We start from the raw sequence: 72089 nt of genomic DNA on the forward strand, positions 1-72089 counted from the left end.
TATCTCACTGTAGTTTTGATTTGTAGTTCCCTGATGCCAAGTGATGTTGAGCAATTTTTCATGAGTCTGTTGGCCATTTGGATGTCTTCTTTGCAGAAATGTTTGTTCATGTCTTCTGCCCATTTCTTGATTGGTTTATTTGTTCTTTGGGTGTTGAGTTTGATAAGATCTTTATAGATTTTGGATACTAGCCCGTTATCTGATATGTCATTTGCCAATATCTTCTCCCATTCTGTTAGTTGTCTTTTGTATTTCTTCTGTTTTTATTGAGCTTTTAACTGAAATGAAATAGATAAATTGTGTGAACAAATTCTGCATGTACAGCCCAATGAACTTTTACCCCATGTGAACCTTCAAATGTCAGTAGCACACACAAGTCAAGGACCAGAACACTGCTGGCATCCCACAAGCTAGCTTCATGTCCCTTACCAGTCACTCCCCACTCTGCACTCTTCTACAAACCATGATTCTGACTTCAACTCCCATGGAATAGTTTTGTCTGCTTTTGAAATTTATATGAATAGAATCATTCTGCATATACCATTTCATCAATACTGCTCTTTTTATTCAATGTTATGTTTATGATATTCATCCAAATTTTGCATATATTTGTACTTATTTCTTATTTAAAGTCATGCAATATCTAATTATGTGGCTATGTCACCATTTAAAAAATCTGTTTAAAATGACAGACATTTAGGTAGTGTTTACTTGTCTTTATTTACAATAGTTTGTTCCGAATATGATTGTACATGGTTTTAGGTCAACATATGTAAGCATTTTTGTAGGGTGTATACCAAGGAAGGAAATTGATGAGTCATGGAGTTTCTACACATTCAGCTTTAGCCATTACTGCCAAATGGTTCTCCAAAGTAGTTTTACCCATTTAAATTCTCAGTAACAGTGTGTGAGAATTCTGGTTGTTCCACATCTTTGCAGCATTTGGCATTTTCTGTCCTTTTCACTTAGTGATTCTGGTGGGTGTGTAGTGAATTCTCATTGTTTCCAATTAACACTTCAAATATGTAATGAAATTGGATTTCTTTGTATGTTTGTTAACCACATGGAGCTCCTCATTGTGAAGGTCATATTAAAACAGTGATTGCTGGGGTGCCTGGGTGACTTAGTGGGTTAAAGCCTCTGCCTTCAGCTCAGATCATGATCCCAGGGTCCTGGGATTGAGCCCCACATCAGGCTCTCTGCTCAGCGGGGAGTCTGCTTCCTCCTCTCTGTCTCTGCCTGCCTCTCTGCCTACTTGTCTGTCAAATAAGTAAATAAAATCTTAAAAAAAAAAAAAAACAGTGATTGCTTCATAAGGGAAAACTGTAATTTGATCTACATTCTAATGGCTCTACATTTTAATAAATACTGGTGATGATTATTCATGTAGTATATGGAAACCATTGCACTAGGTTATATTCAACATCAGGACATGGACTGTGTTTTAGTTACCATTGAATTTCTAGTGTCTAACCCAGTTTTGGAGCATTGGCTCTACCTTTCTGTCTTTTTTTTTTTTTTTAATATGAACATTTAAAACTATAAATTTCCTTCTAAGTACAGCATCAGCACTATTTTAGCTACATCCTGCTAGTTTGGGTATGCTGTGTTTTAATGATCATCAAATAAGAAATATTTTCTGATTTTCCCAGTGATTTCATCTTTACTCCATCAGTGATTTAGAAATAAGTTGATTAAATTCCAGGTATTTGGAGATTTTCTAGATATCTTATTGATTTTTTTAATTAAAAGCAGCTATATTATGGAAACACATAATTTCAAGTCTTTTTAAACTTATTGAGACTTGTTTTATGGCACAACATATCTGCTTAATGAGTGTTTCAGTGCACTTAAGAAAAATGTATAATTCTTCAGTTGTGTGTAAAGTATAAATATTAGGTCAAGTGACCTAATTTTTGCTTTTATATATCTTGAAGTTCTGTTAATAGGTGCATTCACACCTAGGACTATTATACCTGCCTGTTTCTTTGACCTTTGTGCTGGTTAATCTAGTTTGCTGCTATCAGTATCTTTCATTCTTTTCTCTTAATCAGTCAAGTTCTCTGAAATGAATTTTTCTACAGTTGACCCAGAGATTATTATCCCGTCATCATTCTGAGCCCTAAATAGGCAAAAGGATTGGGTTTTCAAAATTCAGTATGTGACTGATAGATTTCCACTGAACTTTGAGGTTTTAATATGGATTCCTGCCCTGCTCTGTAGTGTACGTTTCTAAGAGAGAGTCCTCTTCTCAAATAAGTCTCTGTCTCACTATTTCAAGGACATATCTTCAGTTTTCTGCAGAAGTAGGGAAGGGACAGTGAAGAAGAAAATCTGGAGGCTCTTGTGACTCAAACAGCCTCTTGTTTTTAACCTCACCCTTATATCCATTTTAAAGGTAACTGGTACTGCAAATTCCAAATTGTGGGACAACTGGTAAAGAACAAATCAGGTAACTTCTAAATTTCCAACATTTTGTTACAGAGCTGATGGTTGTATGTGAAGGAATTAGTTGTCAAAATCACATAAATTAAGAGTCACTTGGCGTCAAGAGCTGTGTTACTGCTGAAATTCTAACATTATAGATTCATTCTTCCTTTGAGTATTCAGTTGTTAAATCAAAAAAGAGTTTCTTCTCATTTCCAAAAGATTTGAATCAACAAATTAATTCTAGGGGATAATAAATTTCTCTTTCGAATGCACATCACCCTGGCAAGTACAATACACTGACATTTCCATCAGCCATTTACATTATATTTCAAAATAATTTAATCAGACTTTTCTGGCAAACCTATGAGAAACCAGGCCCTTAGGAATGGGAATTTGGACAAGTAAAGACAAAAAAGGGAGAGTGGTTCCGCACTGGTGCACTGGAAGCTTGTGGAGTGGGGACCTAGAGCTGCTGGAGCCAAACAAGTGCTAGAATGAGGTCATGGGGAAAGGATAAGAAGGGGAAGAACACAGAGTTTTATGACAAATTGGATAGAGAGAGAGGAAATAAGAATTGAAAGATAATCCTGAGATTTCTAGAATTTACCTGTTGTTACTATTTTAATACTTAAACCCCTTTTCAAAAGCTATAAACAGAAGTCTGGAATTTACATGAAAATTATGGATTTTTCTAAAATGGAGTATTTCCTTTGAGCCCTTAAAATACAGTGCAGAATAACTCTTTCTTATATTGATAATGAGAAGTTATTGTTTTTTTCTAAGTTGAATTATTTCATATGAATTCACCTTATAAATTTAGAAGAGTTCTATAGGTTACTTATTACTTTATAATTTTTAAAAAAGATTTTATTTATTTATTTGACAGAGATCACAAGTAGGCAGAGAGGCAGGCAGAGAGAGAGGAGGAAGCAGGCTCCTCGCGGAGCAGAGAGCCCGTTGCGGGGCTTGATCCCAGGATCCTGGGATCATGACCTGAGCCAAAGGCAGAGGCTTTAACCCACTGAGCCACCCAGGCACCCCATTACTTTATAATTTTATTATTTTATTCTTTATGCCCTCTGTCAAGCAGCTAGTATGTTTTAACAGTTAGATGTACTACAGTTAGTATTTAAGAAAAACTAATTATTTTGTATCACCTTTATTTTCTCAGAATATTTATACTTCAGCTGGCTTTTTCCTCTTATCGTCAAATAATACAAATCCAAATAAAAATATAGCTATTTTCTGATTTAAAACATTTTTATTTCAGTGGCCAGAGAGTCCATGTTTGTGACACTTATTTTACATATTTTATGTTAAATTAATAATGCTCATGTGTATAATTATTTGTTAAATGTTATGATTTGGGGGAGTATTTTTTGGTAGTTGTTGTTTTACTGGTAAGACTGTGTCCTAGGTCTACTCTCTAAAAAGCTTGTCAATATAGACGTAGGACAAGATTCAGACTTTGGTGAATCTATTTCACTTCATGGCGGAAGACGCTCAAAAGACCGGTTTGTAAAAAATTAAGTAAAATCCCTAATGAAAAGAAAAGTTGTAAATACTTATTAGTTATGGAAGGTTTTTAGAGATGACTTTGGAAAATGCAATTAAATGAGAGCAATGTAGGGCTCATGACACATTGGTGGTGTGAGTTCAGCTTACCAGGAGGCAAAGCTCTAGCTCTAACAGGTTTTTCTGTTGTTAGATTTGTTCCTATGGAAACTGACCTGTCTTGCACACTTCTCTCTCTCTCTCTCAGTTTGTTTATTTATTTATTTATTTATTTTTATTTTTATTTATTTCTTTGACAGAGAGCACAAGTAGGCAGAGAGGCAAGCGGGGCGGGGGGTGGGGGAAGCAGGCTCCCTGCCGAAGCAGAGAGCCCGATGTGGGAGTCAATACCAGGATCCTGGAATCAAGACCTGAGCCGAAGGCAGTGGCTTAACCCACTAAGCCACTCAGGCGCCCTCTCTCTCTCTTTTTAAAAAGAGGTTACAGGGGCACCTGGGTGGCTCAGCGGGTTAAGCCTCTGCCTTCAGCTCAGGTCATGGTCTCAGGGACCTGGGATCAAGCCCCGCATCGGGCTCTCTGCTCAGCAGGGAGCTTGCTTCCCTTCCTCTCTGCCTGCCTCTCTGCCTACTTGTGATCTCTCTCTCTCTGTGTCAAATAAATAAATAAAATCTTTAAAAAAAAAAAAAAAAGAGGTTACAGAAGCAATGGCCGGGAGGAAATGTGAAATATTCATACAGTCACTACTTAGAAGTTTTGACTAATATACAGGTGTGTATATTAGGCTGTATATAGGCTGTGTATATAGGCTGTGTACACAAACCCACATACTACCTATTTATATATGGTTAACTATCTAGAACACAGTAACAGAATTTCTCTGACTTGGTAATGACACAACTTGATGATGCTCCAAGGTCTTGCAAGTCATGTGTGATGTGGACAGAGCAGGTTTAACAGAGCTGAAACTTAGTTTTGGGATAATACAAGTGTGTAGGCTCCTGCCCCATACCTGGTGTCTATTGATTAATAAAAATATTAGAATAGATTAAAAACTCAGCTGAGAGATAGTAATCATGACCTTGTTGGTCATGGATTTTGGAAGAGGCCATTATTTTTTTCTCTAAGATTTACCTAAAGTTTTCTAAATAAGCTATAGTGTTTCTTTAAAAAAAATCATTTATTTGAGAGAGAGCATGAGAGAGAGAAATCATAAGCAGGAGGGAGGGGTAGAGAGAGAAGCAGACTCCCCGCCGAGCAGGGAGTTCCATGTGAGACTAGATCCCAGGACTCTGGAATTGTGACCTGAGCCTAAGGCAGAGGCTTAGCTCCTATGCTTAACCGACCAAGCCACCCAGGCACCCAAGCTATAGTGTTTCTTAAAAAAAAAAAAAAAGACTTAGGGGGCACCTGGGTGGCTCAGTTGGTTAAGAAACTGCCTTCGGCTCGGGTCATGATCCCGGACTTCCAGAATCGAATCCCGCATCGGGCTCCCAGCAACATGGGGAGTCTGCTTCTACTTCTGACCTTCTCCCTTCTCATGCTCTCTCTCTCTCACTGTCTCTCTCTCAAATAAATATATAAAAAAAAAAAGACTTAAAAAAAAAACAAACAGAATTAGTAATTTGACTTACCTTTATCTTGTGAACTAATAAGTTCACAATAATAAGAAGAAGAATGAAATAATAAGTAATAATATCTTGTGAACTAATAGCAAAGTGAACTAATGTTAGAACAAGGCTTCTAGTCAAATGTGTTTTATAAAAAAAAAAAAAAAATCAAGGGACGCCTGGGTGGCTCAGTCAGTTAAGCACAGGACTCTTGATCTCAGCTCAGGTTGTGATCTTGGGGTTGTGACTTTAAGCTTCATCTTGGGCTCCCTGTTGGGTAGGGAGCCTACTTAAAAAAATAAATCTATCTGTCATCTATCTATCTATCTATCTATCTATCATCTATCTACCTATCTATCGCTATTGATAAGGAATTTTCCAGGCTAAATTGCCTTGACAGGGTTTTGGTGAATTAAATGCTTTGCTCCACCTTCCTCCAAGTATCCTCCAGGCTGAATGAGTGGATATTTTTGAACCTGATATTCACCAAAAAGAGGGAAAATTCCAACTATTTTGTGGCTCACAATCACAGACAGAGCTGCCATCCCAGAACCCTGGATTTTAAAATCAGGTCTGTCAAGAGCTAGTTCGTGAGCTTGACAAAGTCCTTTAACTTCTTGGAGTTTTTGCCTGTCATTTTTCAGATTGAAACAGTAATAGTTATTAAGTTAGGAGGATTTAATAAAGTCATATAGATAAGTTTGAGTTTCCTCAATGCCAAAGCACTGTAGTAAGCACTAGAAATACAATGATAAGTAAAACACAGTCCCTCTCCACCTGGTGAGTATGGCCTCTTGCAATGGTTTCCAAATGGTTCCAAATGTTAGTGAGAATAATCATCAGGTATTTACTAAAAGATGGAATTGTTAAAATGTAGACCATATTACAGCTTTCTTGTGAAACAATCACAGGTTTATATGAAATTATTTATAGCCCTTTCACTCAAGCACATATGTATTTATTCTTTTTAAATATTTATTTATTTATTTTAGAGAAAGGAAGAGAGAGAACAAGTGGGGAAGGGTGGAGGAAGAAAGAAAATCTCAACCAGGCTCCCCGCTGAGCATGGAGCCCCATGTGGGTCTCAATCTCACAACCCCGAGATCATGACCTGAGATGAAATCAAGAGTGGGAGGCTTAACTGACTGAGCCCACCCAGGGGCCCTTCAAGCACATACATGCTTTAAAAATTGATCAAGGAAAGTTTAACTACTTTCAAGCAAAATTTCATCAGAACAGTATGTATTTTGGACACTGGCAAAAATTGAAAACTGGAAGATTCAAGTGATTCATCAATATACACTGACTAATATAAGCAAAGCAAAAAAAAAAAAAGATAGAAAAGAAAGAAAGGAAGGAAGGAAGGAAGGAAGGAAGGAAGGAAGGAAGGAAGAAGACTGGAGAGGAAGGATTAATTAGAGAGGCAGGAAATAAAATCACCCTTGAAAGATTTGTCTTACTTCACAACTGCTTTTGGATTGGAAAGTGCGTTGGAAGGACACACTTTAAGACCTTAGTAGAGACATCTCTTCTGCACTTTCTCCTCAGTACTTTTCTCTCTTGACCTGGAAGATGACCAATCAATGGTAAAAGGAAAGACTGAAAATCTATTCAGGAAGTGTATTATAAAATGGTCACCCATTGATCTCTCCATAGTTCACCTTTTCCAGAATGTCATATAATTGGAATCATGTAGTGAAGACTTTCAGACTGGCTTCTTTCACTTAGTAATATGCATTCAAGTTTATTCCATGTCTTTTCATGCTTGGTAGCTTTCTCTTTAATTGTAGGAATTCCATTTTTAGCACAAAGTTTTAATATTTTCACCCCCTATACTTTTCATTTCCTATGGTTACTCAAATACATCTGTATATATGCATATATATGGTAGCATAGAGAACAAAAGAAAGAAACAGTAGCAAGAATTTTTCTTTTTCTTGATCTTCCTCCCTGTTAAATCTATGTGAAAGGCATAACATCATATTTAGTTACCATGCTTAATAGTGTTTGGTGGTGACAAGAAGAGCGCCAGTGTGATACTAGAAGCATGTTTCAGTACAACAAGCTGAGAAGGAACTGGTGGGTGGAAACTCAGATAGGATCTGAATTAATAACCTGTCTTGTTTTCCCTAAAAATACAAGAAGGATGTGGCGCTTTATTTTTTATTTTTTTATTTTTTTTACAAATTTTATTTATTTATTTGACAGAGAGGGAGATCACAAGTAGGCAGAGAGGCAGGCAGAGAGAGAGGAGGAAGCAGGCTCCCTGTTGAGCAGAGAGCCCGATGTGGGCCTCGATCCCAGGACCCTGAGACCATGACCTGAGCTGAAGGCAGAGGCTTAACCCACTGAGCCACCCAGGCACCTGGATGTGACACTTTGAAGGTATGATAAAAATGACAGTGGGGATATACATTTGTAATCTCATAGCAAACTTTAAAATATATGTCTATATGTAAATAGCTTTTCAAGAAGGGTAGAAATGTTGCTCAAGGTCACAAAATTGGTGAGTGATTCAGCTAGGATTGCACTCAGTGCCCTGCATTCCAAAATCTATCTCTGGAAGATAGACATGTTGAATATGATTAATAAGTATTTACCAATTAAATTAAATAAATTAGTAAGTATTTACCAATTAAATAAATAAATAATTATTTGGGGATTATCAGTAACATTAGAGGTGTCTTTATTTGGATTAATTAAGGTCACTAGATAGCCCAAGAGCGCATGGAGAGTGCCACTGAGGTAGAGAAAATAGGTGTGGACTTCTCTCAGTTTGTCCTCTGCTCACGTTAGGTTCACTCTACATTCTCCATTTTATAGGTAGCATCCCTGAAGGTTGGGGTTCCTTCATCGGGAAACTTCTCTTTGCCAATGAAGGGTACTGGATACCCATGTGTAAAGTTTTCATTGTTTTTTGAACTTGAATTTTCATAAACAATTTGAGGTATTTTAGGAGGACATCTTATCTGACTTATGTTTTTAAGACGTTTACTCTGGCTGCCATGTGAAAAATGGACTATAGGGCAGCAAAAATGGAAGCCTCAATCCTAGAGAGGAGTATCAAGAGTCCATGGTGGTCTGGCCAAGACTAAAGACAATGAAGTTGAGGGAAAGAGATCATAGGATATATTTTGAGGCAGACGTGATAGGACTTAGTTCAGAAGTGAATGGTAAAGGAAAGGAAAGGATTACATATATAGTTTAGATTTTCTGCTTTTGCAACTGTAGTGGAGGTCAATAGTTTACTATTACTAAGATGGAAGAATACATTTGGGAGTAGAAATCAGGAAAAGTATTTTGAAAATGTTAAATCTGAGATAATTATAGATATATAAGCATAGATATCAATCTAGCAGGCAGTTGTGTATTTCTAGAGAGAGAAGACCGAAGATAAAGTCACACAGCATTGCCCAAGATTAAGAACCAATAATTGTGTACTGCCACACAGTATTTCCCATGTTTTGCCTTTATTTTTTTTTCAAGATTTATTTATTTTTTTTTTAATTTTTTTTTAAAGATTTTTTTTATTTATTTATTTGACAGAGAGAGAGATCACAAGTAGACAGAGAGGCAGGCAGAGAGAGAGGAGGAAGCAGGCTCCCTGCTGAGCAGAGAGCCCGATGCGGGGCTCGATCCCAGGACCCTGAGATCATGACCTGAGCCGAAGGCAGCGGCTTAACCCACTGAGCCACCCAGGCGCCCCTCAAGATTTATTTATTTATTTACTTGAAGGGAAGGTACAATGGCAGAGGGAGACGCACACACCCTGCTGAGCAGGGAATCCAGTGTGGGGCTTGATCCAGGACCTTGAGATCCTGACCTGAGCTCAAGGCAGACACTTAACTGACTGAGCCACCCAGGTGCCCCTGTTTTGCCTATATTTATTCATTTAATCTCCATACCAACCCTAAACTATTATCCATATTATATAGGCAAGAAAAGTGAGGAACACAGTTGTTGGAGCTAGAATTTGAATACTTGTCAGCCTGACCCCAAAGACATTACTCCACAATTATGAAAATAGTTGTGGTATCCTAAATGGTAGATTGGGTGGGAATAAGAGACCAGTGGATAGGCCAGATATAAAAAAATTGCTATAATCCCTGGACTCTAACATCTGATTTTGAATTAGAAAAATAAGTTTCAGTGTTGACTATAAAGAGGGTTTTCTTTCTTTTTTTAATAATAGAATAAATCTTTATTGGCACCTTCCTCTACCAAGATTACTGTGGAGGTGGGAACATTTGAACAAACAACTGTTCCAAAATCATATCTATTGTGAGGAGACTGTTTGTTCCAGGAAATCTGGCTTACACAATGTCAACATTTGAAAAAGATGCTTCAAATAAGAAAAAGGAGAAAAATATAAATAACACTTATTTGACTTCAGTGTCTTGGAGGGGGTTTCTGAGAACTGTAGGATTGGGGGGCATAATCAAATAGATGACCATTTCTTTCTCTTTGAAATGCTCTCATACTTTCCTTTATGTGATGAATTCTATAACTTACTCATTTTGATCATTTTTTCTCTTATAGTAGATGGAGCATACTGTACTCATCCAATTATTCTTATATTTGACTATCTATTGTGCTAGGAGCTGCTTATAAAAGCTTGTAATTTAATGTGTAATAAATATCCAATGCCTTGTTACTCAAATTGATCAATAATATAAACTGAGTAAGTGACTACATTGGTCATGCAGAACAAGGATTATAAATATAAATATTTCATTCATTCATTTCATTCATTCATTCATTTCAAAGTTTATTGAGTGTCCAACCTATGTGGTGGGTGATGTGTTAAACACGGGATTACACAATGAGCAGGAGGTATTTTTCCCTGCCCTCAACATCCTTCTTGGATCTACCACTTGTGTGGTTTTGAGTAAATCTCTTCTCATGTGTTCTTCTTTTCTCATATGTGAAATATAGGTAATTATAGTGATTATACCTAAAAGGATGAGTGATATCTCAAGTCCCTTCCAGCCCTAAAATTATAATAAAGGAAAAAATTGAAAATAAAGGAATATTGACATTTAGCCTTGAAGGACAAAGGGGATTTTAAAAAGGGAAACAAAGACTTTCCAGAGAGTTAAAAATAAACCACACATACACAAGCACCCACCCACCTCCTATCCCCCCACACAAATGAAGAAGCTGGACCTGTGGCAGCAAATAGCTTTCAGTGGAGAAGCAGTGAAATATAAGGCTCTACAGCCCTGTTGTAAAGGGTCTTGAAGCTATTATGACAGAAACTGGTCATGAACCTCCAGGAGCCATTCTCATCCTTTTTCATCCCATAAGAGAAAACAGATTTTTAGCTGGGCCCAAGGCCTCTCACCTAGAGACTTCATCCCCAGCCTCTCTTGTAGTAAGGTGATCCGGTTTGTGCCATTTGGGTAGATTACACCTGACATACAAAACCTCTGTGTCTTCTTCTTAAAAACAAAGCTGCAAATATCTTCTCCCATTCTGTCAGTTGTCTTTTGGTTTTGTTAACTGTTTCCTTTGCTGTGCAGCCGTCAAAAGAAATGAAATCTTGCCATTTGCGATGACTTGGATGGAACTAGAGGGTATCATGCTTAGTGAAGTAAGTCAGTCGGAGAAAGACAACTATCATATGATCTCTCTGATATGAGGAAGTGGAGATGCAACATGGGGGGTTAAGGGGGTAGGAGAAGAGTAAATGAAACAAGATGGGATTGGGAGGGAGACAAACCATAAGTGACTCTTAATCTCACAAAACAAACTGAGGGTTGCTGGGGGGAGGGGGGTTGGGAGAAGGAGGTTGGGGTTATGGACATTGGGGAGGGTATGTGCTAAGGTGAGTGCTGTGAAGTGTGTAAACCTGGCGATTCACAGACCTGTACCCCTGGGGATAAAAACATATGTTTATAAAAAATAAAAATAAAAAATAAATTAAAAAAAAAAAAGCTGCCTATCTTTGAATTCCTCCTTCCCACCCCATTCCTGCTGGGAAATTATGGCAACTGGAACAACCATGGTAGTTGTGTGGTAAGGATGGCAAAACCACTTCTCCATATGTGGGCAGCTCATATCTGTACTGTCTCATGAGGTGGAATCATACAGCATGGAAACTTTTGATAGTGGGTTTTTCATTCAGCATAACTCCCTGGAGATTTATTCAAGTGGTACACTATCAATAGTTCATTTATTTTTATTGCTGGGTAGTATTTCATGGTTTGTTTAACCATTCACTTATGGAAGAACATCTGAGTTGTTTCCAGTTTGGGGCTATTAGTCATGAAACTGAGGTGAATATGTAAAGTATTTTGGGTGTGGACATAGTTTTTATTTCTGTGGGAAAATGTCTCCAAATGTAGTTCCTGGGTCATATAACTATATGTCTAGTTTTGTTTTTTAAAGAAATTGACAAATTGTTTCCAGAGTGGTTATACCATTTTTCATTTGTACTAGCAATGGATAAATGATCCAATTCCTCAATATTCTTTTCAACATTTGATATTATTGACATTTTTTTTTATTTTAGTCATTCTTACATGTGTATAGTAATATCTCTTTGTGGTTTTAATTTCTATTTCCTAAATGGTTAATGATGTTGAACACTGATTCATGTGTAATGAATCTTTGGTAAAATGTCTCTTCATACCTTTGTTCATTTCTTATTTTACAGTTTTACTCTTTTAATCTTTGATATTTTCTATGCTATTGTTATTTTACTGTTCTTTGATATTTATTGCCCTTATTGGCATTTTATTGTTGAGTTCTGAGGATTTTTTTCCTGTATCTTAGATTTGACTTTAAAAACATGGCCAAAGGGAGAGGACACATTGGACTTCATTAAAATGTAAGACACTTGCTCTTTGAAAGACCTTGTTAAAAGGAGAGGATAGGCTACAGGTTGGAAGAAATATTTGCAAACCACATACCTAACCAAGGACTAGTAGCTGGTCCTTGTACTAGGTCCTGAAGATTTCTTCCTGTATTTTTTATCAGGAGTCTTATTCTTTCATAATTACATTTAAGTCTTTAACTCATTTTGAGTTAGTTTTTTAAAATTCTTCTTTTTAGGGGCACCTGGGTGGCTCAGTGGATTGGGCCTCTGCCTTCATCTTAGGTCATGATCTCGGGGTCCTGGGATCGAGCCCTTCATCAGGCTCTCTGCTCAGCCTGCAGCCTGCTTCCTCCTCTCTCTGCCTGCCTCTCTGCCTACTTGTGATCTCTCTGTCAAATAAACAAATAAAATAAAAAAAAAATACTTCATTTTATGCCTTTGGAAATACCTGTCATTATTTAATTTAGATGCAGAATGGGAAAGATTGATCTGGGAGTGGAGTAAATTAGATTTTCCTAGTACGCAAAGATTCTTTACCTTTTCTCAGAGGGACATCTCAGGTTTGAAAGGTATAAACCATAACATGGGGGGAAGAAAGAGTTTCTAGTATAGAATATCTAGCTTTCTTTCTAAAAGGCAGTACCTGGGTGCAGTGTGTCTTGAAGTGATTAAGGAAAAGGAGAGATTTTAAGGGAATACCATTCTCATACTTTTTTTAAAACCCATTTCCAATTTGTCAGTTGTACTATTTTGTGAAGCTAACATTAAACTTTAGATGGATTTCCCTCAAAGGCAATGACTGAGAATCTTAGTTTAGGGAAAGTAAAGGAGATAAAATGGGCATTTAACAAATTTGTTAAATAGAATTAGTGGTAGAATTATAGATTTGCTCAGTTTGCCCTCATTATTATTGACCACAGTGCACAATCACAAACAGGAGCTTTCATTAACTAACAACAGTATAGACAGTGAAATAAAAGTCATTTCTGTATCAGAGGATTCATCTAGATATTCTTTTGCATTTAGAAAATATGGTCACTGGGGATTTCCTATAATTGGATCTTACCTATAATATCATATACTATTACTGAAAACTCTATTTTCTTCAAACTAGAGCATTTGATCTTAGAGCATTTTAGAAGCTTTCTACAGATTAAAGACAGGAGACACATTCAATAAACAGAAGAAATGAAACATCCAGTCACAAGCAGACCTTTATCCATTTCCCAAGTTACATTTTCCCTTTAGATGAAACCACTTCAATTCCTTTTGATTTCCTTCAGTTATATTATGTTAATTAAATTACTTTCTGAGCCACACTTAAATTTTCACATTCCCTTTGAACTATAATAGCAATGACCCACAGATATTAAGTTAAGACTTAAAAGACAGAAATGATATTGTTCCCTAATGATGGCTATATCATCATATGATATATATGATCCAGAATACACTCACCTGGTATCTGATGAGAAAAGTACTAGGATCAGGGTTACTTGCAAACCAATCACCTATTCTGACACATTAAGTAATGAAATGGTTGATGTAGGCTCTTCGCTACTCCATTGTTTTGCTTATATCCACTGTATGATCAAAGATGACAGTACTCATTTGTTAGTCATGTTAGATCAGCAAGTTATTTTCTATTATCCTGACATTAGATTTTGCTCTCTGGATAAAATCGTTAATAATTATATATAGAACTTTAAAAAAGACTTTAGGATATCTTTTAGAAAGGATAATAGAGCCAAACATCCCTGTTTTAAAGTTGAAAAATCAAGACCCAGAGAATCTTATTATTGTATTTCGACCGTAATAAGGTACACATCGTTATACGTATGTTAACATCTCTAAAATCAATGTGGTTTTGTTTTGCTTTACCAATGTGTTTTCTATAGTGAATTGCATCATACTGTGTTTGTTGGTCAGGTGGCAATCATGATGCATGAACTTGATGGCATTACTGGATAACTGTAACTTCATGTTTCAGTAAGTAGACCAATTCAGGATCATTTGAGTAAAGCATAATTCCTGGTCAAGGTCTAAAAACTTGTGTTAGTACCTTCTAGTCAAACTTATCAGCAGTATCAGCAGTAAAACTCATATAACAGTTGCTAATGTCTTGGAAAACAACCCTGGCGTTAATAGTAGAGTATTATTTTAAAGAAAAGTTGGCACAAAGGGCAATAATCTTGGGGAAAAGAGGCCCAACAACTATTCAAAAATTGATTCAGAGCAATTAGCCCGGACATATTTTCATTTTTTTACTTTATAATGTTGACATGTGAGAAATCTATGTCTAAGTAAATTTAAAAGAGATCCTGTGATAAGAATAAAATCAAAATTCTAAATTATGCGGAAACATTATGGTGTAGTTTGACAAACTTTTCTTTGTGAGTGCAATACTCTTTCTTCTAAAACAATTATGAATATATTCAGCTCTGATTCGTTCTTGTTTCTTCAGCTGTTTTCCTATAAGCCAAATTATTATCCATTCATACTCTCTGAAGTAAAAAACCAAAATGTTCCAATTTTGGTGAAGAAATCTAATCTTTATTTCTATGATTTTAGCACAATATACTCACACAATAGCTTTAATCTGTACTTAACAAAATACATTATAGCACTTTACAAACTTTATCAGTTTGGAAAACATTGCATAACATTTTATTAAACACAATACTTTATATATATTATATATATTTTCATAATTTTATTTACTTTAAAAAGATAATTACTCTCTTTATTCAATACTTGGTTTTCTCAGTAAAGCACAGCCTAACAAAGGAAGAAGTGCTCTCATTAGCAAATCAGATAAATAGAACACTAAGAAGAGATACCACCTGTTAGTCTCATTTATTTTAAATTAAGGTACCAGTGGAATGTAAACAAATATTTTTTTGTAATTTTTTTTACAAAAGATGTATTATCAAATATACATGCAGAGGTCTGAGTTCTAGTGACTATCATTATATTTCCTTAACAATGTGGTACAATTGGTTCAGTCATTAAAAACTGTAGCCTTTGGCACTTTGAGTAGAAAAAGAATATATCAATATTTATGTAAAGAAAAAAAAACCCTCAATGACTAGAGAAGTACTTTAAAATCTTTTTTTAAGAAATAGGAAAGATTAGGAAACATCTTACTGCATCTGAAATGCTGCAGCTTTTTTTTTTCTTCAGAGTACTAAAACCAGTCCACCTTTCTCTCTATGAAATGGCAGAAGCCAGTAGGAGTGTGGTGACGGTGGTAGTGGCGAGAAGTGGGGAAGGCAACGTTTTACTCCCACTCCCCTCTCTGAGAAGGAAATTGCCAGAACGGATATAGGTGAATCATATTTTATTGCCAGAGTTTTCAATTCTGCTGGTTTCAGCTAAATCCCTAATGCTTTTAGGAAGTTGGTGACTCTAGAAAGCTTTGCCCTTTTCCTGTAGAAGTTGATAATGAAGTGATAGTCTTTATCTCAAACAACTCCTTCTGTCCTCATGGAAAACGAAACAGATGAGTTCAACCAGCTTTGTTGTTACCTTCTATCCCCTTGGCAATCATTGAATGTATATTAGAATTCTTAAGAAATGGTGTAAAAAAGCCTTGATAATAAATTCCAACAACCAAATATGTCTCCATACTTAAATTTTTAAGTTGGAAAACACCTCCAAATGTTTTGGTTTTATCTTCTTCTCATTGTATTGGTTTCCTTTGATTTAGGCTGAAGGCTTTATTCAGGATAGGTAGCAAAACTATTGTTTGCATATTAAGCACTAACACTGTGACTACTTAGAGATTTTGAAGAAATATATTCTTAATTTATACTGATATTTTCACTTATCAATTTGTATTTTTTTCAGATCTTCCTGCTGATGTCCAATGAACAAAAATATCTGAGGGAAGAAGGTAAAACCCAACAACTGTTGTTCTAATTTACTGGTTATTAGGATATAAAAAATAATAATCTGGAACAAAATGAAGTTTTTGGATTACTTGTAAAGATAGCAACCAAAGCCAGCTGGTTGGAGACATCCAAGTGTAGACTCACCCAACATTGCTGGCAATGTAATCCACAATGTCAAGTGTTGGTTCAGATTTCTTGTTCATAAATTCACAGCAATATATTTTGCTCAAGGAATGTCAACTGTTATTCTTGCTTTAAAAACAGAAAAACATATCCATAACATCAAAAAAAATTTCCAATTAATAAATAAAGGAGGAGCCATAAAATGCAAAATATGATCACAATTTCCAAAGATGCTAAAACAAAGTATTTTTAAAATTCTGCAAATTTACTTACTAAAAAACAGAATCAGGAGTAGTAGCTATACTTAAATAAAAAGTAAGCAGTCAAAATAAAAACAACCTATGTAGAAAAGTACTAGTTATTCCCTCTCACTGAAAATATTCCTACACAATTTTTGTTGCTGAACAAAGCATAATTTTGAAGAAATGCACAAAACCTTTTCGTTTTTTGACTGTGACAGAGCCACTACAGAGAAGCTGCGGGGTGTCCTATTCTAACACAAAGCAGCCAGCATCTTCTTAATACAGTAGCATTTCTTTGACAAGGAATTGCACACCACTATTTCACAGCTAAATAGAATTTGAGAGTTTACATCGTATATGTACTATAATAATCAGCACCACCCTTACTGAGCTCTAGGTGCAGATTCTGCAAAATGAATATATAATACTGCATGGCCTCTGCTGTAGGGAAACATGTGTTCTGGATTCCCACAGCTGATTATAAAGAAAGATCCCTAAAGTTGACACATTCAGGAAGTAAAATAGTATACACTGAAGGAAACCACTTTCTTCTGATACTGCCTTCTGCAAACCTTTTGAGTTTGAAGATAGGTCTTAAGATTCCTCACAATATCACATTAGTTAGGTTCCTGCATTGTGCTTTTCCCTCCCCATGATGTGAAATCTACAAGCTTGAGTGTAGTAGTTCTCAAGAGTCATTGAGTTCCGGGCTGATGGTAGATGACCCAGTTCGATGAGAAGTTTTCTCAATCTGCTGGAACAGAGCACAGGTAGAATCAAGACGTGGTCTTTTGAGGGTCGCTCAAGTGCCGAGTGCCATCACTCAATCTTTGTAAGCCCGTGTTGGGGAGGTTCCCTTGTAGAAGATATTTCTAGTGTTTTCAGGGCTGTTACTTCTTTCAGGGATTAAGATAATGTTGCCCTTTCTCCGCAGGGTAGAGTCGCGGGAGGAGGAAATGGACAGTGTCTCTGACCCAATTTCGCTGCCCTCTACTGGGGTGACCCGGATTGTGGTGATTCCATGGTGGTGATGCTCATTGTTATCTATGTTGCTTCTCTTGCGGTCTCCAGAACCAAAACTGTCTTTCAGGGACTCACAGCTTTCTGAGTCCCTGTTGAGATCGTTGAGCTCATAAGTTTGGCGAAGGCTGCCCTTTTCAGGGGCTTTCCATTTCCAGGAGCCACTACCTTCGCCTTCGGTGGATGGGATCTGTATGATGGGCCTGTTGTTCTCTGGGTGAGCCTCAACCCTTACGATCCCACTGGGTTCATGGTCTGTCAAGGTTTTGTAGCGGATGGAGCCCGTGCAGGAGACTGTGCTGCCTTCGGTGTTCTTGGGGCTGCTTTGGAGGACGCCCTGCTGCTTGGACATAGCGATTACTTGCATGATTCGGGGCTGGCTGTTGCTTCTATTACAGGCCACAGTCTTCTCGGCAGCTTTCAACCATTTGGCTCGAGCAGAGCTGCTTTTGGGAGAGGTGCTTATGTTTTCCTGGGTCTCCTCGGGGATGTGCACTAACTGTGAGGACCCAGGGCGGGACTGAATGGACACTCTTGGTCCCCCAGGCATGCTATTGTTACACCCAGGGACAGTGCCAGGCTGTACTTTGAGGTACTGATTGCTGGGAGCATGGTGGTCTCCATTCACTCCCACCCTGGAGGGCTCTGAGCTTGACCTCATTTCTATGGATCTGGGTGGTGACTGTCCAGGCTCAGTCTCTATAACTTGCAAGGACAACTTCCGACTTTCATTCTTATTCTTCCACTGGGTGAGAAGCTGCTTTGATCGAGCAGAATCCATAGAGGCATGAATGGAGGCATTTCTTCTGACAGGGTCTTCTACGGATGGGGTGTTGGCTCTAGGCAGGGTATTGCTAAAGGTAACCATGTTCTCCTTCCCCATGGGGCTCCGTGGAGTGATGATTTCCACATCAGCATTTGCTCTTTTGAGATTTGTCAATGAGCTAGCATCTCTGTGGTTTCGGTTGAGGATACCTTCTGTGTGAGCAATTCCATCACTGCTGCTACCATTTTTAGCGGATAAAACTCGGCTGGGGTCCTGGTTGATGTCTGTCAGAGATCTGAGGGCATCTCTGTGCTGAAACATACTCTCATCGCTAGGCAGAAAATTCCCCACAGCATACAGGCCCTAGTGTTGAAGAGAAACAATGAACATCATGCACTAGAAGACATGGTTACTAAGAATTTGTCTCAGAGGACCCACTGAAGCATATAAAGAAGGTATTTGCTATCTATCCATCATTGACTAATACAAATAACAAAAAACCCAAACTACAATTACTCAGGAAATCTTTTGTAAGTTATATCATAAATCACAGAACTAACTGTTCAGAACTAAGGGGACTGTTATTTTATATTAGTTGGATTTTCTCTCCTTTCTCCATCCCCCTGGATGTTTTTGTGAATCTTATCCTCTGTATGTTTTGAGAAAAAGAGACAGACAATGAGAGAAATAAGGACGTTCTTCTGCTTTTCAAAGCAATTCATTTTTCTGGATTTAGGAACCTCTTGTTGAGTGACACCTTGAATAGCTTAACTGATTTATTTTACCTTTCATTTTCAATCACACCTCCTAATGGAAAGTGGGGGAGGTGTGAAAAATATAAAACAAGGAATCATTCATAAAGCATGCTGTTAGGTTTTGCTGTGAGGTCAGAGACAAATACTGTTACAACTCAGATCGAGCATAGCTCTGGGTGGTCAGCATTACACAGAGTATTCTCAAAAGAAAAGGCAGACATTAGCACTAGTTGGGAGCATCCATGTTCTTTCCTTTAAGTTTGGAAGTAATAGTTGATCAATTCAATGCTAGTATACTAAATCTGAACTAAATTTTATGTAATCGTATCTTCATCCTCAACCTACCAGTTTTCTGTTATTTTGGGTTTGGGGGATAAAAATTTGGATGAGGCAAAGTTTAGGTTCAGAATTTTTACAATTTTTACACATGGAAGACCAAATTCCTATTAGATTTTCAGCTTCTGAGACGCTTTAGTTTAGAGGTAAGAGAAAGCAGCAGATACCTATTTGGTAGCCACTTTTCAAATCAACCCACAAGAATCCCATGGATTTAACATTTTATAGAGTGCTTAATTTACAATAGCATTAGCTTACAGTGGATGAATTTTCAATTTCAGGGCACTAGGTGCAAACAGAAATGAAAAAAGTCCAGTTTCTGCCTCTCCAGAAGCTTTTCTTCTAAATAGTACCTATCTTTGCTCTCACTGCCAGAGTTCTCAGGATGAGCAGTCCCTACCTAATGCTCCATTAATAATTGTATTTAAAGGAGTAAGTTTGGGGAAACTGTCCACCAGATTGTAAGAACCTCTGCCGTATTGTTCGACATGCAGTGTTGGCACCGTGGTCAGTAAACATTTATTATATGCAATAGCCAGTTACTATTCTCACCTAATAAGTGAAGAAACTGGTTGCTGAGAGATAATGTAATTTGACCAAATATAAAATACTTGAGATTCAAGCCCAAATCCTTCCGACTACGGAGCCCAGGCTAATTGTTGGACACCGTGAAATCACACTCACACAAGGGCAATGGATGAACTTGAAGGACACAGCTCTCAGTCTTCCTTGATTACTCTGTAAGCATTGCCAATCAACGCTCCCATGGGAAACCCAAGCTTATGCCCAGTTCCTGATCTGCTAACTTTACTTTGAGCACTTTCTCCTCCGCCAAAGAAAGCACGTGCATAAGCATGAGATTTAAAGTGACAATCCTGACCATGCTAGTTTATAAAAGTGAAAAATAAATCATCACTTGCTTCGGTGCTTTTACGAGTTTTTGTCATCATTGTCTTGTAACACCTTCCATGAACCAGGGCATCAGTATCCCATGATTGAACTGCTGTGATAGGTGATTTTCATTTCTCTGTGAGTTTCTTTCAGTTTCCTTGGTGACTGCCTGTTTCTCTGCATGCTGCTGGCATGTGGATATTTCATTCTTATGACCTGGCAATTTCAGGTAACTCCTGACTCCTCTGTAACTATAATGGTACTTCCATCAATAATATCCATGACTTCCAAATCTATTTCTTCACTCCTGATTGTCCTTTTGAGCTCCAGAAGCAACTCTTCAACTGCCTATCGATCCTTAACTTGAGCTCATCGAACCCTTCTCCACCAACCTACTTTCTCCATCGTGTTCCTGGTCTGCTAACAAAGTCACCATCTATTCCGTCTTCCAAGCTGGAAACTCAGTTGTTATCTCTCATTCCTCCTATTCCCTCACCTTCCACTTACACCTGCTCTTTTAGATGTCCGTCTTTGCGCATGGGCAGTTTCTTTGCTTAAGTGTCCTTCCTCCTTTCCTTACCCTAAGAAAAAATTTCTTATTTCTTAAAAACTATATCACTTCTGTGAAAGCTTCCTTAACTTCCTTCTTCAGTGTGCTATTCACAAAGCATTTTGTTCACACCTTAATATACCATTTAATATCCTGCAACTATCTATATTCTTATTACTCTTTATACTGAAAACTCCTTAAGGCTGGATCTTATTTCTCACAGTACTGATGCTCAGTATAGTACCTGGCACAGATCAGATACTGAATGAGGGAATGAATGAATTCATGAATGAATGTATGAAATGGACAATCTCAGTTTCTTTCTGCTGAGAATATTTCCTCTGAAGGAAGATTGAGCTTGAAAATAGAGTACTGCTAAAGAATCCAGGTGCTACATTTGTGATGTTGGGCACGTTCTACAAACTTCCACCAAACCTTCACTGTCATGAACCTTACTTTTACAAATATTCACTTTCCTCATCTGTAAAAGTATAGTAGGAAAAATAGTCCCTGACTCTTTCTGGTGTGTGCACGTGTGTGTGTGTGTGTGTGTGTGTGTGTGTGTGTGTGTGTATAAAATGCAATAATCCTAAAGTTGCAGTGGATGGTCCATGGTAAGGGTGTAAAATACTATTTTACTAAAAGTGGGATATATGTGTGGCTTAGGATGGAGAAGCACTCAGATTTTCTCATGAACATAAACTACATTGCAAGTAAATTATTACAGTGCAAAAGTGTTCGATGCATGTTTTCCATTTAAACTGTGGTTTATCAAATGAGAATAGTAAATCATTACCAAGTAGAGAGCAATTCCTCCTCCTATTAAAAAGCCACAATAGACATCAACTGGGTGGTTCTTATACTGAGTTATTCGGGTGAGCCCACAGATGATCCCACAGATGATAAAGGTGAAGACCAAGAGAGGTTTGAGAAGCTTAGAGGAATCCGTTAATGTGGAATTGAAGTACATCTGAAAAATTAAAGCAATCTGGTAAGTATATTAGAAAGGTCATTTTACAATTAAATTATAATCGAATAAAAAGTTAGACTCAAAGTCTAACTCATACATTTGACATCAATTTTACTGCTCCTTTCCCCCTGCTATGGCTATGTTCTATTCCTGAAAAAGAAGAAATACATAGCAAAATTCATCAAATAAAAAGCAGATCTCATTTAATTATATGAAAGTTTGAAAGAGAAGTTGAAGCAGTATAATTAGCAAGATAACTGTTTAGTTTCCATGTTACTTGTCACATAATTCCAGTCCACTTTTCTCACATAGGACCTGAGGGACTATTGTATTAATCAGACACTAGGTGGATTCACTGTATATGATTTATCAACTTTACGCTGGCTTTGAACTCACTATTCCATAAATACTGAAAGTAAAGCATGTGTGTATGTGTGTAATCGTGTGCTTAAACACAGTTCCTTCAGTTCGAGAATTTGTAACACAATACCTTGCCATGAGATATATTGCATTGAAGGGATACCAGGCTGAATAAGTATTATGACTGTGTAGAAAATTTCATTTAATGTAGTATTGTATACAGTATCATCCAATTTCTGTTTTTGATGCAATTGTGTTGAAGGACTGCTGTGCTCAAGTTTACTGTTCTGTTATTACACGGCTCCATAATCTAATTAGTCACTTGGAGACAACACTCATTTCTCTGATATTCTCTAGGACACAGACTGATGAAAAAGAGTCAGAGACTTACCGAAACGTACACAGCTGCGAAGGCAGCGAGGGTCGCATGTTGAGAAGGGAATGATTTTCTGCCAAAGGAAGACAGTCAAATTATGCCTTCTATTTCAGATTCACTGCTAACAATCATAAGAACGCTGGGTGGTTAAAATGTTCTTTTTAAAAGCCTTGAGGCAGTAAATGATAACTTTAATTTCTCTTTAGATTTCTGGAGAAAGATCGGAGTGATAAACACTGCTAATCACTATTAGAATTAAAGAATAGCATAATGCGCTTTCTAATAGAAAGTGTTAGCTTTGGAGGAATCAATTTGTTACACCACTGGAATGATGGTTGAAAGTAGAAGTGGGTTGGAAAACATTATAATTGTTCTTTGGTATTCAAAGTATGTCAGTTTAAAGTAAAGGTCCATAAAACCTAGGATTTTAAAGCTTTGAAACTTCTGTTATGCTCCTAAATATATGGGTGCATTTACACAAAATTTTAAAAGGCAAAATTATTTTCTCACAGCAATGGATCTAAATGTAATTTTTACACTCTAGAAAACATAAGAAGTCCAATTTTAACAGAGTGTTTCTCTACTTTAATGTAATTATCATCTTGAGAATCGTAGAGCATCTTATTTAGTTAAATAATTGAAGAAGCAAGCTGACAGAGTGGTGGAACACAGGATATGGGAGAAACACCGAAAAGAACAGGTGAAGGAAGAAAAATAGAGATTTCTCTTAATAGATAAAAAATTTTAAAAAAATAAAATTCAGTTATATTAATGTCCTCCTAATTATTTGGTACCCATAAAAAGGATTACCACTTAACGCAGATAAGATATGTAGAAAGACTGAGAAAGAGTAGAGGACATTGGTCTTAAATGTAGCTTCAAAATTATTGAGTGGACTATGAGAACTTGAATGTGTATAATTACATAATATCAGGTTCTGCTTCTTCAAGGGTACTTACTAACTTATTTTCGATTAAAATTGATCTTGAGAACTCACTGAACAACAAATGCAGTTCTTATAGCATCCCTTATTGCCCTTCATCCTTCTGTAACTCATTTCTTTTGGATTTCCAAAACATTATCTCTTGCCAAAAAGTTTAATTTTTACTTTATTGATTGAGAAAGACTTAATGCACTGGTATTTTCTTGAGTTTTTCTGTCTTATTTTCTAAAATGCAAGATTAGAAGCTATACTGATCTTCTGGGTTTATACAAAGTAGATGCACATATAAAACTCTACCAAAAGGAAGATTCACTACAACATACAACGGAGACGTAAATATAAATATTTAAGCTTCCACTTCAGTCAGTACAGGACACATATTGATTATCTATAAACATCCTAAGATAAATCAATTGTGTTAACCTAAAACCATAAAGAGTCTAGGGTACCTCGCAAAACATGAATAGGATTTGGTGATATGAAGATTAGCGGCAAGAATGTGAGGCTGAAATTTTTGAGACAGGAGGATTTGGAATGAGCCACCAGAGTTTCTATGGTGTAACCACTAAAGAAATCACTGGATTGAAGATAAAGAAAAGAAAAATAAAACCAAAATCCTTATGACTGAAAAATGTATGCATAAAACAATCCCACATTCGCTATTCAAGAACCATGAAAACACTGACATGGGAGGGTTAAAAATCTCCATTTCTGACCTGCCACTGTTGATAACTGTAAGGTCAGATCCTGAGCAAATATCTTCTACAATGTAGGAATTTTCTTTGCAAGACACATTCAGAGAGGTATAGTTTGGCTTGCACACAGTCAGAAAGTATGGTGCCTGATACCCTGTGGAGAGCTGTATGATATCCGTAATGAGAGCTGTAGAGCACAGTCCAAACACATGAACACCTATACGCAAAGGGAAAGAAATCCTTATTAAGTTAGTGCTTAATACCAACATTGTACCATCATCAACCATGTTTACTACACATTAATGTGGTGGCCTGCAAAGCTGTCATGATCATTTTCTCTGAGTTTATTTAGAGAAAATAAGGATAGAAAATTCCTGTACCTTTAAACCAGATAATGCCAAAATAAGGGCAATGAGTACCTCCAGGGTAGTCATTTGGAGTATTTTTGGTTAGTTTGGTTTAAAAGGACCATTCTTAATATTATTACTATAGGCCACTTGTCAGATACCTGGGGCATGTGAAGGTGACCACTGTGATTTGAGGAGGATGAAATATGGGGAATGAGGCAAAAATTCAAAATAATTTAAAATTGCTTAGCACGTTTGAGCTTCCGGGGCTCTCTCTCTCCCCCCAGGACTCCCTAACTCCAGCCACAGTTGCCAAGCCCTACAGAACTGGTTCCAACTCCCCACAAGCTGCAGTCATACCGGGAATGCTAATTAAAACAGAGAAGAGGGTAGGCGGGCCCTGTCACGGAAATAATAATCATATCTTGGGTACAGGGCTGTGGGAGACTTCCTGCATATTTGTAATTCAGAGATGATGTTCTTGTATCTCCCCGTCCAAATTCTTTCTTTTGTCTCCTGGCCCCAGTCTCAAACCATAAACTCACAAACTCTGATTCAGGCTTGTTCCCTTGAACTCCATTCCTGCTCCAAGTCCCTTGCATGGGAATCTAGCTCTGCTCACATACATATGATCTGAACCCGGCTTCCTCTACGTTGTCTTGACACCCTGGATTCACTATGACGTGACAGTCTGGATTCTGATTCATGATGTGCTCATAGAAATCAATACAAGAGGCAGCTGAGTAATTCATCAATAAACTCCTCCAGACAGTGGTAGTTGGCCTGCCCATTACCCTGTTTTCCACTTTCCTTTTCTGCTTATCCTTACCTAGCAACGACTCTCCCAATTCCTTCTCCACCTGATCATCTGGAATTCAAGATAGATGATTTCTACGTTCTAATTCCTAGCAGCATGCTGGTCCTGGAGAGGAGTAGGCTTCAGTGGGAAAACCCATCCATTTTTACCTTTGGAGAAGGAGCATCTCCAGACTCTCAGAGGATGAGGTTCTGGGACCTTGTTCTCTAGGGAAGGATGGACCATCCTCACAGGCACGAGGCTTTTCACAGAGGATATATGCCCTTTTGTCCAAAGCATTTGTTACATTAGTGAAATTTTTCTCTGAGATCGGCTATATGTCCTAAGGATATATTTCCTTGCCTCAATTGTGGCCCTGCTAAAGGGCTTATTCGTGGCTCACCATCTCCAAGTACCTTAATCAGTGGATCAGAGTCTGGGCATTAAACCAGGCTTTTCCTCTAGTGGGAGAGAAGGTTATATTTAATTATTGTCTAGATATTAGATAAAATTACCTATTCTCTTGAGCTGAGAGGTTACAGGTAAAGTAATTTTTTACTGACTTACTGGGAATGAATGTGAAGCATTCATATTGGTGTGGTATGCTGTGTTTTGACTTCTCAACTTGGTTAAAAAAAACAAAAAGGTCTGTGACTCAAACATTAAGATGGTCTCAGGCTAATCAGAAGAGATGTGGGTTTAGATTAAAAAAAAAAAATAGGGGGTAAAGTTAGAGGATATAACCAAGGAAAAATAGCCATGATTCAGTTCTGTATGGTGACATTTCCATGTGCAGTAGCTTCCGGATGAGAACACTCCAGAATTGAAATGGAATCACTGATGTGGCTAAACTAATTTCTGAAGAGTTATCCATTCACAATAGCCTGCCAACATTTATTCTCCATTTTAAAAAACAAACACAAATCCCGAGAAACCATTTTAAAGTAAACTTTTGCTTCCACCACAGCTAAGACAAAAATATACTAAAATGCATGGCGTGTTAGCTCTCAAAATAAGGACTATAACTGTAAATAACATATTACAGATACAAAGCCCCAATCTTGGTGTTTTAGCAGTTTTTTTGTATAATGTAAAACTCATCCTGTACCTGAAATTATACATCTAAATTATAGCTTTAAAAACTTAATATCTGTAATTAAATATAACATTTCTATTTGGAAAAAAAAATTCCTTTCTTTGTGGTTCCCCACACCCACCAACGAATCTGACGGCTCTTCTAAGGAAGGAGTTGAAATTGCAGCCTCCGGCATTTATGTTGGGCTCCAGTCCAACCCCATTTCTTCTTTTGGACAGGCAACAGTAGAGAATTCCTTCCCCTACCATAATCTGCAAAGACAGGGTGGTGTTCAGAATGGACTTGATGGGTAACAAATGAATTCTAAGTTACCTCTTAACACATCATTGATTCAACAAGGTAAAGACATATATTTTTTAAGATTTTACTTGTTTATTTGACAGAGACAGAGAGAGATCACAAGTAGGCAGAGAGAGGCGGAACCAGGCCCCCTGCTGAGCAGAGAGCCCAATGTGGGGCTTGATCTCAGCATCCTGAGATCATGACCGGAGCCAAAGGCAGAGGCTTAACCCACTGAGCCTCTCAGGTGCCCTAAGATATATTTTTCTTTAAAGTGTTAGAGATGTGAGCAATTTCTCCTGAGTGGTTGAGCGAGCAGTGGGAAGCAGCAATCAGGGCACTGTGGAGACTGCTAGTTGGATCTTCTGCGTGCCTATGGACTGGTCAAGGGTGTGATATGGTCCTGGCATTTTCTTGCGGTTGCAGCACTCAGTCTTTGACCCTTTGCTCAGCAGTATCCAGGGATGATGCCTTATTGCTTAATTGCACAGTTAATGATTCTGCCCTAATTCTTAGAGTCTTGGCATTTCATCTCTTATAGCACAAAAACAAGATGGCTGGGTGGCGGCAGCCCACCCAGTGGTGGGTGTTGGGGAAGAATAAAGTTAACACCAGAGCTAGGATTAGAAAATTTTACTAGCATATCATTTCAATAAGCCAATTCAGAATTGAGCAGAAGGTTCAATCCATGAATAGCATGCATGAGGTTAGAAAGGTGCAATCTACAGCCAAGCTGTCCAACAAAAATTTCTGTGATGATGAAAAATATTTCCTGTCCTTTCCAATAGGGTCATCACTACCCACGTGTGGCTATTGAGCCTTGAAGTTTAGCTACTACACCTGAGGAGCTGAATTTTTTATTTTATTTCACCACATTTAGTTCAGTATTTAAATTTTAAATTAATTTAGACTTAACAGAAATAGTCACGTGTGGCTGGTAGCTATTTTGTTGGAGAATGGAAATTACAAGAGAATTTAGGTAAGCAGGCTACAATTTCTTAGGCATAAGATTAGAAAATGTGTTAACAGGGGTGCCTGGGGGACTCTTTCGGTTGAATGTCTGACTCTTGTTTTGGCGCAGGTTGTGATTTCAGGATTGCGCACTGCGCTCCATGTGGGGCTCTGTGCTAGACATGGAGATTCTCTCTCAAGATTCTCTCTCTCTGGAAGTGGAGATGCAATGTGGGAGGTTTGGGGGGTAGGAAAAGAATAAATGAAACAAGATGGGATCGGGAGGGAGGCAAAGGAGAAGAGACTCTTAATCTCACAAAACAAACTGAGGGTTGTGGGGGCGGGGACGGAGAGGGTAGTGGGGTTATGGACACTGGGGAAGGTATGTGCTATGGTGAGTGCTGTGAAGTGTATAAACCTGTCGATTCACAGACCTGTACCCCTGGGGCTAATAATACGTTATATGTTTATTAAAAAATTATTTTAAAAAATTAAATATATAATTTAAAAGAAACCTCTCTCTCTCCCTCTGCTCCTCCCCACCCCATGCTTTCTTTCTCTTTCTCTCAGAAAAAAAAAAAAAAAAAGAAAGAAAAGGAAAAGAAGAAAGAGAATGTGTTTACAATGGACAGGGAGCCGTAATGTAGTATCAGAAAGATTAACATATTAAAGATGTTAAGATAAAGAAAAGTATATTTGCTGTAGGTTTCTAGGACATTGGACATAAGGGAAGGGACCCAATGCATTTGGTCATCATTTCCTTCAAGAAGTTTTCCTTGAGACACCCAACATCACCCTAAACTGAATTATATCTTCTTCTTTGTGATTTCCTTAGCACCTTATCCTTCCTTTTTAGTATAACTCAGTGGAAGTGCACTTCAGTTGTTCATTTGTTTGTCTCTCACTAGACTATAACTCCCTGAGGGAAGGGCCTTTTCTTTCTTTTTTTTTAAGATTTTATTTATTTATGTATTTAGAATGAGAGAGAGAGAGAGAGAGAGAGCATGAGAAGGGGGAGGGGCAGAGGGAGAAGCAGGCTCCCCGTTAAGCAGGGAGCCTGATGTGGGACTCCATCCCAGGACTCCAGGATCATGACCTGAGCCAAGGCAGTCACTTAAGCAACTGAGCCACCCAGGTGCCCTGGGAAGGGCCATTTCTTATTCACCCTTTATTCTCACTGTCTAGTACAATGGCTGGCATGGTGGGATTTGCATTTGTTACCTTCACTGTGGGATGCTTGTTGGCTGATTGGGCATTCAGGCCCTTAGTTGTGCTACAAAAGAGAAGCAAGATTTGAAATTATGAGTCTTATTTATGTAAAAAATTCAAATATTTAAGGTCACCATGCTTAAGAGATTGATATGAAATGTGACACTGATTTGTAGAAATGTGTGGAGCTGAGAAAAGTTGAATTACAGGAGATACTGGCAGTCTTAGATATAAGGGATGATGTCACTTTAAAGGTCATAGTCATGATAAGGGCTCAAATAGATTTCCCAAGGGAAACTTCCCAGTTCTCATTACTAGCTTAACATTTATTTTATGAAGTATTTAAAATTATAGTTTTTTTTTTTTAAACTAATGACAGTAAGCCTACAACCTCCTGTTTGGAGTGTTCAATCTGTTATATTTAATTCTGTAGGTATCACGGTATGTGTACAGTTATAAAGAATCTTAATTTAGGGGCGCCTGGGTGGCTCAGTGGGTTAAAGCCTCTGCCTTCGGCTCAGGTCATGATCTCAGAGTCCTGGGATCGAGCCCCACATCGGGTTCTCTGCTCAGCAGGGAGCCTGCTTCCTCCTCTCTCTCTGCCTGCCTCTCTGCCTACTTGTAATCTCTGTCTGTCAAATAAATAAATAAAATCTTTAAAAAAAATTTAAAAAAAAGAATCTCAATTTGTATAAAAATAATTTTTTAATGGAACTCTATCAATAACCATAAATGTGTGAAAATCATGTGGCATATATGATAAACATCTTGAAGATCAATTGTATAGAAATCATCAAAAGGAGGGTTTTTTTTTCAAATCATTTAACAGTGAGTTAATTATTTATACTTCTTGAGAAATATCATCCTACACTCTTACTTTAAATTAGACACAGAAACACAATAGGTCCTGTATTCTGCATAGATAGATGTGACACAAAACACCAAACACATAGAATAAGATGGTGGTTATCTAAAATTCATCATTTCAAGAGAATTAACCACTCATTCCTGAAATGCACTCTTGCAAGGTTAAAAGATATTGATTTTATCTTCACTTCCTCAAAAATAGCTCTGTGGATAATTTTTTTCTTTTTTCAATTATATGTGTGATGATTCACATTTTGTCCATGAATGTTAAATTATATAAGAATTTATTTGTGTAGTGCCATTAGAGAAAAGTGTCTTAGCATACAACACAGTAGTCATTATCTCAAATGACCTTGAGATTTCAGGCGTTTTATTTTAGTTGTTTAATATGTTCGAGACTCATATGTCAAGAGAGTGCTTTAATACTATTTGGCTTCATTATGGATAGAGGTTTCTTGTCATTATTTTGACATCTCCCAACTGTCCTCTCTAAGAAACACATCAATTTTCTCCTCACACTTCTATTCATTTAACCTTGATCTATATGTCATTACATGAATTTTCAAAGTGGTTCAATTTGTCCAAAGATGGAATTTTCCTCGGGGGGAGGGGAGATGCTTCCTGATGTATTTCTAAATGCGCCTGCTAGTTTCCTTATTCTAAATGGCATGCTGGTTGTGCTAAAATGTGGTTTCAGAGTTTAGGCTCTGACAATAAAATTATTTGCTGCTTTTGTCATTTGTAAACAGAAAACAATTTCTGACAAGTATCTTTTCACAATATTCTGTTTAATCTGTACACAGGCCAAAAAAGAATTTTTTTTTCTTGTTAATATCATGGGCAGGTTTTTGGAAGAGATTCTGAAATGGCTCTGCTTCAGGGGAGACACAGTAAGAAATATATTTCTTTCTATTAATCATATGGGCACTGCCCTAGGAATATCTACCACAGGAAGAACTCACAATGAAAAAGTCTTTATTGGGGCATCTGGGTGGCTCAGTCCATTAAGCGTCTGCCTTTGGCTCAGGTCATGATCCTGAGTCCCAGAATGGAGCCCTGCGTAGGGCTCCCTGATCAGTGGGAGTCTGCTCCTCCCTCTCCATCTGCCCCTCCCCTCCACTCATGCTCTCTCTAGCTCTCTCTCTCACCCTCTCTTTCGAATAAATACATAAAAATTTTTAAAAAGTCTTCATTGTGGAAACAGCAAAAGAGAATGACAAAATAGTATTTATTATAGTGTTTAAATCTGTAGTGAAAGTCTTTTGGAAACCCTAATACATTTAATATTGTATAAGGTTCCCATCTAGGATCTATAATCAAATTCCAATAGAATTCTCCTATAAAGTTAGATATATTTATCCTTTAATAAAATGTAATAAAAGTTAACTTCCAGCAAAGAGAAAGTATACATTTTTTTCTATTCATATAGATTACATGAACATTTATGATATACTCTGTTATTTTCCCTGAGATACAATCTCCAAAGGACTGAACAAAATGCTTATTTCATTATTACTTTAAAGTAAATGAAAAGTTAGTATTAAGGATGAAATTTTCCAATTCAAGGGCAGTTTCAGAGACATAAGAAAATGTATTTCACAGACATGAAAGGAATTTTTACAGTTTCTGGTACAGTATCAAGAAGACAGGTTATTTTTAAAACGTCTCTCAAAGCACTTTAAAAAATCTGAAAAGCAAACACTACATGATTTATATTTAAATGCCTCTATCAAAAATCAGTTGATCTTCTTTTGTTCTTGTAAAGATTCTTTTGAAGAATATTGCTGACATGAGGTCTTTTGTTTTTCACTTGGTCTCCTCTCCAGAGGAGTGGGTGAAAACCATGCCTCTCTTCACAGATGTGGCCTTTATTTATTTTTTTAATTTTTAATTTAAACATAATGTTGTTAACATACAGTGTAGCATTAGTTTCAGGTGCAGAATTTAATGATTCATCAGTTGTATGTAACACCCAGTGCTCAATTACATCAAGTGGCCTCCTTAATGCCCATCAGAACTGGGCTTTAAAAACCATTTCCACATGAAGGATTCCTCTTGCTTCCCCTCCTCCCTCACCAACCCATTTTCTAACAGGTAAATGCTACATATACATAAAAAGAAAACAGCATCCTTGAAAGTTGGCCATTAGAGTCTACTTGTTATTTTTCACCTTTTCACCAAGAGGGGAAGGAGATCAGAATTGTAACTATGTAGTAAGATTAGAGACAGAATTATGGGTGTGGAACAAAGGACTATAGACCCCATAAAACCAATGTTGAGAAAGTAAATGTTTTGGGAGAAATCCTTAAAGATAGAGGAGAAAATGAAATTGGAAAGAGATCTAGAAGATGCATAATATGTGTTTGAGAGAAAGGTGTGAAAGCAATATTTGATGTGAGCAAAGTCAAGATTTGTTTTACCACTGAGTTGGTTATCCAGAGCTACGAACCCAGTGTGGGAGGAAAGAACCATGGACTCCCTGGAGTATCATGGGAGTTCTAAGTGATATGGGGGGATTTAGGGATCCCAGAATATAAATATTTCCCTAGTTTGCCTCTTGTTCCATTAAGAGGCATGCAGCCACTATGGAGGGCCTGTGGAGATCCTGAGATTCAGTGGGTCCTTTGTGGGAGGTATTGACACTGGGCTCCCCACGTCCAGCTTGGTGAGAGACAGACATGGCAGATTCGCCCTGTCATTTCTCAAGGCTCCAGAAAGAAAGCTTTGGCCTGGAAGCCCCAGAAAACATCTCTAGATTGCATCTTAAGAATTTATTAAGGAAATGGGGGAGTCACAGATACAGGAACACAGAGATAAGGCCAAGGTTGTTGTCCCCAGGACATGTAACAGTGTCAGCAAAGGGATCATTGTGAGATAAACAGGGTCCACAGCAGCAGGTGTCACAGCTAGAGTTGTCTTCCTAACAACTTCATAAAATACCCTAGGGAGGAAAGGCTTCTGGATATATAAAAAATCATTTAAATGAATAAATATCAAACATAGTCTCGTGTTAAATACCAATACAGTCATGAACATTTGTACAGAATTTTGTTTTATTTCAACAGTAAGTTTGAGGGCTATACCCCAACTAGGAGAAATGCTTTCTGGTGTAATAGTTTAAAGCTTATATTCTTTTTGCTCTTGTCAAATGACTGATGATATAGATTTTTTAGTAAGTCGTTAGAGAAATGACAGGAAAGTGCCGTTATTCTGAGCAATACTGCCTTTTAGGTATGTTTTATTAGTTTGAATCGCAGCTATTTCCAAGCACATCATTAATAGTGCCGATCACACTAGAGTTAACTGGAGTTCCAATAACTCAGTAATTTACAAAGTATTTGAGACCTTTTAAGTATGATTAAGTTCTGTGGAATATTAAGTTCTGATTTTACCTTCTGAGAATGTTTTGTATAATTTAGTTTGAGTGTAAACATATGTTATAATTTAATGTAGGAGAAATTTTGAAAAAACAAATTCATAGCTACATAAAAGTATAGACTTTGGAAAATTTATTTATAGATTTTTCTAAAATTGCTGATGTGTTGAACCAGAATTGGCCAATTCATTAGGGAATCTTGTAAAAACTCCATTCAAGTACAGCTTTTCATTTAATAACCACTTCCTCTGACATTCATGAGCATGATAAAAGCAAAGTAACAGTTCCTAATGGTAGAAATAAATGATGTTAGCCTTGAAACATGTTTCTTGACGTTTATGTGGGATTCTGGGGGCAGAAAAGATGGTAAAAAGGCTTGTCCAGTCTTATTTATTAATGGATTAATGAAAAATGTGTTTACTCATAATGTGTAAGTTAACAAACTAAAAAGAATTATGTTTTACATTCAATTCCAGTAGGTTAGGACATTTTTTTATATTATATATGTAAAAATGCAAATGCCTGTTTTGCAGCTAAAGTATTTTATGTTTAGTTTGTGTGCGCATGTGTGAACCAAAATGCCAGGAATGTGAGTTGTGCCCTTTTTACTTTATAATTGTTGGTACTCAGTGCTCATAATCAATAAAAAGTGTTAATCCAGTAAAAAAATGAAACTGTGATATCAACATGCCTTTTGAGAAGAAAGTTCTTGGCTATATAATTATTTGTTTTTCCCCTCCAGCTTTCCAGACTTCAGATACCAAATCAACACATTAATTAGGAAATATATCAGAAATGTCATATTAGCTATTCAAGGGGAATTACACAGTTACAAACATTTTTTTAGAATGACTTATAAAACTGAACATTAGAGACCCATTAATTTTGCAATTATACAATCTTAACTTTTAAAGTTAGTAATTTTCAACTATTAAGTCACAGGACGTTTTCAAAATATCCTAAAGACATGATCTTTCTGTTCCAAGATTTCGAGTTCACTTTTTGTTTGTTTTTAACCCATTTATTACACAAATGTGGTCATTCTTAGTTTTGGGAGAATGACAAATATAATTTGGGGGCAATTCTTACCGTAATTGCAGGTCCAGCAAAAGCCAAGCTCAGCAACATGAGGAACGGAATTGCCTCCTGGGTCGGTTCAATATAGGGCATGCTAAGACTCCGGTCATAGCAGCTAAATCCAGAGTGCACGGGTTTGAAGACATCTGTGAGTTCAAGGAAATACAGGCTAACCACCGATGATGCCAATATAGGCAACTGAGAAGGAAGGATATGGAAGAGCAATTTATTATTGTGCACAGGTCATACATAGGATCAGTGCATCTTTAAGTGGAAACAAATGGCTACTTCCCCTTCTCTCACCACTCTCCTCTGATCTCAGCATTAACACCTTTCATAAATGCTATGGCTTCTACTTTCAGAACATCTAATTCACCTACCTGTCACCAGCCTCCTATGAGCCCATGTCATGTCCCTCATCTTTGCTCTCAGATCACCTCCTAACTGGTGGTGTACTTTCACTCTTCTCTCCCCACCCCACCTATCCATTTTCCACCCAGCAAACCAAAGGGTCTTTGGAAAATATTTTTTTTTTATCATATCCCTCCCGATCATAACCACTCTAAGTGCTTTCCATTCTACCTGAAAAATATCCAAATGTCACATCATGGAATACAAATTTCTGCATGAACTGGCTCTTGTTTCAGTTTCTTACATCTTTCTGTATGATGTTTATACAACTCCCCAAGCTCCTGCCCACTATAATCTAATTGGTTTCCACACTTTTCCTGAACAGTCGTATACATTTCTACCTAGTGTCTTTGCATTTGCTGTTCCTTCTTCTATTTGTGCTCTTCCTCTGGCTCTTGGTATAAACTGGTTTCTTTTCATCATTTAATGATGATTTCCTATCACCAGGCCCCCCAATAGACAGACAAGGCCACACAGGCTCTTCCCAGTGGCATTGGGCATTGGGAAGTCAAAGGTCAAAGGCAGAAGGAATAGTGAAGATGGTGAGGCCCACAGGAAAACAAAAGCTGAGGTCCTCAAGGGCAAGAATTGTGCTGCTTTTCCAGCCAAAACAAAGGAAAACCACATCCCTAAAGAGGTCGTTGTCCATGCGGCCAAGGAGAGGCCCAAGGTCAAGGCTGCTGCTCCTCCTAGGGGTGGTGAGTCCAGGATGGTACTTGAACCCCTGGTCAGGAAGACCGAGGCCCCCAACAGCTTGAGGAGGCTGGGCATGTCCACCAAGGCCTCATTGTCCAAACTGACCAGCAGGAAGGCAAAGGCTGAAAGCTAGAGCTGCCGTGGAGACATGGAGATCCTGCCTGAGTTGTTATTCCCCAACAAACCCTCATTCTATTTATTTCATTATAACCTATTTATCAACAAAGGCTTTTATACACACACACACACACACACACACAAAATAGCCCTTGATTCATCCTTCCCTCTCTGCCCTTATCATCTTGCTTGATACTCTTCATGGCATTGATCATCAACCAAAATTACCTTGTCAATTTAATACTTCACCTGTTTATTTTTCATCACTCTCTCCCCATCTCCCACAGAAATACGTGCTCCATGAAGTGAGAGTCTGCCAGTGATGTTTATTTATTGCTGAGTCAGGGCACAGAATTGTTCCCAGCATGTGGTGGGCACATAGTACATCATTTAATAACTTAATACTGCAATAAATACTTCTTGATAAATGACTAATTGAATAAGTTAATAATCAGACTAGAGTGACCAGATTTAGTAATGAAAATACAGGTCACCCAGTGAGATTATAATTTCAGGTAGGCAATGAGCAATTTTTAGTGTAAGTATGTCCCATGCAATATTTGGGGGATACTTAAACTAAGAATTATTTGCTGTCTGTGTGAAATTGTAATTTCACTGGATGTCCTTTAGTTTGTCTGGTTAAGTCTATTTTACACATTTACCTTCAAGACTTTGTATTATGGATTTAGTTATTTATTCACTCAACCTACAATATCTCAGGTACTATGTGGATGTGAGCTATAATATGGTTGAACAGGACATGGGCTTGGCCAGCAAGATTATGAGACACCTGCTCTCAGCTCAAGAGGAAATACTGTAAGTACATTGATGGTAGACCTTTCAGAATCTGAAAATTCAGTTTAAATCGCACATATATTAGGAGTTGCTTAGCCTAAGGCTGTGTTATTTGTAGAGGACACAATATTTACTTGACTAAACAGAGCAGATTTTTGATGAAGACATTAGTGACCATTCATCATATCTGGATGGTCAGTTAAAAAAATAAATTTACAAAACAAGATTATGCCTTCTATTCCCAAGAGTCTTTTTATAATGAGGTGAGAATTAAGTTTATTAGAAAAACTAATTATCTATAGAGATTAATCTGGCATTGTCCTGCTTTTCAGATTGATGCTTTTCAATAGAAAAGCACATCAAAACACTCACATTGGGGCACCTGGGTGGCACAGTGGGTTAAAGCCTCTGCCTTGGGCTCAGGTCATGATCCCAGTGTCCTGGGATCGAGCTCCGCATCGGGCTCTCTCCTCAGCCGGGAGCCTGCTTCCTCCTCTCTCTCTGCCTGCCTCTCTGCCTACTTGTGATCTCTCTGTCAAATAAATAAAATAAAATAAATCTTTTAAAAAAAACAACACATTTCTCTCATTAGAACCCATGATCGTTTGTTCACTTCAAATATCTGATCATTTCTCCCCACCACTCCCTTCTGTAATACACAACTAGGAGTTTTCATTCTCAACCAATAAAACACCACCTCATGCTGCATGTGTGTGATTGAGATTTTTCATTTAAATCCACTTAAGTATATTTTTAGTTTTAATTTAACAAGTAATGCATATAGCCCTTACTATGCGCTGTGAAGTTTGTTTTAGAAAGATTAAATAATTTTATTAATTAATTTTTAACTCATTTAACTTAAGACTTTTTATTATGATATAATGTAGGTGCTATTATTATCCTTGTTTTGTAGGTGGATAAGCCCAGTCTTCTCTAGTAAGTGGCAGAGGTAGGTTTTGAGCCCATGAATTGTAGCTCCAAAATCTTATTTCTTAACCACACTCTATGCTTTTTGTTTGTTTATTTTCAAAAATGGGATTAGAGTTTTAGGACAATGAAACACAACTAGCATCAATTAAAGGGGGGGCTATTTAGCTTAAAGTTCTGTTGTCTTCCCTAGTAAAGACATTATTTGCCATTGAATTTTGTGGATGATTACTTTAGAATCTGCTTAACTGTACCAGTGAAGATATAGCTGTGAAATGAAAGTTCTATTCCTGTATTGTGCATGTGTCTGTGTCTATCTGTGTGTGTGTACGTATATATGTAAATAGGGAGGGACACTCTGAATTCAACGTAATGTAGTCAAACCAGTCGGGTCATATGGTTTTCAAGGGAGGTTCTAATATCAGCTCTCCCACTCACTACCACCAATGTGACCTTGGAAGTGTTTTCCTTAAATTTCAGTCTTCTTCTCTATGAAGTAGGTACATTGACAGTAGTACCCATCATCACAGGCAGCTGAAAGGATTAAATGAACAAGTGCAAGTGATTTTCAACAATACCTAGAATGAAGAATAGCTTATAAATGTTAGTATTATTATTATTGTTGCTGTTGTTGTAACTATTAATAATATTATACTTGTCAAATGTCCCCTTTTTGTAATTCTTTATATGGTAATCTATTTTGAAAGTAATTTCCTCACTCTTAATTCTCTAGCACTTCTTTTTAGGAATTTATTATTTATTTATTTATTTTTTATGTGACAGAGCACACACAAGCGAGAGAGGGAGAGAGAGAGAGAGCACGCAAGCCCAGCCAGGGGGGAGCGGTGGAGGGAGAGGGAGAAGCTGACTCCCTGCTGAGCAGGGAGCCCAATGATGCAGGGCTCTCACAGCATGACCTGAGCTGAAGGCAGACGTTTAACCAACTGAGCCACCCTCAGGACCCTCTTTTCAAGAAATTTTTATATGCTCTTCTTTATTATCAGTTATCTGCTAGGTTAAATGAAAATCTCCTTAAAGTGGGGGCCTAATCTTACTCATTTCTACACTTCCATGAATATTACACATCAGAGTGACTTCTAAATATATATGCATATATATGGATATAATAGATTAGTTTTTGAGTAAAAATTAATTTCCCTCAGTAATGTTATGCACTTTGGTCATTTCAGACATCAGCTTTCTTTCAAGATTTTTCCTAGTGACACAGTTTTTCTACCCATGTATTAATAGCTTTTACAGTTCCATAGAAACATATTTCAAGACCCTCATCTGTTTCAAAATAATGGTCATATTTTTCTTCTTTTTGGTGTTTGTTTCTCTGGATTTTTAAAATATCTTTTATTCCTTGTATTCTAATTTATTTTTATGAAATAGTGATTTGGATACGCCCAGGTGGCTCAGTCGGGTAAGCATCTGCCTTCAGCTTGGGTCATGATCCCAGGTCCTGAAGTCAAGTCCTGCATTGGGCTCCTTGCTCAGCCGGGAGCCTGCTTCTCCCTCTGCCTGCCATTTCCCCTGCTTGTGCCGTCTCTCTCTCTCTCTGACAAATAAATAAATATCTTTAAAAAAAGAATGATTTGGGGCCCCTGGGTGGTTCAGTGGGTTAAGCCTCTGCCTTCGGCTCAGGTCATAATCTCAGGGTCCTGGGATCGAGCCCCACATCGGGCTCTCTGCTCAGCAGGGAGCCTGTTTCCTCCTCTCTCTCTCTGCATACTTGTGATCTCTGTCTGTCAAATAAATAAATAAAATCTTAAAAAAAAAAGAATGATTTGAACAAAATATTTATAATATTTGAGAAAAAAGTAATTTTATACATTGTTGCCCTATATTGTATTTTACTACCAGACAACAATGAATTAGATTACAATGCTTCCTTCTAACACACTTATCTTCAGAGGTATCCTTCATCTTTTGAAATATTCATCCACAAAATTTCTTTTTCAATGGAAGAACTTTAACAGATGGTATGCACTAATTTGGGCACACATATAGAATTGATATATATACATGATAAAATTGCACAGACATCTTTTGAATGCATTTAAAATGAGATTTTAAAAGAGATTTTAAAAGATCCATATAGGCAAGAGTTAAGAATTTTATTCTCCACTTATGTTGTAACCAAGAAAAAAGTGTGAACTAGCTGTTTTTATGTAGCAATACAGAGGAGGGAAATTACCTGAAGATTAGGAAAATAGTTTTCAAAAAAAAAAAAAGAAAGAGATTGATTCTTATAATTACCATCTGCTAAGGAACTTGTGAGTAAAAATAATAGAAGCAGTTTTTAAGAGAAAATTACAACAGTTTTAGAAGATAAGGCAAACAAAAGAAATGTATTTCAAAAGATTACATTTGCTGGATAATATTGATTTTTTGAGGCCTTTTTAAAAAATCAAATCGACGGTATGTATCAATTTTAGCAAAACATTTTATGGAATCTATCATGACATTTTATCTAGGTCAGATAACTTACTTGCTTTTAGCATGTTGATAATGAGAACAAGCTTTCTTTCTCATTTGAGAGAGTTTTCTTTGCTCTTGGCCCAGAGTAATACAATTCAGTTCCATTCTTTTCCTCTTTCATGGCCATCATGAATGTAGAGTCTTACAAAATCCTCTTAAACTGGTGGTATCAGAGCCGCAAAGAGCCAATTAACATATGTAATATTAATGCTCCTTTGTTTTTTATTTATTCAACAAGTATTTACTGAGAACCTGCTAGCGGTGGGCCTTGTTCAGTGTCCTGAGAACAAGCCAAAGTCCTTGTTCTCATTCTCGCTGAGGAAGGCAGATAACAACTTAAAAATTACAATCTGAGAATGAACATGTACTCTAAGGAAGATAAAAGGGAAGGCTGTGGTAATTGAGTGCCTGGATTGCTCTTCTAGATCTGGGAAGGCCTACCTCAGTAGATATTTAAGCAGAGATTTCACAGGACAAGAAAGAACTCCTCGTCTAAAACCCAGGTGAAAAGCAGACTCAAAAGGGAGCAGCGACAGAAGAAAAGTCAGAGATGTGGATTTGGGGCCAAGCTTGGCAGAGAACTGAAGGCCATGGCCAGAGTTAATATTTTAGGCAAAGTAGGTTTGGAAGCGCTTTGGAGAATTTAAACAGAGGTTTAATATGACTTGAAATAGGTCTTACAGACATCACTCTGTTGGGTTGAGGATGGATGTGGTAGGTCCAAAGTAGAAGCAGGGTTAAAATGTAGAAGGCTCATCAAAACTTAGCAAATACTTATCGACTAAGTCGTGTGTGCCTGACCCTGGTCGTGAGTGAGGAAGACGGCAGTCCACCACAGAAAACGCCCCGCCCCCACGGAGCTTCCATACTAGTGGAGGCGTGGCCCCTGACCTAAGCCAGGCAAGACATGGACACAGGTAGAGAAGTTGCCAGATCTGGATCTGATTCTGGAGGCAGAAATGACAGGGCTTATTGGCAGTCTAGCCCTGGAAGGAAAAAGAATCAAGGTCCCTGATATCAAGAACCCTAGGCTTGAGCAATCGGGTCAGTGGCATCATTTATCGGAAGGAGGAAGGCAGGGAGAAGCTTGAGTAGGAGAAATCTAAGGCTCTGTTCTGGAAGTATGAAAGCTGAGATGCCTCTTAGGTATCAAAATGTACCTGTAGAAAAGAGTAAGATGCCATTCTGGACTGAGGCTGCTGGTGAAAAGCTGCATGTGACTGATACAGGATGATTTTTTTTAAAATTTTATTATTTAAAAAAAAATTTTTTTTTCACACATTAGCACATACCCTCCCCAATGTCCATCACCCAGCTACCTTATCTCTCCTATCCCCCTCCCCTCCAGCAACCCTTGGATTTAAACAACACCACGCTCAAGAAATTTCAGAATTTTTTTGCACAAGAAATTTCAGAACGAAATTACTTTGCTTTTAATATGAATAATGACACAAGAAGTCAAAGAATGTAACTGTGTAGATTCAAACCACTCATACACAAGAGGTAATCTGCAAGAAAAGGAACATTTTTAAATGTGAATAATAAATTAATTTTATTTATTTTTTGTGAATAAAAAGTTTAAATGGGAGGCTGGGAACCAATTCTGGTAAAGTATCCCCAAATCATATAAAAAGTGAAATTTAAAACATTAGTATAATATACTGAAATCAAGTTCAAAGTAGGAGAAATATTAGCAGATCAAAGTAATTTTACTAAAGCTTATGCCACAAAGGAGGTTGTCATAGGTCAACACAGTGATGATAGAATTTTCTACTTCCTACAGTGCAATATTTAATGACATTTCTGGTAATTTTTGCCTTGTAGTTAATCCAGATAAATGTTTCCTTAAAATATTGGCAATGATAATTAATAATATATACTATAGTATAGTATATGGCTTTATAGTTTATATCACTATCTCAATTGCAGCATATTTAGATAAACTACAATGAATCTCAAAAATATAAGAAAACACACTGACACGTATAGGATAGTTAAGGGAAGGAAACGGTCAGGATTGAGTCTGTAACACCATTCTAGGTCTAGGTATGTAAATGAGTTTTCACAAATAAACTGGCTATGGTTTAAATGGCATGCATAGATACAAATTCAAACAAGGCAGTGTGATAGAACGAAACCAATGCCAGCTTCGGAGACAGGAGAAGTCAGTTTCTCCCCTCATTTATTCCACCAGCTTCTAGAATTTGGGGCAAGTCGCTTCACCTTTCTGGGCCTCATCCATTCTCAGTGAAATGAGGGGCTGCTTACATTGTTATCTACTTCTAGAATTCTCCATGTGCCGGCATGATTTTGGAGACATCTCACTCATTTCTTTTACGTGGTCACTACTCTATAATGTATTAGGTCTGCTACCTGTGTCCTCCACATGAGTCATTTCATCCTCTAAGATATTTCTAGACTGATTTTTCTTTCTTTCTGCCTTTCTCTTTTTCTTTCTTTCTTTTCTTTTTTTTTTTAATATTTAATTTATTTATTTGAGAGAGAGACAGTGAGAGAGAGCATGAGTGAGGAGAAGGTCAGAGGGAGAAGCAGACTCCCTGTGGAGCTGGGAGCCCGATGTGGGACTCGATCGCGGGACTCCAGGATCATGACCTGAGCTGAAGGCAGTCGCTTAACCAACTGAGCCACCCAGGCATCCCTCTTTCTTTCTTTCTTAAAGGTTTTATTTATTTATTTGAGAGAGAGAGAATGAGAAAGGGAGAGCATGTAAAGGGAGAGGGTCAGAGAGAGAAGCAGACTCCCCGCTGAGCAGGGAGCCTGATGCAGGACTCGATCCCTGGAATCCTGGACCATGATCTAAGCCGAAGGCAGTTGCTTAACCAACTGAGCCATGCAGGCGCCCTAGGCTGATTTTCCTAGAGTTCATATCTGATCATGCCTTTTAAGAGTGTCTCACTAACAAAGAAATAAAGTGCCATTTTTTTTAGAATGACACTTATGATCTTTTATATTCTCGCCTAATCTACTTTCTTGTTTAATTTTGCTCCACACCTACTTTCCACTGTCCCGCTATGTTCCCATTACACTTATGTCTCAAAAGGCATGTTCTAGGCTCTGTTTTACATTACATTTTCACATTCATGTCCCATAAAAATTGTCCTCATAAAGGTCAAGTTGACATGATTTTTTTCTCCCTGAAACTTTCTCCATGCTCTTTATTCAGAACAGAAGACTCTGACTCCTGTACTCCATATGTATTCTATTATAGGACCTATTTGTCTGCCTTGGACTATAGTTTTTTGTATATCATGAGCCCTAGTCTTAAGATTAACTACTTAAAACTACTTAAAAAGATTAACTTACTTGAGACCTGTGTATCTCACACAGTGTTCTGAATGTTTCAGGCATTCAGTAAATGTTTACCAAATTTCATCAAAAGAAACCAAGACATTATTATTAATTAAATGGAAAACTTGAATGATTTCTTAACAATCCGTAGCATATGCTTTGGGAATGTGGGTGCCAGATACTTTGCCTAGGTCTATAACAGATTGCTGCATTCAGTCCACACCTTATAAAGTTTCTATTGGTATTCCCAATTTACAGATGAGAAAACTGAGGCAGATGTCGGTTATGTGAATTGTCCAGGGGTTACAAAGCTGGTGAGTGGGAGTACCCAGATTCCTATGCAGATGCCCAAGTCCAGAAAACAGGCCGTCAACGTCTTTGCTCATGGCTCTCAGCCTACTTCCCCTTCAACATTGCTACAAAAGCTGTGATTGCTGAAGGGGGAAAGGGTGTTGCAGGGAATATGTGATGTTTGAAAAAAGTCACCTACTTCTTAACTCTTAAACAGTTTCTCTATAAACTTCTTTAGCCCCCAAACATGAAAATGGATTCTTTTTTTTTAAAAAATTACTTGTTTATTTGACAGACCGAGAGAGAGTACAAGCAGGGGGAGTGGCTGGCAGAGGGAAAAGCAGGTTCCCCACTGAGAAAGGAACCCCATGTGGGACTTGATCCCAGGACCCTGGGATCATGACCTGAGCCAAAGGCAGATACTTAATCCACTGAACCACCGAAGTACCCCATGAAAACAGCTTCTTGTGCTCAAATCTACTACCTGCCTTTTTTTTTCTGCAGCTCAGTTCACTTTCAGTTACTTTAAGTAATATTTATTGAGCAGTAATTCATATCTAAAAAGAAAACAACTTTTATTGGGTTTTTATGTAGGCATTTCCCCATGAGTTATCTAATTTAATACTCATGACCTCTTTGGGAATTGTAAGATAAATTTTGAGAGAAGATCCTGCCCCAGATACGTTAAACAGTGTGCCTGGCTCCTCAGTGCCAAGGCCGAGTAAGGAACCTTATCTGTTCAGTTCCCAGAAGCACAAAGCCCCACGCCACCCTGCTGCCGCTCTGGCACATGTCGCCATCTGGCATTAGTCCGGTGTTTTCCAGGAAAGAAGAGCCCCAGGCTTCCGTGGAAATGCCACATAAGGACAGAGGCGAGAAATGGCCATGTGTGTTTGAGGGGTTTCAACAGCGGCAGCAAGAGTGAGAAGCCCTAGGCACTTTCAAATCACGCTCTCAACGATCTCATATTCCAAGGTCTTAATGCTCTTCCCTGTGCAGTTTCTCCAATGTAATTTTACTATTATTATTATTTTTTGGTAATATCTTAAGAACCCTTAATTATATCTTGGATGTTTTCTGCTCTTATCTTCACTTTTTTTTTTTTTTTCCTCGTAAATAACTTCTGGTATAAAATACCAGGGATTGGGGCACCCTTAAATCTCCAGATGCTTTCCTGTCCTCAGTGATTTCTTTGGATCACTTTCTCTAGCTGCACAGGGATGGCCTCATGAATGCCTCTGTCACAGCGATTGCCATATCGGATGGCAGTTGTTCTCTACTTTTCTCTTTTATTCAATGATATTACCCTTTAGAACACAGAAATGGTCTTATTCACGTCTCTATCCCCCAGGCCTAGTATAGCAAAGGACATACTCAGTAGCCTCAATGTAGAATAAATACGTACATGGCTGGCTCAGACAGAGATGTTAAGTGTTTTACACAATTCTTGTCGTGTGGCTAATATGATAAAACAAAAATACCCATGTTAAAAGATCCTTGCCTACTTCTCTCACAGAACATGCTTCTATTGTAAATTTCTACAATTCTAATAATGATTTTTTTAAGCACTGAAAAAGACAAGAAACTCAAACTAAGTCCTTCAAATAGTAAAGTTTAAAATAAAAATACATGTCTGTTTTATCACTTGAATATTGATCCAGCATTAGGCTTGGGGTAGTAAGCTTTGTAATCACAGTTTTAACCTCAGGTTTTGAAGATTTGCTCCTCTTACATAAGTAGACAATGAAGTATGTACATTGTCTTGGAAAGCATTTTGTTCTTTAAACCAAATTAGACACTAAGACCTGAGGCTGGGGACCCATACCTCAATTGTTAAAAGTAATTGCTTTTAAATCTTTCTAGAGTTGTAATTTCATTTCCCTTACAACATATACCTGACTTCAAAAAATAATGGGTACAAGTAGCAATTTAATGCTACTTCCAGGGGCCACTTAAAGTAGTTTACGTTTCTGAACTCTTTTAATCTTCATAAAACCTCTTACTATTATTAGGTACCATTATTATCCCCGCAGATGGGAGAATTGAGCCAAGACAGATGAAATGATTTGTGCAAGATTATACAGCTGGTTAGCTAGATTATAAACTCCAAGAAACCCAGCATCTGTGTTCATGTTTGTGATCATTATACTTCCTGCATTTTGCTAAAATTTCCACCTCTGACCTTTGCCTTCACAAAGACAATGAGAAATAGAAAAAATAAGCAGATATAAAGTACATTTTAGCTTTATGTACCCTGGATGCCTCCCTATAATTTCTGCTGTGATTGGTATTATGCATGTATTTTTGATATCTCTTTAAAAATTATAATTTTAATATACTTGGATTAAATGACATTTTCACTATCACTTGGATTATTTAATTCATGAAGAAAAAGCATACATATTTTCCCCTGAATGGTCTTACAAAGGAAATACATAATACATTTGGGGTCCAATACATATTTCCTAATATGAAACAACACAGGAGTAAAAGAAAAATAAATATTGTCATGCAATGTCAGGGAAATGAAATCTAACTAAAAATTACTGCCATTTTGAGACGTGGAATAACAAAACCAAAATTCTGATTTTGAGATCTAAAGTGATACCTAATTTTGTGTTATAAACACAGAAATTATTGAATTCTATACATCAGTCATTTGAAAAATTTTTGAGTTGTTTACTAAATTCAGGCACCAAATTTATCATTTAAACTATTTTATGTAAGTACTATTAAAGTTTATATTTTTTACTATGTAATAATTGATTTAAATCTTAACATTTATTAAGTGTATACTTGTAGCTGATATATTTTACTTGACCTATCAATTATCTAGCAAGGGATTTCTAATCCATTATTATTATTTTTTTAAAGATTTTGTTTATTTATTTGTCAGAGAGAGAGAGAGAGAGCAAGCACAGGCAGACAGAGTGGCAGGCAGAGGCAGAGGGAGAAGCAGGCTCCCTGCCGAGCAAGGAGCCCGATGCGGGACTTGATCCCAGGACGCTGGGATCATGACCTGAGCCGAAGGCAGCTGCTTAACCAACTGAGCCACCCAGGCGTCCCTAATCCATTATTTTAGATAAGAATTTAACAATGTCTCTTGAGCCACTCTCTCCTTCAAGCTTGTCTCCTACATACTTAGATGCATATTAAAATGCATATTATGAGCCCACCTTCAAGATTAAAGATTTTCCAAGACTGCTAAGGATTTTATTTACTTGAAAGTATCTGTGAAAGATATCAATGAATATAAACGGAATATTGAAGGTAAAATATTAATGTGGGACTGGACATTAATAACTTTTATTTTCTAACATCTTACAGCTGTGATTAAATTAAATATAATTGTATCGTGTGTTTCATTTTGACATGCATCAAAAAGTCAGATGAGTAAATATACACACAAAATACAATGTGATGTGACATACAAGTACATCTGGCAAAGAGGCACATTTTATTACTCAAGTTTTAAACAAATAAATCTAATTACTACTGAATTACTTGACCAACACAAAAAACTGGGAAAGTCAGTAGTTTGAACCAAAAGTCAAAGAATAAATGAAATCATATGTTTGCGTGTGCATGTGCGTGTGTATGTGTGTGTGCGCGCACCATCTGGCAGACCTTCTAGAATTTCACCTGGTACCATGCACATATCTTCAGAAGGTGGCACAGTAGGATGGAAATGTCTCTGAGCTGGAGGGACCATTAAGCATTGTTGTAGCTGATGACATTTTTAAGCAACCTCCCCACCCATTTCAAGAAGTAGCCATCCATTACAGATTTGGTTAACCCTTGCTCATATGCCAAGATTTCAGCAGCCTCTGATTTTGGCAACCCAATCATCTGGTCTGTGTAGCTAAGCAGCTCTATCTTGCCATTGAAGAAGGGGAGGTCCCTGCCCCACTGCCCAAGCTCAGTGTCTGCCCCTCTGTTATGCTTAAATGCCTCTGTCTAGATTAGAAGTTGTTGTCCTCATTATGGTTTTTAATGCGGCCTGGAAAATGAAGACAGAACACAGGAGAGGATGAGAGACTGAAACACAGCTCACAAAGGTATTTGTGTTTCTTGGGGTCATCTCTTATTATCCATCTCTCCTCCTCTGTGTGTTGACTTCTGCAATCTTAAAGTGCAAGGGTGGCGATGGAGGAAGGGGCAGAGCCTGTGAAGTCAGGCAGCTGGGAGCTTTGGAATGGACAGTGTCTAAAATTCTTTTATAGCCCCAGAGAACAGGCATCTTCTGGAAGGTATTGTACTTGGCCCTTCTTGGACATGTTAGAACACATATCCGGGTGATAAAGTCTTAGGGATCTCTTCCCTTGTTTCTGAACTGGACTAGAAAGACAACTAGCCTTTGGAATCAGCCAGAGAAGACTGAGGCCAAGGCTAAGACCAAAGCTGAGGCCCAGTACAGTCTTTATCTCCCTATCTCCAGTAACTGACAGATTTCTTGACCAATGTGACATTAATGCAACACAAATTTATTGAGACCCTACTACCTTCTCTCTGCTATTTCTATTGCTCTAGAGGTTAGAGTTTAAAAAAAATAAAAAAAAATTAAAAAATGAATAATTATCTTAACTATCTCCTGGTCTATCTAAAAGATCACCAGAACCAATATTATCCATGAAATAACTATATATGCATGAGACTTAAATATCAAAGAATCTAGCATCATTGAATAAATTTCTTCATACATCTATTAAATTCAACTGGAAGCTGGAAACCCAATAAGAACAAAAGGTAGAAAAGTTTCAAAAGTTAATTTCTTTCCAGTATACAGTTTACAATAGAGAGTTGCCTGTATTTTGATGTCTTCCCCTGGAGAAGACTCATGATCTAAACCCAAATCTTTACAATTGGAAGCTGTGTTTCAATCACTCAAATCTCAGTTGCTACAATACAAGCATTTCCAGATCATCACACAGGAAGGAAAAAACTTGTTAATTCTGTGGTGTGTATCCAACTGTTTCAAAAAAAATTTCAATGAATTTCACCCCAATAGCCCAAGTGAGGTTACTTACTCCCAAAGATTAGATTATCCTTTGATTCATCTTTTCTTATAGAATATACATATATTTTATCTCATAGATGGCTGAAATGAAACATGAGAATATATGTATTTTGCACTGGATAGCTGCCGCTGAGTTCATATACAGTACCACTGAATTCTAGAAAGATTTGAATGGCACGGTCTCACAGAGTATGGACCTACCAACATCCTTGGAACAAAAACCCACAGTAGAGTGTTGCACTAGCATATAGAAAATGTTCAGTGAATGTGAATTTTCTCCCACTGACAAGGTTAAGTAAGGATACTAAAAGCAAGTGGTTTCCATTTTGTGAATGTGTGTTTTGTGCATGTGTATGTGTGTGCCTGTATCAATAAAAAATGAGCATGCAATCCAACAAGCTTTCATTTATATGTATTTTTATTTTGAAACAGATTACTTTATCACTGTATGCACATTATAAAACATACCAAAATGTGTGATACAAAAAAAAAATCAGAAAAATAAACTCCTTTCCAGGGAATCTAGTAAAGTCTGAAGCCACATGAAAAGTTTACTTTAGACGAGATGAGGGGTTGTAGGGTGTTGGCAAATGGGAAAGAGAAAACTCATTTACTAAGCACTGAGTTTCCGTCAGAAATTGCTAGCCATATTGTATAATTTGTATACAGTCAAGGAGTCACAAAAATGAATGTGCCCACAGTATTTCCACCATTTTACAAATGTGGATACTGAGACTTGGAGGAAGTAAGTTACTTGCCCAGAGTTTGCTAGAATGTGTGCCTTATGTAACTTAAAGAGTTATCTATGAAAATTAAAATGATGAGTTCTTTCTTTAAATAATACCACTCCTTGAAGTCTCAAATCTCAAAAACTCCATAGGTATGCCTTACATCATAAAATGAGTATAAGTATACTTAAGAACTGAGGACTCATAGAGACCATGGAGATTGATTTAATCTTCCATTGTTCAATAATTCACGAGACAGAGCAACATATTTGATGGGATATTCATCAGCATTTACTTTCTAAACAAAAACATTTCCATTAGCTGAAAAAAAGAAAGTTAAGGACAACTTTATGTTCATATTAGTTCTGTTTTATTCCATCCGTCCAGTGAAAATTTACTAAAACTCTCCTATGAACTAGGAAATATGCCAGCAGCAATGGTTCTATATTATTTCCACTAATTTAAAAGGCACATAATAAGCAATCAATAAGTATTTATTTAATGAATAAATGAACTGTCATGAAGATACAAACAGATTACACCCTGGTACTTCATTTTAGTACTCTTTTTTTGGAGACTACTTCATGTAAGATTGGTCTCTTGGGGGTTCTGCCCATGTGGGCTCGGTTTCTGAAGCATGATTAGGACTTTATAAAATGGCTGTTTTACCACCAAGGCATTAAATAGCCCAGGATTTTGGTGAGGACATTAAATTGTAAACACCACATTCACACATAGTTCCATGTTCCCACTCCCAAACAACAGCCTGTTAAACAAACTGATACGTCATTTACCTTTTCCTCTAAATACACTGATTTTAATTCCCCAATTTTTCCCTCTCTTTAATTTATACCTCAGTGGCCTAAGGCCAGTTCTGGAAAAATATACAGAAGCCATCTTGTGACAGCAAACAAGGAAGCAATTATCCTCCCTTATGTTGCGTTAACATAAATGTTTGTGACTTGAAAACAACCAAAGAATAATGGAACTACAGGGCAATTGATTCTGTGTCTAATTACTGACAGGAAAAACACCTCCACATTAACTGTGTTAAAAAGAACATTTCTGTCCTTAGCTTCCATATTCCAAAATCCACTTGACCATGAGGAATTATTGGAAGTACATTTCTCAGCTAATTAATTCTAGAAGAAACCACAGAAGCTAAGATGCTCATAAATAGACATTTCACTGTCCAAATACAAACCTCTTTTTTTTTTTTTTTTTTTTTTTTTTACAAACTTCAACATAAGTGTATAGGACTATTTGGGTTTTAGGCATATTCTTGGACCTCCTTGAGTCTCAGTTACTGCATTTGTAGAATAGAGTTAGTATCTACTGCTACTGCCCAGTTGTATTTAAAAAGGATCAAAAAAGACAATGTATGTGAAAAACTACAATACATTATAATAGAAAATTCAGGGGGTTTTTTAACTAATGATGTAAATTATATTCTTATTCCTTCAATGTTTGTGAAATTGTGAAATTATACGTGGGGAATTAGGCAATGAGAAAGAAAAATACCACTTCCAAACTCCAGTCTTTAGCTATAGCCATGTTTTTCAAAGAGCCCAACAATTTGGGAAAGCAGAAGATCCATTCACAATTGCTTTAATATGTTGACTAATGCAATGCCATGTCATGAAACTTGTACCCTAGGTCTCGAGATACAACTTTCAAACAACTAGCACAATTTGTTCACATGTAGAATTAGAATGACCTGTATTTTTAGTGTTATAATCCAGGGGGACATTTTCTAATATGAGCAATTCTAGAAATAGTAGTAATTAGGACTGAACACTGGAACAGGAGATGGGAGATTCAGGTTCTATTCCTGATCTGATATTCACTAGAGTGTGTCTTTAGGTAACTCAATTAACCTTTTCAAGGCACAATTTTCTCATCTGTGATAGAGGAACCAAGCCAGATGTTCTTGGAGTGCAGGATTTTATTAGACTTAATTCTGAAATACAACATCTCCTCACTTTTTAAAATTTTATTTTATTTTATTTTATTTTATTTATTTATTTACTTGTTAAAGAGAGGTTGCCTGAAAATAGCCTGTTGTGTATACATACTCTGGCAGGAAATCTGCTGTTCATTGTATCTGTAATACATTCCCGACATAAAAACTGACAGTTGTGCCTTCAATGCTATGCATTTAACAAGCCGGTTTAGATGACCCGGATGCCTAAAGGATCTCCATGGTTTGTTCACACACGGGATCCCCATCCCCTCACAAGCACTTCACATCTACCTTCTATTTTCTCACGCATCTTCTCCTAATTCCCCCATGGCCTGGCCTCTGTTTCTGTTATCTCTTTGGGATTCCTTCTTCCCCAGACCTGCAGATTTTCCTTTTCTAAGCTTTATTTCAGTTCCAACTCCTCACTCCGTCCCTGCTGCTCCTTTGGTCCCCACAGGAGACTCATGGGTGCCCTGGGCTCTCCCAAAGGAAGCGCCTTCTGAGGCAGACAGATACTGTGTTATGTACACCTCCAGGTCAGGATTAAATCCCTTCCTGTGAGTAGGAGACAACACTAATGGAGCCCCATGTTCAGTAGCTGAATAAAAGAGAAAAATTTTACCCCACAACTCAGAGGGAGCCCTGACCAGGTATCTTTCAAGGACCTGCCTTCAGACACCATGAAGCTAGCCCGGGCTTGGTAGCGGCGGGTGTCCCCAACCCACTGCTTTGTTCCATTGAGTAGAGCGTGAGTGAGGGGGAGTAGTGTGACAGCAATGCAACAGTGAGAGGCACCAGCCCTCAGATGCCGGCTGCTTCACCGCATTGCCGTGTGTCCCCACAAACAGTTAGCTCTCTGAGCTCCAGTTTGCCGATGTAAAACATAAGGATGATAATCCTTTCTTGGTACTGCCTCAACACAATAGTAATGCTAGTTCTAGGGTAGTTCTCAGCATTAAAGATAATGTAGCGACAGGGTCTGTCACATATAGGAGGACTGAAATGGATTCTACTTATTATTATTTTTGCCATTGTTGTTGTTAGTCTCCTCTGAGATTGGTAGAAGCCAAACACTTTTTTTCCTTTTTCTTTCTATTAGAGAAAAGTAGGCCACAGAACATTACGAGTGACGTGGCCATGGACAGTAGGATAGTGATGGTGCCTAAAACAGCACAGAATTTCCCCAAAGCAGGTACTGCATACCTATCAATATTTGGTATTTGTGGAAATGTCCTCATTTAGTCTCTCTAAAACTTGGGAATCTTTCTCTATTTCCTTCTTGTTATTCATTCACCAGAGGACTTTGCGCACTGTGACTCTAAAAGAGGAGGAAAAACTTGTCAGCTCATCTCTGTTGGCAGGTTTGTGGGACTACTTTGAGCAGACTACTTCACCATGCCGCCCAGAAAAGGGAAAAGCCTCCAGCTACTATTTTGGTACATGCAATGCAGAAATGTGATTTTGTACTTCTTACTGATGCCAAAGTTTATGGAGAAAGAAATAAGCTAGCTATATTTCCCAGAGAGAAGATCAAATGAGTTATATAATTTTCACATAGATCACGAGCTAGAACAGAAATTGTGTGACTTCAGGTTTGCTATGATTAAGAATCTGGGAATGCTTTCCAGGGGGAAGAAAACAAAATTCAAATTAATGTTTTATCAGGACACCAGAATGTCTGCGCATGGTGCTCAGACTGACTGAACTAGGATATCTGTGCTCAAACAAAGGCTTTTGGAAGTTCTCCAGGTCGGACGGCAACCAAGAAACAAGGAACACACTGTCTGGTTACCAAGCCTAGAGTGATTAACCTGCATTAACAAAATCTCAAGACATAGCCATTGTTAAGTACAACATTCAAACTAGTGAACACCTTCTGTATGATTTCAAGTTTGTTGTGTTTAAAATATTCTGAATCTGGAATTCTTCAGATGCTGCTATTTGATGCTTAATGGCGAGAGATGATATTCTCACTGGACCTGGGTTTGTGCCTGCCTGTGTGTGCAGGGGTGTGTGTGTGTGTGCGTGTGTGTGCACGTGTGTGTGTGTGTGTTGTGTGTGTGTAGAAAAACAAGAATTTCCAACCATCTGTCTCTGTAATCCTATAAAAATATCCTTGCATATTGGTCAAACACAGCTTTCAACCTCCATAAAAAGAACATTAGATTAGTAATAAAAATATAGGTCATAAAACAGAACACTTAAATGAAAAGAAGCTCTTTCCTATTTATTTATTAAGAATTTATGCCTTTTTGGCTTAAAGGGTATTTGTCATTTATTTATATTACCTACCGAATTGATGTGAACTCCTATCTTTGAACAGGATGACTAATGAGAATAAAATGGTGAGTTTGAGCACAGGTACAACCATTACGATGCCTTGTATAAAGGAAATGCACTAGGCACACAGATAATCAACCTTATCTCACATAATTTTGGGTGATTAAGCCTGCAAGACCTTTCACTAAGTGTAGGTGTGCTGCCAGTGCAATTGCCACCGAAAGTGATACAACCATCAGCTGGAGAGTGCTTTGGAACTTTAAAGGCAAAAGAAACCTTTTCTTCAGTGGAACATTCCTTTTTAACCTGCTTTTCTGTCCAAACTGATAAGGCCTTGGATGTGCTTGTCAGAGAGTTCCTTTTGAGTTGAACAAGGCAAAACCGAATTAACAAACTAGATCATAGAGGTACCGTGCTGGAAATCATCATGTGTTTTTTCAATCACCGTGTACTATTAATATATTTCATTACTGTCAGCCATAAGCCCCTTCATCAGTAGACAACTGGCAGCATAAGCCAAAGGTGTAAGAGAAATGAATTCTAGGGGCACCTTGGTGGCTCAGGGGGTTAAGCCTCTGGCTTTTGGCTCAGGTCATCATCTCAGGGTCCTGGGATCGAGCCCCGCATTGGGCTCTCTGCTCAGCGAGGACCCTGCTTCCTCCTCTCTCTCTGCCTACTTGTGATCTCTATCAGGTAAATAAATAAAATCTTAAAAAAAAAAAAAAAGAGAGAGAAATGAATTCTATCCATTAATTTAATGTTTGCTTAACTTTGAGTTTGGTGGTGAACTGGGACAAGATTACCCACTATTAGTGGCTGAACCACTTAGCCCAGTGCCCACAAGGATGCATGCAGTCTCCACCCTCTGACATTCTGCACCTGGACTGCCAGCGTCTCCACTCTTTCTCCATACCAGGTCATGGGGAGTTGTTGAAGGGACCCTAGCCGCTAACTATTGAGTCCGTATGGGGAGTGGACCCTGTCCACCAACCCTTTGCATCTAGAGGCGTCCTGTGAAGGAGGAACTCAGCTGAGGAGGATGGTCTGTTATCAGGCAAAACTGTCATCTTCGTTGATGTAGCCTTACTTAAAACTCCATATTTGTGTTTACCAGTGGGAGGCCATAGGCAGTAACTTTGCCCTGTGAATATTCTTTCAGTGTGTTGAGAGAGACAGTGGGTGCTAGGAGCACACGCTCTGAATCCATACCCAGCTCTACCTCTGACCTGGCTTTGTAAACCCTGGGCAAGCTGTTCAGTTTCCATGAGCTTCTGTTTCTTCTTCTCTGAAACATAGATAGTAATAGTGTCTCTCTTAACAAGAACCTTTGAAAACTAAATGAGATGGTGCAGGTAAAGCATTTAGTTTGCTTTATTCTTAGTAGCTATTAGGTGCTTCATAATTGGTGGCCATTATTACTGTACGAACTGTAAATAGCACTCTGTTGGTTACTCTCTCCATTCTGTCCATCAAAATTGGTCCATTTCAGGAATGCTATGGAACCTAAACTACCTCTGGAAATTGGGGAGGAGGCGGGGGCTTAAGTTACTGCCTGAAGTAACATAAAAAGGCTTGAGATATGGGCTTTGGGTTGATATGGGATGGAAGATTCATTCATGTTTCACTTTTCTGTTTTAATTACTAAGGTCTTGGGAAACTATGTTGTAAGACAAAGTGTCATTATTCTAGGGCATTTTACTGACATCTTAATTCCTGCTATTTATTCATCCTCCAAAGGAAATACAAAGCTCATTTTCACTGGCTTCAAAATGAGTCACTCCAAAGAAGCTTGGTAGTGCATCCTGTCAACCCCTTAAATAATTGGTGTACTAATGTCTTCTCCAATTTTCTAGAGGCTCTTTAGTTGTTCATCATGCATTGAAGTTTCAGGGAGATAATCTGCAATCCGATTTTTGTGGCTCTCACTTTGTGTTACCCCCAGGATATAATGTCATTAATGCTCATTCAAACTCCATGCATAGTCTTCAAGTATTCAAGCTATTCTATAGCTTGCTCTGCTAAGGAATTTATAGAACGGATCAAAGGGAATGTAATGATTTGGGGTGATTTCCACTCATGGAAAAGAAGTGACATTTGTGAGATGTTTGTTCCTAGAGATACATTTCAAAAGCATTATGAGGCATTTTTACTTATAAAATTTTAGATTAAGGGATATGTATGTACCCCTGTGAAAGGTCCTTCAAAAGTGCACACATAGACTCTTTAAAGACATATCCTTAATTCTCTGGTTTGCATCCTCTTTCATAAAAGTATTTGCTTTGAAGCCATACAGCTGCAATCCATATGTGGTCAGCTTCTAGCTGACCTCAGGTGTGCTCCATCCTGGAGGTGGAACCCAGAAATGAACTGATTCCTCCTAGAACACATAAAGGGTCCAGATATGGATGAAAGTGCTTTAGTATAAAACCACAGTGGCTTAGCAATGCGACAAGTGGCCTGACATGATTTAGCTTAAAGTCAGGTATCCCATTTTCTTTCTATTTATTTTCCCTTTTCATCATGGAATCTTCTGCTGCCCACATTTTTCTTAAGGAAACTATGATCTTTCAACAAAATTGTCTAAACCATGACCTCAAAATCCCTTGTGAAAGAGAAAAGATAAAAACAAATTAATCAATTAATTACTTTAAATAAACAGGATACCTCTTTTTTTTCATTTTTCTTTTTTTTCTCTTTCCTATGGGTCATGGATGAGGGAGTCACCCATCATTTTTCTGAGACTCATGCAAGTCACATACATCTTTCTTAAAACTGAAACCATTTTTAGAATTTGGGACACCTAAGAGAAATTTGCAAATATTCTGTCCTCTACAAGAACAATCTGACAACGTCCCTTCCCCCAAGTTTCAAGGCAGTGGCTATCGTTCAATATAGATAAGCCTCACCATCATCAAATACAGAATCTACTATCTGTACTTGGAAGTACTAAACCTCCATATTTGCCTGAAAAGACAACCAATGAAAGATATTTATAATTCAGCAACACTCTAATACTCTCTGTTGCAATCCAGGTTTTAATTACAGAACATAATTTTATGACTACAACCATCTAATTTCTCCAAACCTATCCAATGTATCTCTTTTCTACCTATGACTTAATAAACCTCTTGCCTAAAAAATGTCTTCCTTATGCAATGGACCACGGTGCATGGAATCACTGTACCTGTCAATCTTTTTAACCCTTCCACAAATTGTTCCTTTCTTAAATACTGCATTTTGGTAAGTTAGAGGTTCATTATGATTACATCTGCATGTTAATTGCTTATCTATAGTACTGCTCAGCACAAAATAAATGTACATGTAGAAATCATGCAAAAGCAGATGGTGTCACATATTTTAAAAATATTATACATACATATATACATACGTATACACATGTATAATTTTTGTTAGCCATGGAAAATGGCCAATAGATTGATGCCTAGAGAAGCAGACCCAATTTTAGAAGCAGACGTGAGCACCATAATAATTGTAATAAGGGAATGTTGTTTGTTGTTGTTGTTGTTGTTGTTGTTTAATAAAGCAGTCAGTAATTCTAATGCTCTATAAACGTCTCCAGACCTCATACATTCTGAGCATGGCTGTGTGCATTTGAATTCTTACCAAAAGCTCACAGAGTTCTAGATACGGACTCGTAGACTGAAAACACAAATCCCGAAATATTGGCATCATGGCCCCTGTGGGCCACGGACGCTTTGCACACCGGCAGAACCGGAGGGCCAGAGAACTAGCCCCACACTCACTCACACAGGTATCTCTTCCCTGCAGGCCACCCAGCAGCGACACCACCAGTGATAGTCACCCCTGGCCGGCAGACACTCACAGGCACACTCGGGGGAGCTCCGGAGAAACCTAGGGGAAGGGGGAGGGTCGGGCATCTAGGGCAGCGGCGCGCACCCCCGCACAGTCTCCGCGCCTCCAACACCGTCCAGGACCCGAATTCGCTCCCGAGCTGCCCTCAAGATCTGCATTATGCCAAAGAGCTGAACCAACTCACCTCCACGAAATAAAAGCAGGGCAAGAGGGTCACGCTGTCCTTGATCACTTTGCCCTTTGGCCTCTCCTTCGCCGACATCCCTGCCGCCTGCCCGAGTCCGCGTCCTCCCCCGGGCGAGGTGTGCACCGCGCAGCCGAGGCGAGCTGCCTTCTCCAGCCGCAAGCGCCCGGCGCCGCTGATGTCACATTCCCCGCGGGCACCGCTGGAGCCAGCGCGTTGCATGCAGCGCCCCCGCCTTTCCCCGCCCCTCTTTGCAGCAACCCGGCGGCTCCCTGAACCGGCAGGGTCCCTTCCTTCCGCTACTCCGACCCCCGCTCCCGGTTTTGTTCCACCGGGAGATGTCCAGCTCCCTCCTGCAAGCTGTTGCTGCAATGGCTTCCCCTCCCTGCCACCCTCCCTCTGCTCTCCACCGCCCTTGCCAGGCTCCGCGCTGTTGGAGCTTGACGTCAAGAATCGAAAAGGGGGAGACGCACCCCTAGATATTGCAGCAGTGAGGCTGAGAAGCTAAGACACCCACGTCCCCCACTGGAAAGCCTCCTCAGCCGCTGGAGGCGCTTACTTAAGAATTGCTGGAGAGCGGAAGCCCGGCTCCTGCGCACTGACCCACAGAATGAACACTGACCTCTACCTGCGTGAAATTTAAAACTTGGATCCCATACTGAAAAGTAGGCCTGGTGGGAACTTACAGATTGCTGGCTGCTATCCAGGAAAGAACGCCCCTTTTGAGGGAGGATTCTCTGCCTAGGGTACTCCCTGGCCCCCTACAACACCTTCCTGCTGATAAACACCATCACCTGTCTGGGAATGGTGAGGGTTCCCTGCACCAAGGGAGGCTGGTGTGTGGACATCCTCATTGAGCCCAAAGGCCAGGGCTGTTCTAACCGCATCATCACACCTCCAGAACAGAGCCAACATCACAGTCTTAACTGTGATAGGAGGCACCTCTTCAGACATTAACAATCTAGAATAAGTCCTCCACCTTTTGGCAGTGAACTTGGCTGCTCTCAACTGTGTGATTATTCTGACAACCTAGCAAGGTCAAGTGATACAGAGGAGAAAAACACCCAGCAAATATAAAACACTGTATATACTGTATTAGGCTGATAAAGATAACCCACTCCCATGATCACGTGCCCCAGTATCTTCAAGGTCTCCATTTCAAGCATCTGACCGCCAACCAAGACGGACATCCCCACCTCAATTCCAGTTTGCTCATGACCTCATCTAAACAATGAGCACTCAAATGCCCAGCCTCCAAATACCATGTATTGGGGGTTAGGATTTCAGCCTAAGAATTTTGAGAGGCACAGAAATTCAGTCCACAGCACACTCCAGTAGATCTAGCATGGAGACAATCTGATCCACCAATGTCCACATTTCATGGGCAGTAGCATCTTATGTCCTTATTTTCTCAGGTTCTAAGAATTCTTACCAAAAGCTCACAACTGTACAAACCTTCATGTTCTATCTACCTCCCTATGCACCACACCTAGAAAGCAAAATCCCAGCCCGAATTGAATGAGATTCTCTGCCCTTGCCAGAAAAACTGAAGGTGGGTAGAGGAAAACACACAACCATGTGGTGTTGTCTCACATTAGAGTGATGACCACAAACTTCAAACAGGCCCTGATACCCGACATTTTTTTTTTTTCCATAGTCCATTCACTTTCTCACTCTCTGGGGACCAACTCACACTTTCTTTTTCTTCAAATTTTGTCATTCTCAGCTAATGACATCAACTCATTTTACCCAAAGAGTGGAAGTAATCAGAAGAAAACCATGTTACCTTCCAAAGCTGACTACTTGCCCCATTCCTCACCCTCCACAGCTACCACCGTCTCTTCCTTGCGCTGACACAATAACCTCCTGACTGTTCTGCCAGCTTCCACTCATGTTAGTCCTGTAACCTATAAACCATTTCCTATGCGGGAGGAGCCAGAATGATCTTCTGAAAAGTAAATCCAATTGTGTCACTCCTCTGCCCAAACCCTCTAAGAGCTCTCCATCACACTCAGAAGAAAATCTAACCTCCCCAGCCTCAGGGATTTTGCACACACTGCTTCTTTGTCCCAGAATGCTCTTCTGTCAACATTGCATGGCTTAACCTCTTACTTAATTCATACCTTTGCCCAAATTTAAACTCTTCAGGACCAGTGACTCCACCTAGATAGCATTAATCACCTCAGGCTTCTGTTACTCTTTATTCTTATGTATTATTTTGTTTTTCTATACAGACCTTGTCACCATCTGATAGTTTATCAAGTATTTATTGGTCAATTTTTCATTGACTTTTATTGACTTTATGTCCCATTAGAATATAAGCTCTAAAAGGTCAGTAAGTTTTATCTAGTAACTGGAATTGCGCTTGGCAAATAGGCATTCAGTAAATATTTGTTGAAGAAATGAATCAATCAAGTAAATTAAATGATAGAGGTGGGTAGGGGTATGGGTAGAAAGAACGAAAACAATGCATACAAAACCATGTAAAATAGTTTCTTCCACATACTAAATGTTCAATGATTGTTAGTTTATCAACCATCATGCTATTAATCAGCAATTATACTTCTCATCACTACCAAAGTTCTTCTGTAGGGATTTCCTTTTTCCAACTCTCTTAGTACCTCAACAGAATTTGCAATTCTTGGTAGTGGTAAAAAATAAGTTAGAAAATTTCTGAATTTATCATCCAGGAAACTCAGCTTTTCTATATGAAGGGGAGGTAAAAACAGAAGGCTAAAACTGCAGTTCCCTACTGTCATTAGCCAAGAGCTGAAAACCTGTGATAAAATGCCAGAGACACATGCTGACCAGACCTCAGTAATTCAAGAAATTATTGAAACATTAGAAAGGTACATTCCTTTTCTCTCTAGGTGGGCTGACCAGCGTGACCTGACCACATGGTCTGGGATCAGGAAATGCTTCAGAATTCAAAGCCCAGTTCTTATTGTAAATCCTTTATCCCTCCCTTGACCAGATTCTCTTTTCTTCTCTCCCACCTCTTTTAGAATATTTTCTTTCCCTTCTAAAACCATTTCACAAAACAATGCAGCTACCTTTTGCAATCCCCCCAATACTAAACACAATAATAATTTTATATTGGAGTAACAGTGTGATGTATTTTACCTACTCTAACTTTTGATGTTCAAAACAATGCAATGAACAGGGCAAATTATTTCCCTCTTTCAAAGAATCATCTTGTAGATGCAATTCAGAGGTGGAAAACATTAAGAGATAAAAGACTGAACCAGAAGAGAATGAGATTTGGAGTCAGAGACCAGAGCTCAAGCCCAGGATTTATATTTGAAATCTGCTTTCAAGCAAGTCATTCCACATTCAGTTTCTTCTTAAAAAAAAAAAAAAAAAAAGATTTTATTTATTTACTTGATAGAGCAAAGGAGCGAGCAAGAGTGGTGCAGGGTGGGGCAGAGGGAGAGGGAGAAGCAGACTCCCTGCTGAGCAGGGAGCCTCCAGCAGTCTGGATCCTGGGACAATGGTATTTATGACCTTATAACCTAAGCCGAAAGCAGACACCTAACTGACTGAGCCACCTGGGTGTCCCAACATATCAGGTTCTTAATACATTAAATCACAGACATATTGGACCCATCTGACCCCTTGGGAGCTCAAATGTGACAATATATGTGAAAACACTTGGGCCGTTATCAGATTGGTCCATCCATTCAACCTACAAATCTTGATTAACCCCTCCCCCACTACTTGGAAGGCACTTTTCTTACTGGATACCCATTGGATAAAATAATAGATATGGTTCCTGCCCTCACAGAAATCAGAGTCTAATGCAGGTGGAAGGAAAGATGTGCAGGACAATAAATTAATCAATAACAATAGAAAGCACTTAGATGATACTCACTACAGGTGAGTCACTGTTAGAAATGTTTTGCACCAGTTAACCTCCTTTAAATCTTACAACTTTAAGAACTGCATACACTGGCTCACATTTTTGGGTTACAGGACCTGAAACTCAGAAAGGTTAGTTATTGTGCACAAGGGCAACAACTACAATTACCTGAGATTTTGAACCTAGTACATTACTCCAAGCTCTGTGATATGTTGATATACTGATATGCTGATTTTTTTTTTTTCCAGGCTCCATGCCTATATGGAGCCCAATGCAGGGCGTGAACTCGCAACCCTGAGATCAAGACCTGAGCTTAGATCAAGAGTCAGATGTCCAACCAACTAAGCCACCCAGGGGCCCCTCCAAACTCTATGATCTTAAGGGCTACTACACACACTGCCTCTCTTAACAAGCATATAATTACCTCCTAAGATGTACACTACTAAGGAGACAATTAGGATGCAGTTGTAATTACTGTGGAGAAACTTCTTAAGTGTGGTGGTCAAGAAGGCTTTGGGAAGGGTTGACCTCTGAGCCACTTTCAGCCTTGAGGCTACTAGAGGACATTCCTGAACTCAAAAATGCTCCATCCCACACTCACCATGCATGTCCATATTTGTACCAAGGGCAGAACTTATATGTTGAATGTTGCTTCAGGTTTGCTGGTTTCAGCTTCTTATAATAATGGTGGAATTAAAAACAATTTAATATGCCTCATAGAACTTGAATATTTTTCAGTGGAAATCTTGTTCCAGTGTGTTCAAATGAAAAATGGCACCCACTGAAAACAGAGCACTCTGACATTTCTCAAGACAGAGTACTTCATAGCACAAATAACCTGGAAAAAATATGCCTGAAAATGCATTTGACATGATCATTAAAACTGTCAGATTCCTGAGATAAGAAAGAGGTCGTTTTCCTATGTGTTGGTTTTGGGTACTCACAGCCAAATACGAACTCTTTCTCGGCTTTTTGGCAACTATGCTTCCTTGGGATATTTGGCATTTATCTTTAAGGTTGAAAAAAAGTGTATTTAATTTAGTAATGTATTTCTCAAACATCAGTCCACTTCTCAGTAGTATGGGGAGGCAATTTAAGATTTTATTTCATTTTCCTAAGAGAGAGGTTTAGAAGGACTGAATGTGTGAAGGAGAAAAAGTAGTCAAATGAGGAAAGTTCTGGCAGATGGGAGAGTGATGTTCTAATTCTGACCTCGTCATGGACTAAGGAGACTATTTTACCTCAGGGACTCGGTTTCTTCACCTAAAAATGGAGTTTGAATGGTAAAAATGATTATCTGTTGTTTTTGTTTGTCTAACACCCATTGTCCTTTCTTGTGATGGTGTCTTGAATTTTCATGATGAACTGTATATTCCTGCAGTCAGAGCTATACTGAAGGTGTTTGGTCCTCTCCAGGCCAACTGGGGAAGTGGGGGTGGGGAGCGATGTAAAAACAAAGGGAATCAATTCCCTAGGAAGTTGAATTTTGAAGGGAGTGATACAGAGTTGAAAAACTCTGAGTGTTGAATCATGGCAGGTGCAGAGAGAACAGCAATTACTCTTGGTCTTTCAATTCTCAGAACTGAGGTGTTCCTTTCCTTTCAGAAGTCTCGTTTTCTCCTTTCTTTTGTCCCTTTGCAAGTCCGCATAGCTCTTCAAATAAATCCTTCTCTCTGTCTCTCTCTTTCTCTCTTCCTCTTCCCCTCTCCTTTTCTCTCGTAAATTTAGCGGGAGTCCACTTCTTGGTGGCTGCAAGCAAAAACCCCAAATGAATACAAAGACACCTATTCACTAAAGGATCAACTTAAGACCTTTTTAAAAAATATGTCACCTAACAGTATTCTCTGGCAGGAGATACTTTTTTTTAATTGAGTTCTACATTTTCCTGCTATCAGCGACTTTTGCCCACCATGGCCTCCTGTGATTCCTCGTGAGGAATCAAATGGGCCTTACACAGTTCTAGTGAGTCCCATTCCCCAGGAACATACCTTTGTTCTGAGAATTGTAGCTATCCTAAGAAATCCCATAAGAGAAGGAACCAAACACAAAAGTTGCATTGCTAAGTTTTTTTGCTGTGGGTGTGCATTGATATACTAAAGTGTTGAGAATGGGTTACAACTGCCCCACAAAATATTTACCTCTTCAGGGGTGTGGCAGGATTTGTGTGAGAGAAACCTTCACTGCAGGTTGCTTCTGTTTGCAAACATTCTGGTTAGGGTAGAGCATTGTATGACAATAAGCACAAAGGGCTGAGAGCCAAAGGAACAGAGAAAAAGCATCAGGAACTGGTATCTACCCCAGTGCACTGACAGAGCCCCACCACCTGGAAACCCACTGGACATACCCCCACCCCCCAATCAGCTGCAGAACATGTTACTGCCCAAGGGGCACCGGGCACAACCCCAGGTGTGTTGGGAGTGGTGAGAGAGTGGAGAGATCAGCAGCTTCCTCCTGTGTACAGATAAAAGCAGTGACTAATACCTCTGTCTTCTATGCGTTAATTTTGTCCATGGGAGACCAATATCTCTTTTATGGGGGTACAAATGCCCTAAAAACACACGCACGTTTTGGAAATAAGACCAAGATTTTTGTTTTGGGATATTTGATATAAAAATCTTAATTGGATTTGAAAACATCCAATTATCACAAGGAATTTAAACATGACTTTGGTCGAAGAAAGTAGAATTTTTGGATTTTTTCAGTGTCATTTCAAGGGTTGTTCTATTTTCAATGATTGTAAAGCAATGATTTTAGATTTTTACTAGGTATTCGTGCAAAGTTTTTTCAACTGTAGCTATCACAAAGTAGGATAAAAATTTTTAATTTTATATAGCCATTCTCTGTACAAAATCATATTTATGACAGTAAGCTTGAGTTTCTCATTAAAAAATAGAATAGAAAAAAATAGAATAGATTTTATTTGGAAGCTTTATATTTAATATATTCCCCTAAAATTTGATCTGTCTTCATGCTTAAATACTGTAAAAATTGGGCGGCTGGATGGCTCAATGGGATAAAGCTTCTGCTTTTGGCTCAGGTCATGATCTCAGGGTCCCACATTGGGCTCTCTGCTTAGCAGGGAGCTTGCTTCCCCCTCTCTCTCTCTCTGCCTGTCTCTCTGCCTACTTGTGATCTCTGTCTGTCAAATAAATAAATAAAATCTCCGTATACTGTAAAAATACAATTAATTTTTCCCGCCAAGTTTTATATAGCTGCCCTTAATTTTCTTTTACTTTACTTTATTTTGCTGTTTTAATACACTATTTAATATGTGAAAAGGTTAAGAAATACATGAATATAAACTGACGCTTCCTTTTCTTTCAGGGTAACTGGGCAAATGGTTCTCTACTATCTTAACTGGTAAGTAACGAGCCACAACTAGTTAAAGTATAAAACGGACCCAACCACTCAGCCTAAAGATTTTGCTCACCATCATCTTGGCTTTATTCATGCCTTTCATCCCTTATCTTTAGTCTCCAAATCCTTTTGAAAGTCCAGTGCAATTTGGTTCTTTCATATTTGCGTCTCCTCTATTTCCACTGGCATCGATTAATGCCTGGTTTCCTACAAAAGTTTGCTGTGTCCTCTGAGCTCATTTTGCCACACAATACCCCTCTAAGTAAGGGCTCCACCGGACAACTCTTGTCTCTGTTAAACAGCGTCATTGTCCTCTCCTTAAACCGTGTCCTCTCCTGTGATGAGCTTGTTTGAGCCATACTTGGATCATGCTCATTCTGCCTCTGAGCCTGCTCACAGGCTGTTCCCCTATCCTGGAACACACACACACCTGACATTTCTGAGTTTTATTCATGCTACTCCACGTTTTCAGTGACCTCCGTCTGAACAGCAGTAGCATTTTGCACTGCACAATGTAGCCCTTGATTATGACCTTGATTATTTTGTTTTATTTAGTGTATTGTAATCTTGTATTCCCACCTATAGGGGTGAATTGGGGGAATGACACATGTCATTTCTCTGCTATTCATCCCCCCCATTACATTTCTGCTCTCACCATTTTGTTCCAGACTTCATTATCTCTATGATGTTATGATAGCCTCTGGCTTCATTACTTCATTTTATGATCAGTTCTTTAATTTTGCAGCAAGGTATCTCCCCCAAAACACAATTTTGACCGTGTCACTTATTTGCTAAAAAATGCTCCATGGTTCTCCAGTCTTTCACCTGGCATGTAAGGGTCCTTGTTCTGGCTGCCACCAATCTTCATGTCTCATCCCCCATTGTTCCCTGTATGGACCCTACACACAACCCTTAGCATCATATTTCATACATTTCAAGAGTTTAGTGAATACTCATTGAATAACTAAATTACATAATTTCTATTGTCTCCTAGGGTTGGTAAAGCCCTGGAATAATAAAGATTCTGAATAAATACTTTGATTAATTTAGGGTTTCATGATCTTTGATCCTGCTAGGATAAGCACTCTCTCTCTCTTTCTCCTTTCTCTTATATCTCTCAACACTTTGAGCACATTGGCAGTTTTCACAAAAAGTGTGAGAGGCATCTGACACGCAAATAAGAACCTATTTTAATTAGTCCAGAGTGACTCCTGTTCTCTTGCTCCTTCTGCAATTATCCATTGATTGCATAGAGTTTTTATAATAATTAGTCCAACATGAGAATTTTTAACCTCTCTCTGGAGTTGCAGAAAAATGTTCACCATTAAAGCAGCTCTCCATTTTTTTCTCTTCTCTTCCCAGTGTGTGGCTAACCATGCACTCTCTTAAATACCACATCTCAAACTCACCTAATGTCTACTGAAGACTCACTACCCCTATGACGTTTTCCAGCCTTATCTCCAGGCTCTAATAGCTTCAGATGTTTTCTAGAATCCAAATGTGAGTTCTCCTTTTTTCTTTTTTCTCTGAGCACCTGTACACTTTTGTGTACATATCTTACATATCTATATCTATATCTATATCTATATCTATATATCTTTTCACCTATCCTGGTATGCCTGGCTGTTGAACTCCTCTGTGGACTGGGAATTATATTTTATTTGTCATACTAAACTGAAATTTCCCCATGTTCCCTCTTAATTTGAATGTCATGATAATAACCATTTTTTAAAATTGAGGTATAGTTGACATATACCATTCAATTAGTTTCGGGTATATAATGTAATGATTCAATATTTGTATGTATTACAAAATAGTCACCATAGTAAGTCCCTATACAGAGCTAAAATTTCTTTTTCTTGTGATGAGGACTTTTAAGATCTACTCTCTTAGCAACTTTCAAATATGCAATATTTCAAATATTCCATACACTAGTATTAACTACAGTCATCATGCTTATGTTTTAGAACAAATTATGAGAAAAATTAGGACAGGAGTTCAAAAGATTTTAAAAGGAATTATTAAGAGACATGGAAAGAAATGTAAGATGATATAACTCAGAGGTTCTTTTTTTTTTAAAGATTTTATTTATTTATTTGACAGACAGAGATTACAAGTAGGCAGAGAGGCAAGCAGAGAGAGAGGAAGGGAAGCAGGCTCCCTGCTGAGCAGAGAGCCCAATGCGGGACTCGATCCCAGGACCCTGAGATCATGACCTGAGCCGAAGGCAGCGGCTTAACCCACTGAGCCACCCAGGCGCCCAACTCAGTGGTTCTTTACCTTTGCTGCCACCCACACCACTTTTGTTCTTTTAGTATGTTCTGGAAACAGTTACAAAAAGAGCTAAAACAAGATATTTCTTAAAATTAAGATATTATATAACTTTAAAACAAGTAGAATTACAATTTAATTTCACAGTAATATATATGCTACATGAAAATTATACACTTAAAATAATTTTTACCCCTTCAGTTATACCTTTGATAAAGATTTGTTCATTGATATTGGAAAAATAGGCATATTAATGCTGGACTTTATTTTGAAGTACAAAATTAATACAAAGTTGATTTTACACAGGTATGAAGTCACAAATGACAGATCTTTGCAAATGTGGAGATGGTGCTTATTTAAATGCTAGAATTCTTAGATTCACTGGTTCACCCTTTGCATTGAATTATGTCATTGATTTATCATTTGGTAAACTATTATTTCATCAGTTGTTTGTCGTTTGTAGATTCTAGGCATTGGAAACATCTGGTACTTTGGTTTACATCCATCCCTTCTTTTGAGATATGACCTCTTCTCCAAATATAGGCCAATATATGGTCCCAAGAAACGGGGACATTTATTGTCTCAGAATTCACCATATTGGTCACATAACTGAAGTGAGAACTATCGTATATGATACCCTATCTTCTGGCAATGGAGATTTGCCCAGAGATGGCATAAAACCAACAGGAACCTATCAAAGTACCCTCACAAGGGCTTCCTAACTAGAGTCAGAGGGAAGTGGGCCCTTCCTTCCCTTTTAGATAGCAAGGCTATGCCAGTGTAAGTCCCAAGCTTCCCATGGTCCTGTTTCCTCTGTCAAATGAGAAAAGTCTCATAGTAGTAGAAGAGAATAAAGCCAATGTTAAGGGAGAAGAATATATAAAAGAGAATTTTGAGTTCCTGAATTCAATTGCCACAAAACCAGCAGCAACACAAGCTTCTCAGGGATTCAGCTACATGAGTCAATAATCACCTCCTTTTTAAGCCGTTTTTGCTCCGGTTACTTTTCTTTGAGTTCCGGTCAATAATAACCCAAAAACTTCTGTGTAATGCACACTCTATAAGACTGATAATGATACTGTAAGAGTTTTTCTCAAAGAATAAAGTACGAGATGCTAATAGTCAGTATCAAATTGATTTCAAGCCACAGTCCTACCATGCCATCATCCTGAAATGTATCCCAATAGACTATAAATTAAACCTCAACTCAAGTGGTCTACCACTGCATTTTTTTGCTGCCACCCACAATCTGCAAGAAGGGATGATGACAAACGTGTCCATGAACCTCTCTTAAACAGTGGTTCTGGACCTTCACTATTTGCAGGCATACACATCTTGTCCACATACAGAACTCACTGGGGTTAACTAAGGTTGACAAATTTTGATTGGTGAACTGAGCAGATTGTGTGATGGGCCAGCCCATGTGAGATGATGCCAGAATAAAGATAAGTGGTGTATTAGCAATTTAAAAGAATCAAGATATGCAGTGTTGGTCTAATTTGCATTTTAGATAATTTAGCCTCTATTCAATTTAGAAAATCTAGCTCTTCCAGAAAGAGCTGCTTGCATCCCAAGAAAATGACCTCACCTGAATAAGAGCTTCCTTTAGAGAGGGCTAAATTTTCTTTTTATAAAGACAAACTGCACATTCATTCTATAGACAAAGAAAGAAGTCACCTTGGAGCAGATCTCTGCTTTGAAAAGGGTTGACATAGGCAAATGTAAATTGAATAGAACCCACTGTCCTTAGGGAAGGGTATCGTACAACTTCTGTTGCCAGGAGACAAATTTTCTATTTTCTTTGGTATTTTGATAGATGAATCAGCTTTATAAAAAAGCTAGGGTTGTGGTGGAAGAAAAAGACACAGACTCTGATCCCAATTTCAAAATGAAGGGGAAAAAAATTAAGGTCAACTTTCAAGGTGATCTGTTGTGTCTCTAAACAAGAAGTCTTCTGGCAGGAGGAGACATAAGGACTCCCAAGAGGAACCCACCAGAAGGAAAAGTATTTCTGGTTTCAGGACCCAAATTTAAAATAATAGGACCCAAAAGTTGCTAAGGAAGAGCTAGCTCTGGAAGGGTATGTAACTAAGTTTGGAAGACCCCTCAGGACTTGGACCTGGTGTGGTGCTGCGGTTTGAGAACCATAAATATTCCAAGTGGGCAATGCTGCAGACTATGCACGTTTCTAAGTCACTGAGAAAATCTCAGCAGCGGTGGGCTAACTTCCATTGGATTACGAAGGACAAGGGTCTGGAAGCAAATGGAGCCAGATACCACAGGAAAAGTAAGGCTTTTGATTCATTCTTCTGGCATTGAAAGTGGACTGAACCCTTCTAGCAACAAGTTAGCTCTTGGGGTCCTAGAATCCTCGTCAGCAGGGGTTGGTGAGACACCAGCTCACAGGCCAAACCAAGCCTGCTTTCGTATGTAGTGTTACTGAAACACAACCACACACATCCTTTCTGTATTGTCTCTGCCTGCTTTGACACTACAGTGGCAGAATGGTGGAATCAAGTAGCTATGACAAAGATTATGTAGCCCACAAAAGGTAAAATATTTACTCTCAGTTTCTTTATAGAAAACTGTGTTGATGCCTGATATAAACAGCTTTCAGATTCCCATTCACCCCATCTATCCTAATTCTCACTAATTCCCAATTTTAGTCTCTGTGTTTACTCTCAACCCACGGGGTTGATCTTACTGTCTCCAGGATAGACCCTCACTTTTTCTGCATATACCATTTCTCAACAATCACAGCAGAGTTCGTAAACATCCTTCTACCCCACTGCAATATCTAGTCTTGACTCTTTAATGTCACATCTATGGACATGAATTCATGGAGAACAGCAAACTTATGACATGACTTCAGATACAAGGGAATAACACACACAGAATAGTCTATAGTTTGTTTTTCACAAAATATTTGATGGAAATTAAAAATATTTCCTAATATGCCATAAAATACACTAGAGAAAATTTTAATGTTCTATTTAAAATTCAGATATCTATTTGCCTTTGTAAATATTATTCAGAAGAAATTTTAAACTTTAAAATGCCATAAAATGGCAAAAGCCACATTATACAAATATCTTTAATTTGTTCAATCTGTGCTGAGTTCTTTCAAGGTTACTTAAGATGGAATGCAAATTAGAGTAAATTAACCAATATTTCAGAAGAAGCAGATGGAACCTTGGTCTTAATGTCATTTGAATACTGAAAACAACTGTTATATTGATTAGAAAACAAAATGAATAGATTTAATGAAAATAATGTTGTTTTCCATTGCTGATCAGTTCCTCATTGACACTGGACATAATACAATTTTAAAATTTGGGAAAAAATAAAAATGTAATAATTCAAGAAATATTTATTGAGGAACTATTCTATACAAGGTACTATACCAAATACTAATGGTCTAGAGATAAATGAGCACATTTTTGTTCTAAACAAGTTTACACTGTGCTAACAGAAGTTACGTGAAATCAGGGGTGCCTGGGTGGCTCAGTGGGTTAAGCCGCTGCCTTCGGCTCAGGTCATGATCTCGGAGTCCTGGGATCGAGCCCCGCATCGGGCTCTCTGCTCTCTCAGGGAGCCTGCTTCCTCCTCTCTCTCTGCCTGCTTGTGATCTCTCTGTCAAAAAAAAAAAAAAAAAAAAAAAGTTACGTGAAATCAAATACTTAGAAAACAGACACTAGCTTTCAAAATTTTTCTCAACCATCTCTTGAAATAATATGAAAAAACTTTTTCTTTGTCCATTTTATGTTAGTATCGTAAATTTTAAGATATTTTTAAATTAGTGAAAATGATATAATTTTGGCATGTTGTAAATATTGGTAATATTAAATAAATCTGTGAGATCATTTTAGAATGTATGTCCAGTGGGATCTAAATGCTATTATGGGGATGCCTGGGTGGCTCAGTTGGTTGGGCCGCTGCCTTCGGCTCGGGTGGTGATCCCAGGGTCCTGGAATCGTGTCCCACATCGGGCTCCTTGCTCAGCGGGGAGTCTGCTTCTCCCTCCGCCTCTGCCTGCCACTTTGCCTGCTTGTGCTCTCTCTCTCTCTCTGACAAATAAATAAATTTAAAAAAAAATCTTTAAATGCCATTATGATTTGATGCCTACCTTCATTCACTAGTAATATAAATGAAAAGATGCTTCCAGTAGTGATTTTTTAGGTGATCTGACTAACACTTGCTGAAATAAGTAAAAGAGCTAGACAAAATACAGAAAATATCTTCCTAATAGTGTCGAACACTCAACAAGTTAGTGAAAAATAACCAGTCTTGGACTAGTGAGGGTAAACACCACAGAGAGGTGAGCTAGAGTGATTGACACCAGAGGCGTTTGCCCAGGGAAAGGAGGCAATTCACACTTCAGGGAAGAGGACTAGAATGAGTGGGAACACCCCATAAACAGCTGAGAGGCAAGCTGTGCTTTGGGGCAGATTTCCAAAGGCGGGGAACAGAGCCGCAGCTCAGCAACTGCCAAAGCTGGCAATAACCCAGCCCTGTTATGAGCAAACACCTCAGAGAGCTGAATTCTGGAAGCAGGATGTGCAGATTACTCTGGGGACTCCCTAGGCAGCTCAGAGATTCCTTGAACATCGAGCCTATACTGCAAGGGTCCACAGGTAATTGAAAGTGGGAGGTAAAATCCTCTCTGAAGAAGATAATATCACGCAAAGTGCCACACTTTATCTAAAAGATATTTTTTCAAATAAAATTGACCATCAAATAATTTAGTATTACAAGGCATAAATAAGTTTGTGTGAGCCAGAATCGGCAGGAGCAATAGACAGACCAGAAAGAACTCCAGATACTGGACTTATCAGACACACACAGGGGTAAAACATTTATTCTGTTTATAGAGATAAAAGTCAAACCTAATTTTTTTCAAGGGATTTAAGTAAACAGACTTGAAAAGGACCTACCTAAAAATTATGTAATTGAAACATTATATAGATCAGTTTAACAGCTGATTAGACCCTTATGAAAGCATAAGGATGTAGAAAGAAATATGAGCAAAATAGCATGAAAGTCAGGAAAAAGTCAAATAGGTCTACAGTGTTCTAAGGTTCTTCTTCAGGAGGGAGAAAAGAGGAAAGGAAAATGTATCAGGTCAAGAAAAGCATATGAGGTGGAACAAACAAAAAGAACATAGGAAAATGGAAGATATAAGTACAATATATATAATTCATAATGTATATACTACATCATTACTTATATATAATGCAGGCCTTCAAGTTGACTGTTATTTTAGTTAAAACATGAGG

The 72089-nt window shown here is 38.2% G+C and overlaps 1 protein-coding gene across 1 annotated transcript; it reads right to left on the bottom strand.

Annotated features, from left to right (window-relative positions):
- Positions 1-14911: 14911 nt before the first annotated feature.
- Positions 14912-57909, bottom strand: PLPPR4 (phospholipid phosphatase related 4). The gene is made up of 7 exons (XM_047728259.1): positions 57327-57909; positions 34303-34488; positions 26653-26782; positions 24314-24509; positions 22670-22727; positions 21745-21918; positions 14912-18779 (listed from the first exon to the last, which is right to left on the bottom strand). Exons 1-7 carry the CDS (start codon positions 57546-57548, stop codon positions 17454-17456), a joined length of 2292 nt encoding a protein of 763 aa, XP_047584215.1. The 5' UTR covers positions 57549-57909; the 3' UTR covers positions 14912-17453.
- Positions 57910-72089: the final 14180 nt, after the last annotated feature.

This window comes from Lutra lutra, chromosome 4 (assembly GCF_902655055.1).
Source record: "Lutra lutra chromosome 4, mLutLut1.2, whole genome shotgun sequence".
Lineage (NCBI taxonomy): Eukaryota > Metazoa > Chordata > Mammalia > Carnivora > Mustelidae > Lutra > Lutra lutra.

Bases quoted from the DNA above. Each gene is read 5' to 3' on its own strand.
- PLPPR4 (XM_047728259.1), bottom strand. From the start codon at position 57,548: ATGCAACGCGCTGGCTCCAGCGGTGCCCGCGGGGAATGTGACATCAGC. The intron at 26,783-34,302 runs GTAAGAATTGCC...CTGTCTTTGCAG, and splicing joins TTGCTGGACCTGCAATTACG to ATTATGGTAGGGGAAGGAAT. The intron at 21,919-22,669 runs GTAAGTCTCTGA...TTAATTTTTCAG, and splicing joins TCGCAGCTGTGTACGTTTCG to ATGTACTTCAATTCCACATT.